Consider the following 60,948-nt stretch of genomic DNA (forward strand, 5'->3'; position numbering starts at 1 on the left):
AGGCTCCCTGCTAAGCAGAGAGCCTGATGTGGGGCTTGATCCCAGGACCCTGAGATCATGACCTGAACAGAAAGCAGAGGGTTAACCCACTGAGCAACCCAAGCACCCCGGCTAGGGTCTTGTTGAGAATTTTGGCATCCATATTCCTCAGGGACATTGGTCTGTAATTCTCCTTTTTGATGGGTCTTTGTCTGGTTTTGGGATTAAGGTAATGCTGGCCTTATAAAATGAGTTTGGAAGTTTTCCTTCCTTTTTTTGTTGTTTGTTTTGTTTTGTTTTTGTTTTTAAAACAGCTTCAGCAGAATAGGTATTATTTCTTCTTTAAATGTTTGGTAGAATTCCCCTGGGAATCCTTCAGGTCCTTGACTCCTGTTTTTTGGGATGTTTTTCATTATTGCTTCAATTTTTTTACAGGTTTTTAGTTTATTCAGATTGTCAATTTCTTCCTGTTTCAGTCTTGGTAGTTTATAGATTTCCAGGAAGGCATCTGTTTCTTCCAGTTTGCTGAATTTATTGGTATGTAGTTGTGGGTAATACTTTCTAATAACTATTTCTATATCCTTGGTATTAGTCATGATCTCTCCCCCTTTCAGTTATAATTTTATTAATTTCGGTCTTTTCTCTTTTCTTTAGGATAAGTCTGGCCAGTGGTTTATCGATATTAATTCTTTCAAAGAACCAGCTTCCAGTTTTGTTGATCTATTCTACTGTTTTTCCAGCTCCTAATTCACTGATCTCCGCTCTAATCCTTATTATTTCTCTTCTCCTTCTTGGTTTAGGTTTTATTTGTTTTTCTTTCTCCAGTCCCTTTAGGTGTAAGTTTAGCTTGTGTATTCAGGATTTTTCTACTTTTTTGGTGACAGGGGCTTGGATGGCTATGTATTTCCCCCTTTGGACCACATCTGAAGTATCCCATAGGTTTTGGACTGATGTGTTTTCATTCTTATTGGTTTCAGTGAATTGTTTTAAGTTCTCCTTAATTTCCTGGTTGACCCAATCATTCTTTCTTTTTTTTTTAAGCTTTTTATTTTTATTTATTTGACAGAGAGAGATCACAAGTAGGCAGAGAGGCAGGCAGAGAGAGAGGAAGGGAAGCAGACTCCCCACCTAGCAGAGAGCCTGATGCGGGGCTGGATCCCAGGACCCTGGGATCATGACCTGAGCCGAAAGCAGAGGCTTTAACCCACTCAGCCACCCAGGTGCCCCATGACCCAATCATTCTTTAGCAGGATTCTCTTTACCCTCCAAGTGTTTGAGTTCCTCCCAAATTTCTCCTTGTGATTGAGTTCCAGTTTCAAAGCATTGTGGTCTGAAAATATGCAGGGAATAATCTCAATCTTTGGATATCAGTTGAAACCTGATTTGTGACCCAGTATGTGGTCTATTCTGGAGAAATTTCCATGTGCACACAGGAAGAATGAGTATTCTGCTGTTTTAGGGTGGAATTGAATTGAGAAAAAGGTAAAAAAGAAAAAAAAAGAAAAAGCATAAGAAAAAGAAAAGAAAAGGAGAATTTTATCTGAAAAATAAATGAGTCATGAGGCAACACCTGGAGCTCACTGTACTACTGATATTGATACTAACATACTAACTCCCCCTGGCATTGGAATTTTAAAGTCTTGTGGGATCCATGGGCTTGTCATCAACCTGTTCTTCTAGATTCTCTTCTGGGGAAGGGGCCTGCTGTGCTATTTCTCAGGTATTCCTGCCTGGGTGGAGTTGTCCCACCCCCTGTCAGAGGGATAGGTTCAGGCAAACTGGTCCTCTGTGTGGCTTTTCTTCCCTGGAGGCTTTCCACGCCTCTTCAGAGGATCAGAGCAAAATGGCCATGCCCAAACCTCTGGCCCAGAGCAGAAAGATCACTCTCTTTAATAAACCCTCTGGGACAGTCTCCACTTCTGCATGCCCAGAAAACTGCAGCCTCCTGAGGTGCACACCCACTGCAACTCTCACAGAGATCGTCCCAGGGGGCCCGGGAGTACCACTGCCCTTTGTGACTCTAAAACCAAGAGCAACTGCAGGCTCACGTGTACACCCAAAGCTCCTGGATCATGTCTGGGTGCCACTCCAAGGTCCTTTCCAGGCTGCTACAACCCTGCAAGCTTTTTCCCAGTTATGGGAGCTGGTTCTAGCCTTTTTCAGGCTGCTTAGGAAAAGAGTCATTACCTACCAGCTGGGTTCGTGGTTTATGGTAATCTGAACTGAGAATCCCCTCCTGGGCTCACTGAACCTGCTTCCTGGCTCCACTGCTTGGGAACCAGTTCAGGCAACCCCGTTTGCTCTGTGACTCTTTGGATCCCTGGACCACAATGTCTCTCACTAGAGCAGATTTCTAAGGGCTCCGATTTTGCATTCCACTGTTATATCTGGTGTTGAATAGCTGCATTCAAAACCATGAAGTTGGACCACTATCTTACACTCAACTCAACTTAGGGGTAAAAATCAACTCAAAATAGGGGTGCCAGTGTGGCTCCATTAGTTAATTGTCTCACTCTTGAATTGATCCTCAGTGTCATGACCAAGAGATCAAGCACTGTGTCAGGCTCCCTGCTCAGTGAGGAGTCTGCTTGATATTCTCTTCCTCTCCTTTGCCCCGCCCCTGCCTCACATGTGTGTGCTCTCTCTTTAAATAAATAAATAAATAAATAAATAAAATCTTGAAAGGAAAACATTCTTTCTCTCCTTCCACCTCTCCCCTCTCCCATTCACATTCTCTCTCTTTAAAAAAAAAAATCAGGGGTGCCTGGGTGTCTCAGTTTGTTGAGCACCTGCTTTTAGCTCAAGTCATGATCCCAGGGTTCTGCGATTGAGACTTGTGTTGGGCTCCTTCCTCAGCAGGAAGCCTGCTTCTCCCTCTCCCTCTGCCTGGTGCTCCACCTGCTTTCACCTGCTTTCACTCTCTATCTCTGGGAAATAAATAAATCTTTAAAACAATCAACTCAAAATAGATTAAAGACTTGAATTTAATACTTGAAATCATAAAATGATAAAACATAGGTGGTAAACATATGAAAAACATAGGTGGTAAGCTTCTTGACATTGGTCTTAGCAAATTTTTTTCTGTGACTCCAAAGGCAAGGGAAACAAAAGTAAAATTAAACGTATGGGAATATTTCCAACTAAACAGCTTCTGTACAGGAAAGAAGACCATCAAAAAATGAAACGACAGACTACAGAATGGAAGAAGATATTTGCAAATCATATATTCAGTAAGGAGTTAAAATCCAAAATATATACAGAACTCATACAATCTATTAACAAACAAAATAAACAATCATTAAAAATAGGCATTTTTTAAGAAGACATTCAGGTGGCCTACAGGCACATGAAAAAATGCTCAATATCACTAAACATCAGGAAAATGCAAATCAAAACCACAGTGGGATAACACCTTATACCTGTCATAACTGGTTATTATGAAAAAGATAGCAAATAACAGGTTTTGACAAGTATGTGCAGAAAAGGGAACTCTTGCACACTGTAGGTGGGTATATAAATTGATATTGTCATTATGGGAAACAGTGTGGAGGATCCTCAAAAAATAAAAATACTGGGGTGCCTAGGTGACTCACTTAGAGTAACTGACTCTTGGTATGGGCTCAGGTCATGTGATCAAGCTGCACATCAGGTTCTACAGTCAGCATGGAGTCTGCTGGAGATTCCCTCCCTCTCCCTCCACCCACTTGAGCACTCTCTCTCTCAAATGAATAAATAAATAAATAAAATCTTTTTAAAAACTTAAAAATAGAGCTATCATATGACCAGCAATTCCTCTTCTTGGTGTTCATCCAAAGCAAACAAAATCACACTTTGAAAGATATGTGCACCCTTATGTTTATTGCAGCATTATTTACAATAGCCACGATAGGAAAACAACATTAAAGTCCATCCATGGGTGAATGGGTAAGGAAGATGTGACATGTATATAAAGTGGAATGCTACTCAGCCATTAAAAAAAATGAAATTTTCAACAGCATGGATAGCCATGAGGCTAAGTGAAATAAGTCAGAGACAAATGCTGCATGATTACATGATTACTTACATGTGGAATCTCAAAAACAAACAAATAAAAGAAAACAAAACCCAGACTCCTAGATACAGAGAACAGATTAGTTGTTGCAAAAGGGCAGGGGTTTGGGGGGCAAGGCAAAATGAGTGAAGAGGATTAAGAAGTACAAACATCCATTATTAAGTAAATCATGGAGATGTAATATAGAGAATGAGCAATATAGTCAATAATATTGAATTAACTTTGAAAAGTGACAGATGGTACTAGGCTTATTGTGGTGACAATTATGCAATGTATATAATTGTCCAGTCACTGTGTTGTACACCTGAAACTAATGTAATATTGTATGTCCATTATTCCACAATAGAAAATGTAATTTTTTTTAGGAATACTTAGCATACAATAAAATAAGTAGATTTTAAGGTGGACCTTGATGAGTTTTGATTTGTTTGATTTATAAACACATTTTAGCTTCTTTTGGCCGGTATAACAAAATAGTAATGACTGGGTGGCTTCTTGTTCACAGTTGTGAAGAGAAGAAATCCAAATTCAAGTGACCAGCAGATTCATTGTCTTGTGAGGGCGCTTCTTGCTTCATAGGTGGTTCCTCTTGCTGTAAAGCCATGTGCAGAAGAGGTGAGAGATCTCTCTGGGGCCTCTTTTTTATAAAGACCCTAATCCCATTCCTGAAGACTCCACCCTCATGACCTAATCACCTTCCACAGGCCCCACCTCCTACCACCATCATGCTGGGGTTTAGGATTTCAACCCATGAATTTTTCAGGGACACAAACATTCAATCCACAGCACATCCCCATCAAGATACACAAGTTTCCTGTCACTCAGGAAAGTTCCCTCCATTCCTCCATTGCCACAGCAGGAAACTACTGATTTAAATTCTAGTCTCAGGGGCGCCTGGGTGGCTCAGTCTATTAAGCATCTGCCTTTGGCTCGGGTCATGATCTCAGGGTCATGGGATCAAGTCCCAAGTCCAAACCTTCTTCCTCTCCCTCTTCCCCTCCTCCCCACTCATGTTCTCTCCAGCATGCTCTGCTTTCTCTGTCTTTCAAAAAATAAATTTAAAAATCTTATAAAAAAATTCGAGTCTCATAAATTAAGCCTATTCTAGACTATTCCAGAATTGATTCAAATTAAATCCTATATTAAGTTCCTTTGGTCTGATTCCTTCTGTCATCATCATACTGTAAGAGAAATCCATGTTCTTACATGGATCAGAATTTAGTTCTGATTGAAGAGGGATTATTCCAATAGATGAATATGCCAGTTTGTTTATTCATTCATCTGTTAAGTGCTGGTTGTTTTTTCCCAGTTTGTGGAATAAGTTCATGAATCCAGCTGATGTGGACATTCATATTCTAGTATTTGTGGGTAATTTCCCCGGGCCAGGATCACTGGGACGTAGGGTAGATACAAGTTTGACTTTATAAGAAATGGTTGTTACAGACTCTAATTGTTCTACACATGAACTCTATTTACTCTTTCTTCACACCAATCATCCCAAGTGCACTCAATTGTTGTAAAGTATGAGACATAATTGTCTCATACGAAGAGACAATTCTTGCTGTAAAGTATGAGACGTAATTCATACTCAGAATTCTTTGAAGAAACTTTCAATCTCCTCTCCATCCTCTGTTTTAATTACTTGTTGATCCCTTATGCCATTTAGGTTTGAGAAAGAAAAGTCCTTCCCTCACTGAAAATGCTACAAAATGCACTTATTCTTCCCCTGAGACTTCTCCAAGAGACCATGGGACCTTTCAGCCCATGGGAACTACTGTTCCCAATTCCTTCTATTTTTTTCTCTTCTCTAAGTCCCCTGGGCTAGGATGCCCAGCTCACTGAGCACAGCCTCCCCTGATGAGCACACCATTATTACATAATAGCTCCCCACCCCCTCCCTGGGGAGCCCGTGCCCCCCAGTCCCTCTCTGCTCTCCTCCAGACTCCCCTGCTAGAAAAGTTGCTGTATGGGTGATCATCTTGCCTACCTCCCACCCGACTGAATCTTCTGTGGTCACAGGCTCTTTCAGCCATGGGGCCAGCCTGGGCCCGGGCCCACTCAACAGGTGACCTCTGGCTGCCTCTCCTCTGGCTACTCCTGTCCGCAGTCTGCTGCTCTCATGCCCTCCCAGGATGGCGCTTCACTTTCTCTGAAGTTGTGATCCCCAGGAAGGTGTCCCACAGGGTGGGTGGAACTGAGAGACAAGGCCAACTCTCCTACAAGATTCACCTCAGGGGTCAAAGACATGTGGTTCACATGAAAATCAAGAAGAACTTGCTGCCCAGGCAGTTTCCTGTTATCACCGATAACGATCAGGGCGCCATGCAGGAGGACTACCCCTTTGTCCCCCGAGACTGCTACTACTACTGCTACCTGGAAGGGGTTCCTGGCTCCATGGGCACACTGGACACCTGCTATGGGGGTCTGCGTGGCATGCTGCAGGTGGATGACTTCACTTACGAAATAAAACCACTGGAAACTTCTTCCAAATTTGAGCATGTAGTTTCTCTGCTTGTGTCACAAAGAAGATTATCAGGGCTTGAAAGGTGTAAGATTGAAGAGCACGATACAAATCAAGAATACGAAGAGACAATTCTTGCTGGAACTCCTAGAGCCGCCCCCGTGTATTTGTGGTGGCCACATAAGAAATACTTTAAAATCCACTACACAACTTCTAAGTCATTAATTGAATTGGACACTAATCTCACACATGTACTAGAGAGTGTAGTGATTTTGAACAACATATTACATACCATCTACAAACCAACTCTCCTAGATGTCTACATACGCGTTTTGTGCATATGGGATAAAAGGGATAAGGTAGATTTATATGAAGAGCAAGAGATTCAAAATATCATGACTGATTTTGGTTTGTGGAAATACTGGGGTTGGTATAACGATATTCCTCATGATACTTCAATGCTTCTTACAGGGGATAGAATTGGTGGGGCCTCATACTATGGCCAACCCAATGGAGCGTGCAACCCTAAGTGGGGCGTGGCATATGTATATATGACAAGATACCATGTATTTTTGGCTGCGGCTGTTGCAGCACATACCCTAGGTCATAATTTGGGCGTTGATCATGATACACCAGGTTGTCAATGCTTTCGAAGAAAGCACTGCGTCATGGCTCCTGAGCCTGATTTATTGGATATGATGAGCAACTGTACTTATGAAAAAATACATCACAAGCTCACTGTATGGGATCCTTGTTTGAGCAGACCAAATGTACCGTACACCAATTTTCCTTCAATAGCTGCTCGTTGTGGTGACCTGTTCGTGGATCAGGGGGAAGAATGTGACTGTGGCTCCTTAAAACAGTGTTCTACTAATAAGTGTTGCAAGAGCGATTGTATCCTCACCCCTGGCAGTGATTGCAATGGAGGAACCTGCTGTGTTGACTGCACATATGCTCTACCTGGATTGCTTTGCAGAGATAGTCTTGGTATTTGTGATCTCCCAGAATACTGTGATGGGAGATCGCATAATTGTCCTAATGACTTTTACACCCAAGATGGAACTCCATGTTCACCATTGGCTGTCTGTGTGAGAGGAAACTGCAGTGATCGTGATATGCAATGCCAGTCCCTCTTTGGCCACCAAACAAAAGACGGTGCACCAGCCTGCTATCAAAAATTGAATGTCTTAGGTGACCGATTTGGGAACTGTGGGGTGAAGGTGATACGAGGAGGAGGAAAACCTGTGAAGTGTGAAGAACATAATGTTTTTTGTGGACTACTGCACTGTCGTGATGTCAAAGAAATTCCTGGTGGAGGTGAGCACACTGTATTTCGTCATATAATAGTACGTGATGTTAAGGAAGAGTTATGCTTTGGATACGATGCACACCATGGGATGGATCTGCCAGAAATGGGGCTTGTCATGGATGGGGCAACATGTGGCCCAGGAAGGTACTGTTTTCAACAGAACTGTACTTTTATTCAAGACTTGGGGTTTGACTGTGATGTCAAGACATGCAATTACCGAGGGGTGTGTAACAACATGAAACATTGTCACTGTATGAGAGGTTGGAAACCCCCAACTTGTGAAGAGAGGGGAGTAGGTGGTAGTATAGACAGCGGCCCTCCACCTGACAGAGAATTTAGTCTTCGGGCCAATATTGTTTTTAATATAAACCAGGCATTACTTCTACTGATAATTCGCTTAATTATTTTACTGACTTCAGGCATCATTGGTGCCTTTCATCATTTAGAAGAGATGACATAAGAAGAAGATAAAAAGCAGAATTGCCTACACACAAGTAAATAGTGACCGGAATGCACCAGGTGGAGAAAATCATATTGGCAGGGACTAAGAGAAATGACAAGAATCACTCTGATGATTACAGAATCCTATAGCTACTCTGAGGTTGTCATCTTAAAATAAAATGACTTGCCGACTTAACATGAGGTCTACACAGTTAAATTTAGTACCATCTCTTGTCTAGTCCTAGTCTTCTGATTGCTTTAAGACAGTAGAGACTCTTAAATACATTAATATGTGGATTCTGGTGTTTCACCGATACCTTTGGAGCAAATCTTGTTCGCACTGGGACGCACTTGGTTTTGACAAGTGGACCATTTCCCAATCGGTTATATACTAGATTTCTGTTCTTTATTCATTTTATGGCTCCTGTTAAACAAATAACATTCAGAGTGACAGTTGGAAAATACAGTAGGATGGTAAGACCTTTTTCCTCAAGGCACAGGGATGCCAACAGATCTACCACGCACCAAGCATGAGCTCTTGGATGAAGTCTTAGGCCATGAGAGTTTCAAGGTCCATGTTACATTGAGAGTTGAAATGCCCTCGGCCAGGATTTTGTAATGATCAAAAGAGAGCACCCAAGAAGGGCCTGGAACATGTGAGGCAGTGAATACGTGCCATTACTCTCATTCTTACTCTTGGGCTATATTCAACCTGAGGTATTCCAGGATAATGAGTTTGGCTTGGCGTCTTTATTAGAAATAAAACCCACAGGAGGAGCCATTGATCACTGACTGATAGATCACTGCTTAAGGCCTCTGGTCATTAAAGTCATAGTAACTCACATTTAAACTCTTGGGAATTGCCGAAGCACAGCCTGTGTGTAAAGCACAGGGTAGAACTGGCTGTCTGATACGTGTACAGAGAAAAAACTCACACAAAAGGAAAGAGGAAGCAGTCGCTTCAGAGATCATGCAAGAGAAGTTGAGGGTCTCATAAGGGACATGTGTCATCTTTGTGCTATGTAAGTGCCTCAGGCCTCAGATCCAGATTCTTTCAGAAAATACGCAGTTCAGGTGAGAATAGCGCCGAAGGGTCGGGGAAGTATACAGCAAGACAGACTCGACAGGGGTGCCATTCTGTGCCATCGGAATCTGTCCATCTTTTCTAGAGCTCTCTTACCTTCTTGTCCAGGGGGCGTACGTGGTGGAGTAGTCTGGATCTCCATCCAAGACAGGTCTGAGCCCGTTTACTACACCCTTATCAAACGTTGTGTTCCTGCATTTGCACTCAGCACCCGTATCTACTACCCACCGATGAATAAATCATGGAAAGAAAAGACACAGCATAGGGAATCTCGTCAATGATGTTGAAATATCGTTGTATGGTGACAGATGACAGCTTCACTTGTGGTGAGCACAGCAGGACGTGCAGAGAAGTTGAATCACCGTATTGTACACCTGAAAGTAATGTAACCCAGTGTGTCGACTATCTCAAATAAAGGAAACATTTTTCTCAAAGATTTTATAAATTTATTTGAGAGAGAGAGAGAGAGTCGGGCAGTGAGACAGACAGAGTTGGGAGCCTTCGGGGGAGCCTCCTGGGCTCGGCCCAGAGTCCAGTGTGGTGTAGTCCGAAGTCTATGGGAAGGTGCTCTAAAGGGAGGGTCCATGCGCAGCACTGGTCTCCTCCGAATGCCGGACAACCTGCCCTCTACTCAGCCGCCACCCCATCCCGCCTCAGCACTGGCAGCTGGGGTCTTCCATGCCCCTAGGCCCGAACCCTAACCCTGGGTTGGGTTCTCAGGCTTCCATCCACAGAGCCCTGGCCCTCAAGCCCTACAGATTGGGGACCCATGAGCCATACTGCAGGCCTCTGCCTGTCACCCAGGAGGAAACCGTGCGGTTGGGAGCTGTGGGAAACGGAGCAGGAGAAACCTGCACACCCACCTCAGGCCACCTTCACCTTCGATGCCCCCTTCTGCCAAAAGAAACCGGGGCCTGAGGCTCAGGCTCGCACCATAACTCAACTCTGCCCCCGGAAGCTCACCTCCATGGGAGGCCTCTGGGAGCCCTGTAGGCCTGGCTTGTGGTCTCCTATGGCTGCTGGGCGAAGCCCGAATTACCGCCCAACGCAGGCCAATTCTCATGAGCTTTCTGCCCAAATTAGTATGTCCACAGAAATCTGCAAGCCCAAGTTCTCACAGGAGCTAAAGGTTCAGGACCAGGGTGACAGAAAGGGGAGGCCAATAGCAAGGAACCAAAGGAACACATCATGTGCATGTGAGCAGGCCACTTCTCTACCTGTGGGAAGCGAGCCATGCCTGACAGGAGGGAGTCCCACCTGCACCGGGTCTGTTTGCTGCCCTTGAGCAGAGCAGAGGATGGGCAGAGCTAGGTGTGGCTGTCGGGGGAGATGGCCAGCTGGCCACAGATGCTACCCGCCAAGTACCTATAGCACCAGCTCCTGGTCTTCAGCTAAGATGAAACAATCCGTATGTGTAGTGGCCTATTCCCGGGGACAGGGCATGTGCTCAGTGCTTTGGTGACTCTATCCCCTCCCTTTGTGTTTTTTAAAAACACCTTAGGTAGGTAAGACTGACATACACAAAGCTGTCCATAGTTAATGTATGTAACTGGGCCCTGACCCTAACCCTTATATCTAGTCAAGATATACTCGATTTAGAATATTGCTTATAATTAGAGGATGGTTTTTAGGAGCTGAGGAATTCAGGGACCAGCCTTCTTCAGTCTTCTTCTCCCTTGAATCAGGTAAATGGGAACCCATTCGGCCACGTGCTATCAGAGAGTGGCCACACGGGGGCAACAGTGAGTCAACAGTGCCCCAAACGCCACTGCGAAGTCCATTAATGCTTCCTTCATCCTGTCAAGCCTTGTTCATTCAATGTTTACAGGTCATTGTATAGATGATGAAAAATGTGACGTTGTTGAATTTTTAAAAAACCAAACGAATTATTTCAACCTGTTAAGAGTAGAAGATGTTTTCTAAAATCTTGGACTTGGAAAGCACGTCAAGGCCCGGGGCCCTGGGAAAGGGCTATGACTATGGAATGCATTCAGGTCTACTCAGGAAACAAGGATGGCTTCTATTCCACTCCCTTGCGGGAAGAATTTGTGTCAACTAACAGCACTGAATCCACACCAATAAAACAGGGCAAAATGGTGCAGCTCAGAGGAAATCAAAGGAGAATCAACAGCCTCCAGAAGCAGAGAAAGAGCCACCCCCAGGAACAAAGACGACCTACCAGGAAGGGTCTGCTCAGGCCAATTTGCATTTCTGGAGATCCTCTGGAGCTAGAATGCCCCCAGTGCCCCTGGGAGTCGTGGGTCAGGCAGAGCGCACACCCTGAGGCTGCCCTGTTGGAGCCCGTGACCAGCCTCCTGGTCCCTTCCTCCACGAGACACCCCCTACCCCCTGACGACTCCAGCCTGCTTCTTGGAGCTCCCAATCCCCTTTCGGACCCCATTGTTCCCTTTTCCCATCCCTGCCATCATACAGAGTACGTTGAACGACTTACTGTTCTGTCATATACATGTTTTTTGTCATGTTTGCTGTGAAACGATATCGTGCATCATCTACCCTGATGGAGAATCCCTTGTCGCATTGCCTGACTTCTCTGTGCCCTCACAGTATCACGGGGCTAGTGTCCTGGGCAAGGTCCTCACTAAGCCGGCTCAGCGGTTGCAGTGAAGACCTGCCCCAGGCACTGCTATTTTTGTGCAAGTAAGACAGCACAGCCAAAACCTTGGTTTGGGTTCAGGATTGCTCATGTGCCTCTCAGCCACATCAGATGGCCTGGGGGCACACCCTGAAGTCACGGGCTAGTCCAGTGTTGCCCTGGGGAATCTCCGTGGAACAGCCTTTGTGTCCCATGGGGGACTCCATAGGAGCGGGGATGATGGGAGTCCGAACTCCTGAGAGAGAATCCATCTCGGAGACTGCCCAGAACTTCCCAGGAGTTCATTCCATCGTCTGGCATGAATCAATTCATCTGAAACTATTTCCTCCTTTTAGAAAGCATGAGCCTCAAGCTCCGATGAAGGGACTCTCCTAGGTCATCTTGGAAATCAGCGAAAGAGCCAGACTGAGATGGGAGATGGCCTCCAGCAGGATCTCCCAGAGTGGTTTTAGCTAGAGCTGCAATCACCCATGTATCTTTCCTGGACTCCCAGACTCTCCTGAGACACTACCTGGGGCATATTCTGGGTAAAAAAAAGGTCACAGCAGGGCCCCAGAAACCTCTGACACTGGTTATAATGAGACTCTGGGATGTCAATGGACTCCCAAGCCATGGGCCATCTCAGAGTTTGTCTGCAAAGACATGGTTGGTGGGAAAGCCAGAGGCTGACAGAGGGTAGAGGAAGATGGAAAAAGCTAGGCTTCTCCATCGCGACGGCACAGGTGGCCTAGGCCAGGCCGGTGCCAGTGCCACACAGGGTCCAGGGAGCTCCATAACATTGCTGAGGGCTGAATCAGACTCATCCAGAATCGATGTCGATTTGGGCAGAAAGCTTGTGAGAATTGGCCAGAAGGCCCAGGCGAAGTCGCTTCCGGCAGCAGAGGCCTTCGGGGGAGTCTCCTGTGCCCAGGCCAGGGTTCCGTGTGGCATCTCCTGAAGTGTATGGGAAAGCGCCCTAAAGGGCAGGTGCACGCGAGGCACTGGTCTCCTCTGAATGCCGCCAACCCCGCGCTCTGCTCAGCCCCGCTGGGAGCCTGCCTCTGCACCAGCAGGTGGGGCCTGCCATGCCCCTAGGCTGGAACCCTAACACAGGGTTCGAGCCCCGCATCAGGCTCTCTGCTCAGCAGGGAGTCTGCTTCTCCCTCTCGCTTTCCCTGTGTTCTCTCTCTCTCTCTCTCTAATAAACAAAACAAACAAACAAACAAACAAAAGATGTCAAGATTAAAAAAAGATGAGATAGAACTATCTCATCAACACAAAAAAACTCTTGAAAACATAATCTTCAGGCGCCAAGGTGGCTTAGTCGGTTGAGTATTAATTCTTGGTTTTGGCTCAGGTCCTGATCTCAGGGCTGTGGGATCCAGCCCCACATCAGGCTCTACACTGAGTGCTGAGTGTGCGGCCTGCTTAAGGTTGTGTCTTTCTCTTTTCCTTTCCTTAGCTGTCCCTCCCCACCCCCCACTCACACTCTTTCTCTCTCTCTAAAGAAAAAATAAAAGCATAATCTGAGTACTATTATCACCCTAAATAAGTCATTCCTCACTATCACCAAATCCAGCCATTGTTCAAATTTCCAGTTATTTCTTTTTGTTTACATCTGTTTGAAACAATATCCAGTGGGTGCCTGGGTGGCTCAGACAGTTAAGCGTCTGCCTTGAGCTCAGGTCACAAACCCCGGGTCCTGGGTTTCCTGATGCCCTGCATCAGGCTCTCCGCTAGTGGGGAGCCTGTGTCTTCCTCTCCCTCTGCCTGCTGCTTTGCCTGCTTGTGCTTGCGCTCGCTCTCTCTCTCTCTCTCTCTCTGTGTGTGTCAAATAAATAAACAAAGTCTTAAAAAAAAAAACGAAATATCCAAGTAAGAGCCATACATAGACCCATATGAATCTATAGGTCTCCCTGTCTCTTTCTCTAGCTTTTGTTTTTTATTTTCAAATGTGTTCATTGAGGAAAGCAATTTGCCCTGTAGAGTTTCTCTCATTTTGGATTTTTCTGATTATATCTTCATGCTGTTGACTTGTTCCTCCCTGAAGGCTTAATAAGATCCAGATTCTAATTTTTGATGAGAATGTTTCTTCGGGAGGCCCCCCGTGCCTAGTTACCTCTCTCTCTCTTTTTTAAGTAACAGCTTTACTGAAATACAATTCACATACAATAAATTCACTCTTTTAAATGTAATAATTCATATTCACAGAGTTGTGTGGCCAACACCCCACTATTTAATTCTGGAATTAGATAAAATTCCACCACCCCAGAAAGAAATCCCATACCCCTTGGCAGTCACTCCCCGTCTCCTCCACCTCCACCTCTGCTAACACTAATCTACTTCCTGTCACTATGTTTGTCTACTCTGTGTGTTTCACATGCAGTTGACCCTTGAATAATGCAGGGGTTAGCAGTGCTGACCCCCCATGCAGTTGGAACTCCATGTATAAGTTGTAACTCCCCCCAAACGTAACTACTAATAGCCTTCTGTGGACTGGAATCCTCACTGATAACATAAAGAGTCAACTCAGTATTTTGTATGTTACATGTATTATGTATTATATTCTTATAATAAAGCTAGAAAAAAAGAAAATGTTATTAAGAAAATACAAGGGACAGAAAATATATTTATAGGATTGTACTATATATATAAAAAAAAAATCTCTGTATCAGCGGACCTTCACCAGTCAAACCTGTGGGGATCAAGTGTCAGCTCTAAGGGAATCATGCAGTATGTGTTCCTTTGTGTCTGGGTTTTAAAAAAAAAATTTTATTGATTAATTTGAGAGAGAGAGAGAGAGAGTGACAGCAGGAGGAGGAGCAGAGAGAGAGGGAGAAGCAGACTTCATGCTGAGCGTGGAGCCCAACGCGGGGCTCAATCCCACAATCCCAAGATCACAACCTGCTCTGAAACCAAGAGTCAGATGTCCAACTGACTGAGCCACAAGGTGCCCCTTGTGTCTGGATTTTTTAAGGACTTAGCAGAATGTTTTCAAGGTTCATCTGCATTGTAGCTGAATCAATACTTCTTTCCTTGCTAGGCCTGAATAATATTCCATTGTATGGATAAACCACATTTTTAAAGTTTGTTTGTTTGACACAGAGAAAGAGGGGGAGAGAGCACAAGCAGGAGGAGCAGGAGAGGGAGAGCAGGCTCCCCACTGACCCAGGAGCCCAGCCCAGGGCTCAATCCCAGGACCCTGGGATCATGACCTCAGCCAAAGGCAGATACTTAACCAACCAAGCCACCCAGGTGCCCCAATATGCCACATTTTTTAATCCATTCAAAAGTCGATGGATATTCTGGTTGTTTCCATTCGTTTATTATGAAGTGCTGCCATAAACAGTCATGTACAAGTTCTTGTGTGGACATACTTTTTCAGGACCCTTGGGGATACACTAAGGAGTAGAATTTCTGGGCCATTACTTAAATCTGTTTTAAGTTTTCTTGCAGCTCTTTTTGTTCTTAGGGGACATATCGATGAGAAGGTGCAGTCAAATTATCTTGTTTTAAAGTCACTTGAGGGGGTGCGCCTGGGTGGCTCAGTGGGTTAAAGCCTCTGCCTTCAGCTCAGGTCATGATCTCAGGGTCCTCGGCTCTAGCCCTGCATGGGGCTCTCTTCTCAGCAGGGAACCTGTTTCCCCCTCTCTCTCTGCCTCTCTGCCTACTTGTGATCTCTGTCTGTCAAGTAAATAAATAAAATCTTTTAAAAAAATAAAAATAAATAAAGTCACTTGAGGGGCGGCCTGGGTGGCTCAGTGGGTTAAGCCTCTGCCTTCGGCTCAGGTCATGATCTCAGGGTCCTGGGATCGAGCCCTGCATCGGGCTCTCTACTCAACAGGGAGCCTGCTTCCCTCCTCTCTCTCTGCTTACCTCTCTGCCTACCTGTGATCTCTCTCTCTGTCAAATAAATAAATAAAATCTTTTTAAAAATAAAGTCATTTGAAATAGTTTCTGTTTGTGCCATCATGCCACAGCTCAATACACAGATGTTATTTCATCTTTTATTTTGATTTGAGGGATTTCTTTTTTAAATTTAATTTGTTTTATATTTATGTGAGATATCTGTATGGGCTCCCCGTGTTCCTTCTTTGCTCCATTCCCTAATAATCCAGCTGAAAAGTGATTGGGCAGGTCCAGACAAGGAAGACGTTAAACCGGTCTGGAGGTACTCAGCAGGTCAGTGACCTGGCAGTTGGGGCCTCAGAAAGGAAGGTGGCCAAGTTGGCCAGTGACACAGCAGAGCTGGGAGGTTAGTTACATGAAGTCGGATTGAGCAAATACAAAACTATATTGAGGATAATGGGTAATGGGAGGCAGGTTTCTCAATGTCAGGAGGGGGAGTTCCAAATCTTTCATTCCTTTGTTAAGATTTTATTTATTTATTTGACAGAGAGAGAGAGATTGAGCACAAGCAGGGGGAGCAGTGGGCAGAGGGAGAGGGAGAAGCAAGCTCTCCAAGGAGTAGGGAGCCCCATGCACAGTTCGACCCCAGGACCCTGGGATCGTGACCTGAGCGGAAGGCAGACACTTAACCAGTGGAGCCACCCAGGTGCCCGAGAGTCCCAAATCTTATAAAGGAGAAATCCAGAACAAACCTGTGGTGTTGGATTGGCGTTGGAGGTATTGCTGAACTCAGTTCCTCAAAATAAAAGATAGCTATAGAAATAGACAGCAAGTAACAATGACAGCACTCAGATCTTGGATTCTAAATGCCATTTTTTCCCTAGCCAAATGAACAAGGGACCCTTAGAGAAGTTACTGATTCTGGGAGTGGGGCACAGGAAGTATACAATAAACCTGAAACATGCTGTGGTATCAGAAAGCAAGGAGGTGCTCTCATGAAAGCGACATGCCAACGGGACAAAGAAGCCAGATTCTGGGACACTTTGAACATGACCACGGTGGGAGAGACAGGTGGTGCTCCATGGAATGACACAGGAATCCATGAGTCTATACATCGATGTCCACTAATGAACGGATGAGTGAAGAGAAAGAAATCACTTCCTAGGGTGCCTGGGTGGCTCAGTGGTTTAAAGCCCCTGTCTTCGGCTCAGGTCATGATCTCAGGGTCCTGGGATCGAGCCCCACATCGGGCTCTCTGCTCATCAGGGAGCCTGCTTCTTCCCCCCTCTCTCTTCCTGCCTCTCTGCCTACTTGTGATCTCTCTCTGTCCAGTAAACAAATAAAATAAAAAAAAAAAAAGAAAAGCCCTTCCTGCAGTGGAGTGTTACCTAATAAATGTGGGAGGAGTGGTAGGATTGTAAAGTCACCATTTGGCAGTCATTAATTCGGGCACAAAACATCAATGGATGCTAAATTCAGAAGGTGAACCTTGGATGAGAAAGAGGGATGGCGGGCTTCTCACTGTGTTCCCACCTGGCGGGGAGGGGAGAGCTGTCTGGTATCTTTTCCTAAAAGGGGACTAATCCTATTTAACAGGGCCCCACTCTCATGACTTCCTACAGGCTCTGTCTCCAAATACTGTCACATTGGAGGTCGGGGCTGCAATATATGAACTCATGGGGGCCCACGAATCTGTCCTGTCAGAGAGCAAGAATTCCTGTCTCCTACAGGGTCCTTCTAGCTAGGTTAAGAATCCACTTGACATGAGAAATGGACCAGAGAAAATCAAATCTAATTTCATATGTATGGGGAAAGCCACACAGACATGGGAATTCCAAAGACGGTCAGGCAAAATGAGGTATGTATGTCCAGCCTGAAGGAAGGAGAAAAGGCAGGAGTCTGGGGCTTAAAGAGAAGGGGTGCCCCTCATGAGGCAGTAAAAAAAGCAGACATTAGGTAACTAGATGTTTGTCCTGCCATAGGTCACCCCAATAACATATATCTCTGACAATCACCCTTATTCTTGAAAAGGCCTTTAATTTAGATCTTCTACTTAACTGAGGGAGGAAGAAAGTTTCTCCTGAGTGTACCGAATCCCAGCGTCTCAGAGCTGGAAGGGACTGAGGGCACATTTAACACATTTAATTCCTTCGGGATTCCTCTGAGCTCTCTCTTGATGGGGCATGGGGAATGACCAGGTGAGGCTCTGCTTACCCTCTTCACATTCCCCATTCAGGACTGCGCCACTGTGACACATTTTATATATGGGGCATAGACCCAAGATTTCCTTTAAAGAAAGAGTTTTATGCATAACGATCACTCACATTCACAGATGAGGAAACCGAGGAAGCCCTGAGAGTTCAAGGGAGCTGTCCCCAATGCCAAAGCAAGGCAAAATGCTGTTTGTTGAGGCCCAGGCATGGGCTGTTTCCAGGACAACACATAGCCTCTTCTCCATCCAGTCTTGCTGCTAATATAGGGCCATATGGGGGTTGGGGACCTCTCAGCAAGGACAAAGGCAGGCTAAGGAGTGGCATAGATGGGGGCCTAGGAGGTTTCATCAGGGGCTCAGAGCAGCTAAGCATTCCCGATGACATGGAAAACACAAAATTGGCCTGCCCCATCTGGAGGAACTTCCAAACAAGTACGGGATTATGAAGTTCCTGTTCATCATTCAGGGTCAGCTCATGGAAAGATAACATGCTGTGCTCTATAAATGAAAGGATACAGCAACACCCCTTCCCCCTGTCAATCCAGATAGAATATACACACATACAAACATACATACGTATATTGCAAGTATTCAGTGCCTCCTAATGCTGGAAGATAAAAATGCACAAATTTCATTCTTCAGATCTGTTCAACCAGGAAGTATAACCACAGAACCCAGGAGCTGAAGGAACAGGGAATCTTCAAATGAGGGTCACAAAATCCCTAAGGGATGCCTGCACCAGCCGGACAGGTAATGGAAATGAGTAATATCATTTGATTCCAAGACGCAAGACCAGGACATGGGGAATACATTTAGCTTCCTCGGGTATTCAAAGTTAAAAAATAATGAATGTTATTTATTTTCAAAATATAATAGATTCTCATGGTACAGAGGACAAAGGGTACAGCAGAAGAGAATTCGTTGAAAAATAAACCTTCCTCTCACCCCTGATACCCAATCAACTTTCCTCCCAGGAGACAAAGAAAGTGCTCCTCAAGAGATAAGCTCCACCCATAAAAGATGTTTTACACATATGATAGCATATACGAACACAATTTTTTTCCCTTTTTATTTATTTATTTATTTATTTAATTTTTTAACTTAACATACATTGTTCAGATCTTGGAGCTCATTTCCTATCTCTACGTTAGAGCTTCTGTGGTTTTTTTAAACAATTGCATAACATTCCATTGGTTGAATATACCCAGATTTTTCTTTCTTTTTTTATTTTAATTGATTTTTAAAAAATTTTTATTGTGTTATGTTAGTCACCATAAAATACATCATTAGTTTTTTGTTGTTTGTTTGTTTGTTTTTGGTATTAGACAGAGCTCACATGTAGGCAGAGAGGCAGACAGAGAGAGAGAGGAAGGGAAGCAGGCTCCCTGCTGAGCAGAGAGCCCGATGCAGGGCTCAGTCCCAGGGCCCTGGGATCATGACCTGAGCCAAAGGCAGAGGCTTTAACCCACTGAGCCACCCAGGCTCCCCACGTCATTAGTTTTTGATGCAGTGTTCCAAGATTCATTGTTTATGTAGAACACCCAGTGCTCCATGCAATACGTGCCCTCCTTAATACTCACCACCAGGCTCACCCATCCCTGAACCCTCTCCCTTCCAGAACTCTCAGTTTGTTTCTCACAGTCCACAGTCTCTCATGGTTCATCTCCCCCTCTGATTTCCCCCAATTCACTCTTCCTTTCCTTCTCCTAATATCCTCCATGTTATTCCTTATGTTCTGCAAGTAAGCAAAACCATATGACAATTGACTTCCTGTCCTTGGCTTATTTTACTCAGCATAATCTCTTCCAGTCCCATCCATGTTGATGCTAAAGTTGGGTGTTCATCCTTTCTGATGGCTGAGTAATATTCCATTGTATATATGGACCACATCTTTATCCATTCGTCTGTTGAAGGGCATCTCGGCTCTTTCCGCAGTTTGGCTATTGTGGACATTGCTGCTATGAACATTGGGGTCCATATGGCCCTTCTTTTCACTGCATCTGTATCTTTGGGGTAAATACCCAGTAGTGCAATTGCTAGGTCATAGGGTAGCTCTATTTTTAATATTTTGAGGAATCTCCAAACTGTTTTCCAAAGTGGCTACACCAACTTGCATTCCCACCAACAGCAGAAGAGGGTTCCCCTTTCTCCACATCCTCTCCAACACTTGTTGTTTCCTGTCTTGTTAATCTCTGCCATTCTAAATGGTGTAAGTTGGTATCTCAATGTGGTTTTTATTTGAATCTCCCTGATGGATAATGATGATGAACATTTTTTCATGTGTCTGCTAGCTATTTGTATGTCTTCTTTGGAGAACACCATACACAAAGATAAACTCAAAATGGATGAAAGACCTCAATGTGAGATAGGAATCCATCAAAATCCTGGAGGAAAACATAGACAGTAACCTCTTCGACATCGGCCACAGCTACTTCATTCAAAACACATCCCCAAAGGCAAAGGAAACAAGAGCGAAAATGAACTTTTGGGACTTCATCAAGATAAAAAGCTTCTGTACAGCAAAGGAAACAGTCAACAAAACAAAGAGGCAACCCATGGAATGGGAGAAGATATTCGCAAATGACACTACAGACAAAGGGCTGATATCCAAGATCTATAAAGAACTCCTCAAATTCAACATTCAAAAAACCAGATAATCATGTCAAAAAATGGGCAGAAGACATGAATGTGGCAAGATTTTTCAAATCAATTAACATTTAACTCATTTCCAGTATTTGCTATTATACAGACAACGCTATAGTTAATAACTTTGTATATGTCATTTTGCCTATGTGTAGGCAAGTTTGTAGTATAACTTCCTGAATGTGGAATTGCTTTCTAAAAGAGAGTGTGTGTTTAGGGTTCCCTGGGTGGCTCAATGAGTGAAGCGTCTGCCTTTGGCTCAGGTCATGATCCCAGAGTCCTGGGATTGAGCCCCACGTCAGGCTTCCCTGCTCAGCAGGGAGCCTGCTTCTCCTTCTCCCTCTGCCTACTGCTCTATTTGTGCTATCTCTGTGTCAAATAAATAAATAAAATCTTTAAAAAAAAAGAGAGAGAGAGAGTGTATTCTTAATTTTTTAATTGAGATGTAACATAGATGCAAAAAAAAATTAACCAATGTTAAATATAGCATTTAAGGAACTTTTACATATGTATCCACACCTCCTATCAACACCAAAGTCAAGACGTAGAACATTATGAGCACCGCAGAAGCCTCCATTGTGACAACTTCCAGTGAACCACTAGACTTCTAGTCAATATCTGCTCCCCTCCTCTAAGGTAACTACGATTATTTAACTTCTATAATCACAGGGTAGCTTGGCCTGCCCTTCATCTTCGTGTAAATGGGATGATCAGTCTGTAGTCTTTTGAACTGGCTTCTTTTAACTCGACACTCTGCATTTAACCCCACTGGGTCTGATTCATCCATATTGTTACAAGTAGTTACAGTCTCCTCGTTTTCATTGCATGTGCTTTTCGCCCAGTTACAGACCAGACCCGGAACTGAACCAAGGTGAGTTTGTTTCTTGGAGAGTCCCAGATACACCAGGTGGAGTTGTCGTACAAAGTGAACTTTATTTGCAGCAAATAAGGAGATCACAGGCAGTCGCTTCCAAAGCCATGACTCCCACGGAGAAGGTGAATGGATACCTTTTGTTTAGGGTTAGGATGAATATTTAGATAGGGAAGCCTTGTCATCATATGTAGATGATGAGCATGAGGTTGTGTGCATGGGCCTTAAGAAAACCTGCCTATATAGGCATTGCATGTAAATGGGCCTGAGGCTCTCCTTGGGTGGAGATTTTGGTTCTATAATGAGGTAAAGGTAATTATAGGTCATTCCAGGGGTCACACCATGGTCCATCCACATAGGTGTGAGTGAGTCAGTGGTTTAGCTCGAAAGCTCTGGGTGGTCTGGGCCAGCTGGAGATCTTGTCAAGTAGTCCCTATCACTGAGGGGTGTGTTTCAGGTTTCACTGCCCGTTTAGAGGTAAGCTGGAAAGAGCTTAAGGAAAAATGTAAGACAAAAGGAAGTGAGTACAAGCAGGCGGGGAGTAGAGCTCAGGTCTCAGGGGCTAGCTGGTGTTTAGTATTAAAAGACAGAGCCCGATTTTCCAAAGTGGTTCTACCACTTATACTCTTGTCAGAAATGCCTGCATGTTCTAGAAGATCCATGAATTCATCAGTACTTGGTATTTTCTTTTTCCTTTTTTTTTTTTTAAAGATTTTATTTATTTATTTGAGATAGAGCAAGAGAGAGTGAGCATGGCTGGCAGAGGGGTGGGGGGAATGTTGGGGAGAAGGGAGAAGCAGACTCCCCGCTGAGCAGAGAGTCTAAACTGAGAATGTGGGACTCGATCCCAGGACCCCAGGATCATGATCTGAGCTGAAGGCAGACACTTAACTTACTGAGCCACCCAGGTGCCTAACCATCCTTTTATACTTCAACCATTCTGGTAGATGTACAAAGGTATTTCTTTTTTTTTTTTTTTTAAGATTTATTTATTTATTTATTTGTCAGAGAGAGAGAGAGAGAGAGAGAAGCGAGAGTGAGCACAAGCAGACAGAGTGGCAGGCAGAGGGAGAAGCAGGCTCCCTGCCGAGCAAGGAGCCCGATGTGGGACTCGATCCCAGGACGCTGGGATCATGACCTGAGCCGAAGGCAGCTGCTTAACCAACTGAGCCACCCAGGCGTCCCTACAAAGATATTTCATTGTGATTTTAATTTGCATTTCTCTGATGACTAATAGCTTTTTCCAGTGCTTTTGGCCAATTATGTATTTTCCCTTGTAGAGTGCTTATTTACTAGTCCATTTTTGTTAGGTTGATTGCCCTTCCTCATTGATTTGTCAAAGTGCTTTACCTATCTTGGGTACAAATCCTTTTCAAATATATGTATTATAAATATCTTCTCCCAATCTTTGGCTATCTTTTCACTCTCAGTTTGTTTGCTTTTTTTTTTTTTTTATGGAAAGCAGTCCTTAATTTTAACAAAGCCCAAATTATTAATCTTTTCTTTCATAGTTAATATTTTGTGTGTGTCTTTTAAAGGGTTTTTTTTTTTTTGTCTCCCTCAAGCTCATAAAGATGTTCTCGTTTTCTTGTAGAAGCTTTATTATTTTCCATTTTACACTTTGATCTGTAATCCTTTTGGAACTGACTTTATGTATGGTGTAAAGTAGGAGTGTTTTAGTCCATTTGGGATGCTATAACAAAAATACCATAGATTGGGTGGTTTATAAATAACAGAAATTGGGGTGCCTGGGTGGTTCAGTCTGTTAAGCATCTGCCTTCGGCTCTATTCGTGATCTCAGGGTCCTGGGATTGAGCCCCACATCGAGCTCCCTGCTCAGCAGGGATTCTGCTTCTCCCTTGCCCCCAAATAACAGAAATTTATTCCTGACAGTACTGAAGGCTGGGAAGTCTAAGATCAGGGCACTAGCAGATTCGACGTCTGGTGAGAACCTGCTCCTGCTTCATAGACAGCTATCTTCTCATTATAACCTTACATGGTGGAAGGGGCAAGGGAACTCTCTGGGGACTGTTTTATAAGGTCAATAATCCCATTTATGTGGGTTCTGCTCTCAAGGCCATAATCACTTCTCAAATTCCCCAACCCCAAATACCATCACATTAGGGATTAGAATTTCAACATATGAATTTTAGGGGTGCCCATTCAGTCTATAGCAAGGGGATAAGATTCATTTTTATCCCATGTGGATATCGAACTCAGCAAGGGGCTTGTACATTTTAAAATTTTGATGTACATTACTACATTTTAAAGATTTTATTTACTTGAGATAGAATGAGAGAGAGAGAGAGAACACGAGATGGGGAGGGTCAGAGGGAAAAGCAGATTCCCCGCTGAGCGGGGAGACTATTGTGGGACTCCATCCTGGGACTCCATCCCGGGATTACAGGATCATGACCTGAGCTGAAGGCTAACAGAGGCTTAACCAGCTGAGATACCCAGGCGCCCTGATTTCTCTCCACTCTTGCCAACACAATATGAATGTATGTTTGTGGGTTTTTAAAATTAAACATTTGGCTGTGGCCAAAACAAAACAAAAGCAACTAACTGAGATCGCAAATTTACGACCACTAAATCTGGTTCAATTATTCATTTCATAAACAAAGCCTGGAAAGTGGGGCATTTTGCTCAAGTTCACACAGCTAGGAACTAGAACTATGATCAGAACCAGGGTTTTCTTACTTTCAGCCTAAATATATTCTAGTTCAATATAATCTTTTTTTTTTTTTTTGGTCTGATAAAATTGAGGGCCAGAGAGATTAAGGCACTTGAAACTAACTGGCAGCCAATAAGAATCCAGATCACCCAATTTCTGCCTTCTTATGATACTGTCTCAGTTCGTTGTACATTATTAGTCATTCATTACTCAATATGTCAGAGCATCTGCCTGTGCCTTGTACTTTCCTAAGCCCTGCTAATAGAGCCACAGACAACAACGATAGTCCTTGCCCTTCTTCACGTAATCACACTTGTGTAAATGCTATGAAGAAGAAGCATAAGGTGGAAGAAAAAGTATAGCAGCTGTGTGATGCCAGTCACCTGGGAGTCACTCCCTACATGGATCTTATATTTTTATTGTTGGTGGAGTCAAACACTCTGAGTTGTTAGCGTAACTGGTTTATTAGGAAGTCCCAGCTCACTGGGGACACCGACAGGAAGTAATTCCATTTCTTCATTCCTTCTCTTCGACTATACTTTTGATTTGTAGGAGATCCCATTTTTCCCTCTGAACGATAGCTTCCTTGAGATAATCTTGCCAGATTCTATAACTTTCAGCCACTTTCAGTTATTGGAACAGACTTGCCCTGGTATTTAGCATACAGTTCTGTTTACTTCTTCACTAAGATTCGAGTTACCACCTGGTGTCATTCCCTTCGGATTGCAAGATTTCCTTTAGTATTTATTATACATTATGTTTTTATTATTATATATTATTTACTTATTATATATTATTTATACAATTATATTATTATTACTCTTTATTTCTCATAAAGCAGATCTTCTATCCACAAACTCTCTCAGTGTTTGTTTCTGTGGGAGTGTCTTTATCTTGACGTCGTTTTTGAAGGATCATTCTATTAGAGAATTCTTGTCTGACAGCTTTTTTCCCCCTCAGCGCTTTCAATATGCCATTCCACTGCCTTCTCTCTTCCACTGACTTCCCCATTGCTCCTGATGTGACATCAGCTTTTATTCTCGTGCTGTGTATGTGATGAGTCATTTGAAAGTCAGGCTGTTTTCAAGACTGCCCTGTCTTTTATTCTGCTGGGTTTTCTAGTGTCTCCTCCATATCTGTGTAAGGCTTCATGCTGAGGCAGGATGAGTAGACAACTAGGGCCATCTCAAGAGTCTTCTGAGCTTAAATAGCCTTGCACACAGCCTCCCAGACCACCAGTGCATGTGGGAGCTCATCAAAGTCCATTATAACCATCTCTGGTTATACTAAACTGCTAAACTTCTAGGAAGCCTTCTTGTTGGTTGTTGGACCAAGCAATATGGCAACCGCAGCAGCTGCAATGTTGGCATTCCAAACGGAGGCTTCCCCTTGGTCATGAGGCTTTTCTGGCTCCACTCCAAATCAAGCTGCCTTCTTCGGCTGCAAAGCTGCTGGTTTCCCTAGTTTCCCAGCCTTTGTAGGACAATCTCCATCAAACTGGAGGGGGAGACTGGGAATTGTTCTGGGCTAAAATGTCATACACTCTCACTCTTCCTACCCAAAGTTTAGTAGTTTTACTTGAATAAATGCTCCTTAATTTGTGTTATGCCTGGGATTGATTTCCAGGGAGTTGAAAAAAAAATTTTTAATGGCAATTTTGTCCAGTCTCATCATTGGGGAGAGGATTTGGTGAGTTCTTCACTCTGCCATTCCAAAAGTCACAATATAGTTTGTTTAAATTTTATTCTTTTTATTCTTTTTTTAAAAAGATTTTATTTTTTTGTCAGATTGAGAAAGAGAGAGAGAGAGAGCGCGCACAAAAATGGGGAGTGGCAAGCAGAGGGAAGAAGCAGGCTCCCTGGGTTCATAACCTGAGCAGGAAGCAGACGCTTAACCAACTAAGCCACCCAGGCATCCCTAAAATTTTATTCTTAAGCTCTTTTCAAAGTTATCATCCCTGGTCCCTGGAGCAAACCAGCTTGGTTGCACTAGAGATTTAGAGCGGAGTCTGGGGTCTCCATCTGGTCTTCACATGCCTTGTCATCTCTCTTTTTCAAGGAGTTAGCTCCTCTGGTCCATGAGGACAGGGAGGACGGGAAAAGAAAAAAGCAAATTTTCTTACCTACTGGACAAAGTTGTAACCTCTTTCTCTTAGTTGTGCTGTTTCTCTGGCTAAGCCAGCCTGGCCCCAATGAGTTCAGAGTGGCAGATTTCTATATGCTGACCGTCTTAGGGAGTACGTGTGAAAATTCTGGAAACATTCTTTTGGGGGTTTCCAGAACGGTGGAATATGCTAATTCCTGCTAATTACATTTGACTGCTAATATATTTGATATGGCTCTGCTTCAACTTTTTTCATCCTCACCCCTTCCATCGTCTGCAGCCACACTAACCTGGTTTGAATCCCAGATGTACGACTTACAAGCTGCGTGCCTGAGCAGCTGCACCCTAGCTTAGTCAGCTAAGGTGGGTGATAGTCTGGTGAGGTCAAAGAAAAGACCCAGAGACAGTAATTGAGATGTAGGTTTACTGGGGTAACTCACGTACGGCGAGTCCAGGAGCAGCCAACTGGACAAAGCATCCGCTGCTGGAATCTACACGCAGCAAGTTTTATATAAAAGCAACTTAACTTAGCAATTATCAGTGGCCCTTCCCTTCTTTGCATGACCAGCATTTCTGAGGAGATCAAGGCCTGCCACCTAGACACTCTTCGTTGCAAGGGAGACACTCTGGGTTGGCCACCCCCAGAGCCCCGACCTTGAACACTGAACAACACATTCTGCTGCACATTCTCCTTGACGGGAATATAGACAGAGGACAAGATCTCCACATTTTCAAGATAGTGATTAACGTGGGCATTCAGGGTATGTTTGCACCACCTAGCTAGCCCGCGTGTACCATACAGTGACCATGGGAAAGGAACTAAACCTCTCTGAATCTCAGCGTCTTCATCTGTGAAATGGGGCTGTGTATTAATCATATTTCATTCGGTAAGTCTGTGTAGGATACAGCCCCAAATTCCAGTGGCATCTAAAAAGCAAAGGTTTATTTTTCACTCCTATGACCTGTTAGAAGTGGGCTGCTTTAGCGTGTCTTTTTCCTTCCAGGACCCAGTGGGTGGTAGCAGCTCTATATGTACTAGCCATTCTCACGAGAGAGGAAGAAAATCAAGAGAGCTGATGGAAATACAGAATGGCTCTTAACACTTTGGCTCAGATGTGGCAGAAGGCCTTCTGTTCCCATTCCACTGGCCAAAGCAAGTCACATGATCAAGCTTGACATCAGTGAGGCTGGTGAGGACACTCTGATAGGAGGCATTGCGATCCCCTGGCAACAGGTAGTGATGTATAATCCTTAATAGGAAGAGCTATTTAATAGTTGGGGGGAAAGGCCACCTATCACAGGATAGTAACAGCACCTCCCTAACAGTGGTTGTAAGAATGAAATGAGGTGAAGCATGTCCAGTGTGTGACAGTATTCTGCACTTAATAAGGGCTCAAGAACTGTTACATAGTATTATTATTCCTGCTGCTGCTAAAAGTTTTCCATTCACTAGACTGGGCTAAACCGACTTGAGAAGAGAAAAGGGAGTTGTAATCACTCCCAATATTCAATTGGAGAAAATAAAACACTGAGTCTAAGGGCACAGGCTTTGGAGTAATATGAACTCCTCATGATCTTAGACAAGTTACTTTACCCTCCCTGAACCTTAATTTCATCAACCTGAACATGGGGATCCCTGGGACTATATTGTGGGCTTGTCATTAGGGGCAAATTAGCCTAAGCCTGTGCACTATAGTGGGAGCTGAGTATTTAATTACTGAATGTGGATTTTAGGCTAATTTCAAATACTCAATCAACTGTATGCATAACATAACTACAACATGGCTAGATAGACCCTTTGCAGGTCTTTTCCACCTTTTGGGTCTCAGCTCAAATGTCACCTCCTCGGAGAGACTTTCCCTGATCACACCATTTAAAGTGTTTCCCCCACCGCTTAAAATCGTCTCGTTCCATCATTGGTTTATTTAATATCTGTCTCTGCCACTAGAAAGGGAGCTCCGTGAAACCAGGGAAATTGTTCTGGATTCTCATCTCCTCGCCTGGGTCCTCAGCATCCTCCTCCGTAAAACTGACAGGCGAAGCAGGAAGAGGGAAAGGAGAAGGCGGTCTGGTCCACCTGGGTCTCACGCCCCGCCCAACTCAGGCCTCAAATTCCTTGGGGGCGGGCCACCGCCTCGGTCACCCACTCGCGCTGCAGCTGGGTCCCGCCCCCCATGGTGGGCGTGGCCTACAATGTTATGCCCACCGCGTGCGGGCCCTCTCCGCGGGAAGAGAGCTACGTCACACGCTCCAGGCGGAAGAAGGGCGTGGCCAAGAGCGAGGCCCCCGCAGCCGCCGGCGCCGCCGCCTGAGCCGCTTTCAGGTGGCTGCTGTCCGTCCGGGCCGCTCAGGCAGCTCAGAAGTCACTCTGTTTTGGGGTCCTCGCCGCCCTTCCACGTCTCCCGGAAGAGTAGCCGGGCCGCCGCGGGGCCGGGGCCGGGACCAGGTTTACTCTGCGGGGCCCCGGAACCAGGTTTACTCTGCCGGGCCCTCTTGCCGCCCGCTGCTGAGTTGGGGGGCGGCCCGGGAGGGCGACGAGGCAGCGTGCAGCCCCTCCGCAGTACTCAGGTGAGGCGGCAGCGTGAGCCCTGCTGGCCGGACGGGTCCGCCTAGGGCGTTAACGGCCTTAGGCGCGGGGCTGGCCTCCCCTCAGCGGAGACTCTGGTCTCTCCGCTTTGGGGGGGGCTAAGAGAGGGGACAGGAGAACCCCCTGGGGCCTCAGCAGGTGTTGTTTGGTGCCCTCCCATCTCCTCCCTCCCCCGCCCCAGTCTGGTTTGACCGCTGCTCCCGCTCCAGGGGCTCCGCGAGCGGGGTGGGGAGCGAAGTGGGGGTCTGTAACTCCTCTAGCTGGGGTCCACTGATGACAAACTCCCTAGGACCCACCGGCTGACCCCAGCCTCCCTTCCTCTGTGTTGACATCTGGCCTTCGAAACAAGTCCTGCCACTGTTGTCCGTGGACCCCTCCCCATGCCACTACTGCCACCCGCTCTTCGCCTCCGTGTGGGCCATTTCTTGGGGGCATTCTTGAGAAATTACTTGAGGGCACTGCACCTCTGAAGTCCGCTGGAGTTTGTCACTGGGGCAAGTGCCTGGGACCCATGTTTGTATTTAAATTGGGTAATCAATATTAAGGCACGGGGTTTTGTTTTAAAGCCCTAGTAACTTTAAAACGGGAGGCGAGATATTAATAAGAACTAATAATTAATGAGTGTTTAATTGCTTCTTTAGTAAGGGTCGTTTGCCGCCCAGTCACCACCACTGTCTACTTGAGAATAATACTTTACATCTGTAGGGAGTTTTACATGTTACAGAGCATTACACCTCCATTTGATGACACATAAACTGAAATACACAGGCATATTATTGTCCCATTTTGTATGGAGCATGTTTAGAAGGTGAACTTTCTTGAGGTTATTCAGATCCTGAGAGGCTAGATGAGAAGGGCAGGAGTTCAAAAAAAGTGGGTTTGGCTGACTTAGATTTGAGTTTCTCAGCTGCCACCTACTCCCCATTTGTGGAAAAAAGGATATTGCTCCTGACCACATAATGTGGTTGTGAAAATGATGTGTGATTAAGATAATGAGACAAGAGAATATCAATAAACCATGAAGGGCTGTGAGGGAAAAGCATAGCATATGAACAGAGAATGATACGACCTAATCTAGATGGAAGGAAAAAAAAGAGCTGTGTTTTGGAGCCGAAGACTTTCAAGTGGAGACTAAGAACAAGAAAGAGTTAACAGTGAAAGAACATTCCAGGCAAAAGAAACAATGTGCACATTCAAGAAATGGATGTTGACTTTTTTATGTAGTATACTTCCATGTCTGTAAGGACTAATTACTTCATCATTCTGATTAATTCTGGCACACCATAAGCATTCAGGTCTATTTATCAAATAAATGGCTATGCAGCCTTTTTTTTTTTTTTTTTACTTCTGAACTTAGCCAATGTGCACATAGCGGGTACTGAGTATTTAAATTATTGTAGGTGCACTTTACACAGGTTATGTACACCTAAATTATCCGTAATAGTGCTGCATTTTAACATGAAGACGGATTTAGTCTTCATGTTAAGTGTTAGTTCATGTTAGTTCACGAACTAACATGTTAGTTCATGTTAGTCAGGAGTTTCTTCGGGTTTTAGCACCTTAAAGCAAACTAAAGGAAATTGTTTTTATTTGGCTGTACTGCAATTTTGCCATATTGATGATTTGCTATTTGAATGCTTTTTACTATATTAACATTTGCCTTTTGTTGAAATAGGAGTTGTCATGGTAGTGATAGGTGTAATGATTATGGTGAAAGAGCAACTTCTAAAATGATGTCTGCCATGTGTCAGGCGTTTTGCAAAGAGCTTTTTTTTTTTTTTTTTTTTACATAATTTCATCTTAAAACTGTCCTATAGTGTAGTTTCCTCATTTTCTATATAAAGCTGCTCACTTTCAGTGAAGTAATTCGTTGAAGGTTACATAGTAAGAGGCAGGGTTCAGCTTTCAGTCCAGGACTGTGTGACTCCAGAGTCTGGTCTTAACTGCTATACTCTGCTCTTAGGCCATATTGATCCCATTATGTCCCTTTTACAGGTTCACCAATAGGATTTTTCTGCTCCCATCATGTCTTGGTTTGCGGATCTTGCTGGAAAGGCAGAAGATCTTTTAAATCGGGTTGATCAGGGGGCGGCAACAGCTCTCAGTAGAAAAGAGAACAGCGGCAACGTCACCTATAACAAAAATGCTGACTATCCTGAACTTCAGCAAAATACGGATTTGACTTACCAGACTGGATCTAAAGCTGCATATATTTCCTCAGCAGCTGATAACATTAGAAATCAGAAAGCCACTCTCTTAGCTGGCACTGCGAATGTAAAAGTCGGATCGAGGACATCGGCGGAGGCTTCCCATCCTCCTGAAAATGCATCTCTTCCTAGGCCTTCATCCCAGTTTGTTCGAAGAAAAAAGTCAGAACCCGATGATGAGCTGCTGTTTGACTTTCTTAATAGTTCACAGAAGGAGCCTACTGGGAGGGTGGAAATCAAAAAAGAAAGAAGCCGGACCCCTGTTCCTCCGAGTTCTCGGACAGCAAGTACCAGCTCTGTGACCACCAGCATAACCGCCGTCAAAGCCACAGAGGAAAATCCTTCTGGGAGCCAAAGCGATGGTAGTTAATTGGCCCTCTGTTTCTTTTAGAGTTAAGCAAATTGGATGTGTTACCCTAGTCTAAAATGTTTCGGTAGTGTTTCTCATCCTCTGTTTTGTTACCTTTCCCCCCTGGTGTAAAGGCAGTCTCTGCAGCGTGGTATAAACTAGGGAGACGACTTGACATACTATTAGTCAGCACAGTTATAATAGGGACCTTTAAATGCTGTTGGGCAACTTTACCCAGACTAGCATCTAAGAAGTTCTGTCCAGAATGATTTTCTAAGATATTTTGAAATACAGAAAGAACAGTTTTAAAATCTGGAAGAAAACATAGTTTTGGATTTGGGACTATCTCATATCATTTCTTTCTGGGATTATAAAATAGGAGGCTGTACTTCACATATATTTTGGATTGTGAGAATTGTGTGTGTGTGTGTTTTTCTTTCCCCCTTGTGTCCCTGAGACGTAAAGCTGAGAGACTGAACTTCAAGTTGAAGGGTTGAAGGCATTGACCTGATAGTGAAGTAACAGTTTAGAGTTCTGGTGTTCAGTTGTTTAATTTGCTGTGAAGTTACTCTACGTGTGTATCTTCTCACCTGCAGAAATGAGGTTAGCATGGTATTGTGGCTAATTCAAGTACCTACTAACCATTCTAAAGGTTTTATTTATTTATTTGTTGGTCAGAGAGAGAGAGAGAGAGAGCGAGAGAGAGCATGAGCAGGGGGAGCCGCAGGCAGATGAAGAAGCAGGCTCCCTGCTGAGTAAGGAGCCTGATGCGGGACTTGATCTCAGGACCCTAGGATCATGACCTGGGCTGAAGGCAGACACTTAACCAACTGAGCCACCTAGGCATGCCCTTACCATTTTAAAATAGCAATATGCATGGCCGGTTCTTGCAGAGATTCTTTGTATAAAGTTGATGAATGGAAGCTTGTTATTTTCTTAAATGTTACAGTGTCTCCCACAGTCTTGGCTGTTGGTGAATAAAAATCTGTCTTGTATCTTTGAGGTTAAAGTGGTGCAGACGCAAGTGTTTGGGGCATTCAAGACCAGATCATGCAGTAGCTGTTGACTAATTATGTACGCCCACACGGCTTAATTTCTCTCAACAGGGTCTGATGGGTTAGACAGACATGTAAACAGATAATTTACATGTATATTAGTATATAGGATAGTAAGTATAGCAATTGTGACATGGTTAGAGTATTGTGGAGGCACTAAGGAAAGTAACTAATTATTTGAGGTATTTAGGGAAGGATTCACGGGGTCTATAACTTGAGCTGGGTCTTAAAGAATGAGTAGAAATTTTTCAGGTGAAAAGAAGAGGGGTTGGAAATCTATTATCTCGGCATCTAGCATCATTCGTTGAAAATATTTCCTTTCCCTTTCAATCTTCAGTATCACCCCAGGCATATTATCAAGCATCCATCTGTACATCGCTCTGTTTCTGGGCACTTAATTCTGTTTCATTGGGTTGTCTGTTTTTGTGCCAATACCACGCTATCTTTTTGTTTTAAGAGTTTATTTATTTATTTGACACAGAGGAAGACACAGCAAGAGAGAGAACATAAGCGGGGGGAGTGGAAGAAGAAGAAGCAGGCTTCCTGCTGAGCAGAGAGCCCGATGTAGGACTCAGTCCCAGGACCCTGGGATCATGACCTGAGCCGAAGGCAGCCAGCCAACAATTGAGCCACCGAGGCGCCCTGACCCATGCCACACTATCTTAATTAATGCAGTTTTATAGTGTTTTGATACCTCCTAGAGGAATTTCTCCCACCGGATCCTTCAAGAATGTTTTGGCTATTCTTGGATTTTCATCCATATTTTCATTCATATTTTCATCCATATTCATTTTAGAATTTGCCAAGTTTCACAAAAATTCTGTTGGTCTTTTCATTGGGAGTCCATTGCTTTTATATGGACGGTTAGTTGAGGGAGAATCAGTGTCTTTACAATACTGAGGTTTTTCACCCATTATAACGTGGTATAATCTCAATTCCATTTTTAAGTGTCTTTCACTAAGACTTTTATTGTTTTCTCCGTGAGGGTCTTGCATACTTTTTGTCGGATTTAGTCTTTGAAACTTTTAGGTGATATCTTTTTAAAATTTTTGCTTACTGTTGCTGATATATTGGCCTTTGACACACAGTAACCTACATAGCTCTTAATCTTCATATTTTTCTGTACATTCATTTAGATTTTCAACAGTACAGTATCTGAATAATGACAGTTTGGTTTCTTAACCTGTTTATCTTAAAAAAAAAAATCTTTTCCTTGCCTCACTGCATTAGCTTATGAAAACCAGTTTTTTATCTTTGTCTTCAACAGAAGGCTTTGGCTGTTTCACCAAATATAATGTTTGTGTAAGGTTTTTCATAGGTACTTTTTATCAGGTGAAGAATGTTTCTATATATCTAGTTTGAGCTTTTCTGTTGAATTTTAGTAGCATTTTTTTCCTATATGTAATTAGGTATCTATGATTTTTTTATATGATTTTTGTTCTTTAATATTGATACAGTATACAAATCAATTGACTTTTTATAACCTAAAACCAAACTTAACTTTCAGTTTGCTAATATTGTGGTTAGGATTTCTGCATTTATTTCATAAGCAAAATAGACTGGTAATATTGTTGGGTTTTGGTATTACAGTTATGTTAGCCTTATAAAATGATTTGCAAATCATTCCCTCCTTTTTTGTTGTCCTAATTATTTGATGTAAGATTATTTATTCGCTGATTGTTTGCTAGAACTCAGCAGTAAAACCATCAGGGCCTGGGCTATTCTTTTTTTTTTTTTTTTTTCTTTAGATTTTATTTATTTATTTGAGAGAGTATGAGCAAGAGAGAGCACAAAAGGAGGGTGGCGGGGGGAAGGGGAGAGGCAGAGGGATAGGGCCAAGCAGAGTCCCCGCTGAGCAGGGAGTCCAAAGTGGTGCTAGATTCCAGGACTCTGGGATCATGAGCTGAGCTGAAGGCAAATGCTCAACTGACTGAGCCACCCCAGGGCCTCCCTGGAGTATTTTTAATGGAAGATTTTAACTCCTGATTGCATTGGCTTTCCATTTCCTCTGATTTTGATGAGTTACATTTTTTCCCAAGAATTTGTCTATTTTATATACACTTGGGGGATTATATTTATTTTACTTAATTTCAGGAAAATAATGAAAGTATCACAGCTGAAAAAAACCCATTTGTACATTAATCATTCATATTAACCCTGCAGAAACCAAAGCTTGATCATAGATACTACCAGAAAAATAATATGTGGCACTGTGCTAAATGCCTTTTTTTCAAATAGTGTTAATGAAGTGTAACTGACAGGTAATAAATTATACATACTTAAGTATATAATTTGGTAGGTTTCAACATAGTATACATTTAAAAATTTATTGGCATATTGTTTATGATATATCCCTCAGAAGACCATTTTAATTCTCTCTAGCAAGTTTCTTTTCTATTTTATTAGTTTCTGGTCTTTATTGTTAATTTCTGCTTTGAGGTTTATTTTGCTGTTATTATAGCCTTTAAGGTGGATGGAAAACTCATTGATTTTCTTTCTTTTCATTTTTAATGTAAATACTAAAGACTGTAAATGTCCTTTTAAATACTACTTTGGATGTATCCCACAAGTTTGGATATATACTTTATTTCTTTTGAAAAATTTTTATTTTGGAAATTTCAAACATATCGAAGTAGATTTTGATGACTCCCTCCAATATTATGTATTGTCTGGCTATATTAATCAACATGGCCATTCTTGTTCTATTTATACCTCCCACTTTCCATCCCTTTTTTACCTCTACTGTCCACAGAATTATTTTGCAGCAAATTACAGATCTCATATCATTTCATCTAGAGACAATTCATTTTATTACCCTAAAAAAATGCTAACTTTATTTTTTTTTAAGATTTTATTTATTTGAGAGAGAGACAAGGAGCGTACAAGCAAGGGGAGGAGTAGAGGGAGAGGGACTAGCAGACTCCCCGCTAAGCAGGGAGTCCAAGCTTGATCCCAGGACCCTGAGACCATGACCTGAGCCAAAGTCAGATGCTTAACCTACTAAGCCACCCAGGTGACCCAAAATGCAAACTTTAGAAACAAACATCCACACCATCATCACCCTGAAAATGTAATAATTCCTTGATATGATCTAGTGCCTAGTCATTATTCAGATTTCCATTTCTCATAATTTTTTCTGTATGTTGAAATGCACAAATCTTAGCTATACAGATAAGCGGCTGTACCTTTGTAACCCACACTTTTATGATAACGCTTCTTTGCCCCCTTCCCTCATGTCCCTTTCCGGTTAATCTTTCCACCCCATTTCCCCAACTACCACTAATCTAATTTTTTTCACCTTAGTTTTTGTCCTAAAGTTTCATATAAATGTAATCATGTAGGATATACACATTCTTCTCTGACTTCTTTTGCTCATCATGTTAGTAAGATTCATCCATGTTATTGGGTATATCAATAGTTTGTTCTTTTTTATTTTGTAGTATTCTACTGGAGATATACCACAGTTTATCTCTTCTCTTTTATGGACAATGGATTGTTTCCAGTTTGGGGTTACTGTGAATAAAGCTGCTATGAACATTTTTGTACTTGTCTATTTGTGGGAAAACGTTTTCATTTTCAAGCCTGGCAGGGGAGTCACTGGGCAAAATGTCACTGGGAGTATTTAATTTCATAAGAAACTGCAAAACCTTTTCCCACAGTGGTTATACCATTTCGTACTCCCACCAATAATCTGAGTTTTGGCTGCTCCACGTCTTTGTCAACGTTTGGTGTTTTTTAATTTTAGCCCTTCTAGCAGGTGTGTACTGGTTCTCACTGTGGTTTTAATTTGCATTTCCTTGATCACTGAAGATGTTGAGAGCTTTTTCATAAGATTATTGATCATTTGTTTATCTTCCTTTGTGAAGTGTCACCTCCTTTGCCCATAGTTATTTAGTCCATTTTATCGAGATACAGTTCACTTTTTAGCACAAACATAATTTTTTTAGATTGAGTAAAAAAATGCATTTGGACGGACACCTGGGTGGCTCAGTTGGTTAAGTGTCTGCCTTCAGCTCATCAGGTCATCAGGTCGGGCTCTCTGCTCAGCGGGAGCCTGCTTTTCCCCCTCCCTCTGCCTGTCGCTCCCCCTGCTTGTGCGCTCTCGGGTGCTTGCTCTCTGCCAAATGAATAAATAAAATCTTCTTAAAAATGCATTTGGATCACGTTTAGTCCAAAACAAGATGAATCTGAATTTATGAGTCTCTGTCTCTTTGTGTAAGGCCTTTTAGATTCCAATTTGATACGTAACAAATGGCTCTGACCTGTGATTACTGTCTTTGCCTTGAAACCCACAGCTGTTCTTTTGTGCTTTTCTAGTATTTTCACTGTTGAGACTTTCCTCTTGTTTTAGAAAATGCTTTAGAGACGGAGGGAGACTGAAACCCTTTTTTCCTAATCCCAACCGCTTAGGTGATCTCTTGATTTTCTTCTTTCCAGAACTGTATTCTTGTGTCTGTTGTTTATCACCATTCATTCAGTATATCCAAAATTTGAGATCCTTAGAGATCTATAGCCTCCATGTAGGTGAATGAAATTTCATCAGAAGGAAATCTATTGAGAATATAAGTTTGCAAAAAAAAAAAAAAAAAAGAATATTTCCTTTTTTTTTCTTTAATTTTAGCTACAGCAGTCAACTTGAGCCAAAACGCATTCTACCAAAGTAAGCTACTAATGTGTATGTGGTGAGTGTTCCAGTATAATAAAAGTGGATTCTTTTTTTTTTTTTTTTACAGTAACCTCTAATAATTCAGATTCTGGCCATGAAGTTCAAGAGGATTCTTCAAAGGAAAATGTATCATCAGGTGCTGTCCCCGCTGACCACAACCCAGCACCTAGTCACGATGGCAAATCACATGAACTGTCTAATCTTCGATTGGAGAATCAGCTGTTGAGGAATGAAGTTCAGTCTTTAAATCAAGAAATGGCCTCATTACTTCAAAGATCCAAGGAAACGCAAGAAGGTAGAGCCTTATTTAAATTGTGGAGGGTTAGGAATTTAACATTTCAAAAATAAACTGAAAACCTGATTACATCGAAACTTAGAAATATTTCACATGAGACTTATAAAACCTGGTTTTCATAGAAATATAGGGCCCAGATTTAGAAATAGAACCGGTCATCCTCCTACTAATCTTAAACAGAATATTGCCTTTGTTTGGCCATTCCTTAGGAGTCATGAAATTTAAGAACCGGGGATGTTAGTGATCATCTGGTTCATTTGATCTCTTCTGAACCTTCGAGGGAGCTGTTGATGAACCAGAGGTGGGATTAAACAAAGGAGTGGATACCAGTAGACAAGGTCACAGTATTGTACTGCTCCAGGGGATGTAAAGTGAACATGGAATTCAGTTTGAAAAATAATCCTCTGGAAATACCCAGTGAAGTGGCCCTAGAGTAGAAATCTCTTGGATTCCTCAGAAATGGATTATTTAAAAGTAAATAATCTCATGAGTAAGGTGATGGGAGGTGGACTGTGTTAGTCTTAATGTAAGTGTGGCTGAGGGAAAACAAAAGGAAGAAGCGAAGAAGTCTCTGCTTTGGTTCCTGGCAGCGATTAGAAAGGAGTGTGGGGACAGTAGGAAAAATTTTGCCAAGACACGGATGGAGGCCCAGAAAGCTTAGGGCTTGTTGGACTGACTTCAGAAAAAGTTTCACTCTACCAGACTAATAAAGACCTAGAAATAGAGCTTTTCCTGAGACCCTGTAGAGTTTGCTTCAATATAAAAAAAAAATATATTTTTTTGGCTTGCAAACTGCTATTATAAATGTGTGAGAGTGTGGAAATCGGCACCGCGTTGCTGTTCCGGCACCAGTGTCCTAGATTTTTTTAAAAAATAGCGTCTTTTTCCTACAGTCATCAAGAGAAACACATTCTCTCCTGCGTTTTATCTTCAGGTTTTGATTTTGTTTGCTTTGGTCTTACTGCGGGGTTCACTCTGTGCCCTTGATTTGTATTTGCATTCTTCCTGTCTCTAGCAGAACTCAGCAAATTCACCGACCGTGCTGCTGTTCTGAACCAAATCCAAGAATTTGGATTCCCAAATGCTTTAGGATATGTCTCAGAAAGATTGTTTTTGTAGAAGAGCACCTACCATTGTGCCCTTTCCAACCTGTTAACTGTGATACAGATGGGAACATTGGCCTTGAGAAGTGGGTATCCCATTTGAAGCAAATAATTTGAAGATACTTGTAAGCTCTTGATTTTGGTAGTAAGCACTACAGGGACACAGAGGAGAGTCTGTGTGCTCTGAGAAAAGTGTGCCTGCTTGAAGAGAGAAATCTCTCTCATTATTATGACTACTTTTTTTTTTTTTTTTTTTTTTAAAGAATTAACCAAAGCAAGAGCGAGAGTTGAGAAGTGGAATGTTGACCATTCAAAGAGTGATCGAATAACCCGAGAGCTCCGCGCCCAGGTCGATGACCTGACCGAAGCTGTGGCTGCCAAGGACTCGCAGCTGGCCGTGCTGAAAGTGAGGCTGCAGGAGGCCGACCAGCTCCTGGCCACGCGCTCCGAAGCCCTGGAAGCCTTGCAGACGGAGAAATCACGGTAGCTCGTCCTGGTGTTAGTGACAGAGGGACTAGACAGATTCTTCCCTGTGCAAGTAATGATGAACACTGTAGTGTAGACTGTTTTATGAAAACTTAGCTTTCGAAATTTAGGGAGGGATAATTTAGCTTTTGGTGGTGATGTCAATATGCATGATTACAAGTTGATTTATTACTTGAATCTTGAGATGCATTGTTAGCAAATTCTGAATTTAAAAATACTTGAAGAATATAGTGTCCTTAACTTTTGGGGGCATATATAATGATACATGGTGTTTGCTTCTATTTGGATGCCTAAAAATATAGGGTACATTCCATTAAAAGGCAAAAATATTTCTTTAAGAATATTTTAGTCAAACCATCTTTTTTTTAAATTTTTTTTTTTTTTTAATTTTAGGGAGAGGGGTGGGGGAAGGGGCAGCAGAGGGAGATGGGGAGAGAGAATCTCAAGCAGACTCCGTGCTGAACATGGAGCCCAACACGGGGCTCAGTATCACGACCCTGAGATTGTGACCTGAGCCGAAACCAGGAGTCAGATGCCCAGCCGACCACGCCACCTCGGCGCCCCAGTCAAATCATCTCTTTTGTGCCATCAGGCCGATGCCTTGAAAGTTATTCCACCTTCTCACTTGGACATGGTGGCAATAAGTCCTTTCAAGTGATGCCTTTTCTTGTAGAATAATGCAGGATCACAGCGAAGGCAGCAGCCTGCAGAACCAAGCCCTGCAAACCCTTCAGGAGAGACTGCACGAGGCGGACGCCGCCCGGAAGAGAGAGCAGGAGAGCTGCAAACAGATGCAGGTTAGAAAGGAGTGATGCCTTTTTGCTGTCTTAGAACACAGTTACCCTGTAATAAAATCCTGCAGCACATTCTCAGAAAAATCTGTTTCTGTGACAACAACTAAGTATTTGAAAAGTTAGCTTGATAACTTGCTAAATTTACTTAATCTTATATATTGGATTACAGTGTAAATAAATTTCAGCATCCTCTATGATCCATCAACAAGGCATTGGGAGGAAGTGTGGGGACTTTTCTTCCAAGACGGTATTTGAAGGGGTGATGCACAGGTTGGGCAGTGGTCATAGAGCAGAAGCAGCCCCTCAGCACCCCTTTAAGAAAGGAATACATTTAAAATAATTAATATTCAGTAGAGATAGATATTTTTTCACTTTATTTTGTTGTGCAGCCAACATTACCATTATTTGATGAAAAGCTGATTTGGGGCCTCTTTTTTTTTTTTTTTTTTTAGATTATATTTATTTATTTGACAGGAATCACAAGTAGGCAGAGAGAGAGGGGGAGGCAGGCTCCCTGCCAAGCAGAGAGCCCCATGTGGGGCTCGATCCCAGAACCTTGGGATCATGACATGAGCCGAAGGCAGAGGCTTTAACCCACTGAGGCACCCAGGGGTTGGGGCCTCTTTCTTAAAACTAGATGGTGCTGAGAAACTTTTGAATAAAGCACTTTGCCAGATGAGGGGGAAAAAACTGATGTGAGGCATGTTATTAACTTTTTTATGTAAGCTTTTTCTCCTTCCAGTTTAATCTGATTCATCTATTTCCAGAGAAAATTGTATGTAATATATGTAGAGTTTTAGTCTTAAATGAGTTTTTTGCATCTAGTTTAGTGATTGTTATCCCTGTCTACACATTAGAATCACTTGTGTAGCTTTTAATATTTTTTGATGTCAGGTCTCTACTCCCAGGGAGTCCAATCCCACAGCGTGAGGTCGGGTATAAGCACTGGTGTTTGAGTTTCATAAGATTCACGGGTGTGTCTATTGGCCAGTGGTTCACTGGTTTCAGACTGTCTTTTCAACAGGTGAAAATAGTTTATCCCTGAAAGGAACTGTCAGCTCGTGTGGGCTTTTTGGAAATCTAATGGATGTATTTATTTATCACAGTATATCCAAGGTACTATCATTTCGGGGCACCTGAGTGGCTCAGTCAGTTAAGTGTCTGACTCTTGATCTCAGCTTAGGTCTTGATCTTAGGGTTGTGAGTTCAAGCCCTGCATTGGGCTCCATGTTAGGCATGGAGCCTACTTAAAAACAACAACAAAAATCAAAGTACTATCATTTCAACATATAGTTAATAATAAAAATCATTAATGAGATATTTTACATTCTTTTTTGCAACTGCTTTAAAATATGGTATATTTTGTACTTAATTCAGTCATAAATTTTCTTTTTCTTTTTTTAAAGATTTTATTTATTTGACAGAGAGAGATGCAGTGAGAGAGGGAACACAAGCAGGGGGAGCAGGAGGAGAGGGAGAAGCAGGCTTCCCGTCAAGCAGGGAGCCCGATATGAGCCTCAATCCCAGGACCCTGGGATCGTGACCTGTGCCAAAGGCAGCCACTTAACGACTGGGCCATCCAGGCACCCAGTCATAAATTTTCTTACATAATACTTGGTTTATATTTAGATTTCATAAATTTGATGGGTAAAAAAATAATTCACATGCCCAGTTGTTCTAAACATACTCAGAAGTTTTCCACTAACAGTGCCTCAAAATTTAGGCATAGAGTACACCATATGGTGTAGCAGTTCTGCCCTAGGTGTGTACCCAAGAGAATTGAAAATATCTGTCCACACAGAAAATAGTACACAGATATTCACAGCAGCATTATTCACAATAGCCCCAGACTGGAAATAATACACATATCCTTCGGTTGCTGAATAGGTAAACAAAGTGTGCTATATGCATACAAGGAGATACCATTCAGCCATAAAAAGGAAAGAAGTCCTGATTCATGCTACAACATGGACGAACCTGTAAGACGTTAAGTCAAAGAAGGCGGACACCAAAGGCCACATATTAGATGATTTCACTTACATGAAATGTCCGTAATAGATCTACAGAGAAAGTAGATTCATCATTTCCAGGGGCTAGAAGGAAGGGAGAAGTGGGTAGAGGGTCTCCCTTTGGGGTGAAAACATACTGGTACTAGGTAGTGGTAATGGGTGTACAATTAACTCTGCATACACTGCAAACCACTGAACTGTACACCGTGGAAGGGTGAATTCTACGGTGTATGAATTATATCCCAATGAACCTATTATTAATTGAATTAAGTAGTTTTATGTTTAATTAAAGTGAATTTACAGAAAAATTAAAGTTAATAAGCAGAAAAAATCAGTTCTGAGTTGCATTAGGCACATTTCACATGTTTAGTAGAGATTAGCACAGTCCTCTTGCTCTTTTTGTTTAAAACAGGAGTTAATATTGGATCAAAGGTTTGTGGCTTTAGTTATTGGTGTGTGAACTGTAAATGCTATCAGACTTCTGCCTCACCTGAGTGTTCTGGTGATGGGAATTTTTGAGAATAAAAGTAAAATAAAATCTCAGAACTAGATAGGCTAGTAAGTGATAGGCATGTGTTTCTCTAGAACGTGCTTTGGAAGTTTCTTAAGCTAAAATAATTACATTGAATAGTTCATTAGGAAATTTGAAATAGAAGGAAAACGTTAGCCATACTATTAAAAAAGATGTAGCTGTTCCTTATCTCTTTGGTTTGCCTTTTTTTTTTTTTTAATTTATTCTATTTATTTGAGAGAGAGAGACTTAAGCAGACTCCATGCTGAGCGCAGTGCCTGATGTGGAGCTTGAACTCCTGACCCTGAGATTGTGACCTGAGCTGAAACCAACAGTCGGATGCTTAACTGACTGAGACATCCAGGTGCCCCTTCATTTGCTTTCTGATAGACTTTCTGTTTTATTGATTGATCAGCTTGTATCAGGCTGACCAGATTCACCTCGGACATTTCTTAAACAGATTTCTTTTTCCAAGCATCGTCTCGGAAATTCCAAGTCAGTAAGTCTAGGGAAGGCTTTGGGTGGTGTTTAAAACTCCTTAATCGGGGCATCTACATGGCTCAGTCGGTTAAGTGTCTGCCTTTGGCTCTGGTCATGCTCCCAGAGTCCTGGGATTGAGCCCTGCATTGGGCTCCCTGCTCAGCAGGGAGTCTGCTTTTCCCTCTCCCTCTCCCTCTGTGCCCTCTGTCACTCAAAATAAATAAATAAAACATTTTTAAAAAAGAAAAAAATAAATAAAACCCTCTAATCGATTCTGATGCATTGCCATGTTTGGGAGCCAGCAACCTTCGAGTCCCTAGTCTTCAGTTCCTAAGAAATGAGGTGTTTTTGTTTTATTTTTTAACCTCCCTGTTATGTTGTTGGGCTGAACGTTAAAAAAAAAAAAAAAAAAAAAATCCCATAAGGCATCTGATTGGATGGTTGGTAAGATATATTTCAGAGGACATGATCTAAAGATGATATAAAAATTTGTCACAGAGTGAGTTTGCAGCACGCCTGAATAAGATGGAAGTGGAACGTCAGAATTTGGCCGAGGCAGTCACTCTGGCAGAAAGAAAATGCGCGGAGGAGAAGAAGAGGGTTGAGGAGCTGCAGCAGCAAATCAAAGTGTGCAAGGCCGGCTTGGAGTCCTCCAAGCAGGAGCTGACTGACTACAAGCAAAAAGCTACTAGAATCCTCCAGGTAGGCAGGAAATGTCTTGGATGTTAAGATCTGCCAAGTGGGAGACGCTTTCAGACTCCATCTAGATCTGCAAGAGGATTTATTCGCGTTTGCCCGGGTTGACTCACTTCAGGTGACTTCCTGCACCAAAATGGCCCTTGTTCCTACCGCCTTTCTTTCTTTTTATTGACAATTCATTCTGCCACGGCCTGGCGCGTGTCTTCACCTGTCACCTTAAACGTGGCAATATCGACGTTTGTCATTAGGCAGCCGCTTTACTCTTCCCGGCAGATCCCCCATTGAGTTTTTCAGAGCCAGTGGTCTTGGCCTCACCCAGCTTTCCCCGTGTCACTTCATGTAGCCCTCGGCTTCTCTGTCCTTTGCCTCCTGAGGGAAAGGTATACATTCATCTTTCTCTAGGAGGGTTTTCTAGCCTGTGCGCTGGTTCCTCTTCTGCTATATGGAAGCTCTTCCTCCTAAGTCTGTCCTGTCTCCGTTTCTTCCTTTCTGCCGCCTTTCTCCTGCTCTGCTTACTCAAGAGCATACCGTTGCTTGGTGGAAGATCAAAGACTACGTCCTGGAACTCCTGCTTAAGGAGAAAACAACCCTTTGTCTTTTGTGACCACTTGGATCCATTTCCCTGTTGTTTTCTTCAACATTAGACTTATTAGAATTATTGTAAATATGCCATCTTTATTTTAGAGCTATTAACTCTAACTTCTTCGTGTAATTTCTGTCCCTGATACATTTCTGAAACTGTCTTCCCAGATATCTTTAATGACCTGAATACATATTTGTTTCCTTTTCTTAATTTCCATCCACTTTGATTGGGGTAGAGCACCGGACACTGTTAGTCCTCCTGCCTTCTTAAACTCCTGCCTCCCGTCCCACTCCGGCTGCCTTCTCTCTCTGTCCTCTCTCACTGCTTCTTACCTGATGTTATCCTATACTCACTCCGCTTCTTTCTGTCACCTCGATGTCACTTAAGCGTGTCTCCCAGCCTCACTTCCTGATCCCGGTTTCTAAGTGCCTACCAGGCTTCTCTATGTGGGATGTGCCCCTCTCCCCCCAGCTTCTCATTCATTCTCCAGTTTCTGTAAATATGACACCTTCTTTCCAGGCAGTAGAGCTTGAGCCATGATACCGTTTTGATTCCACATCCATGAGACAGCATATCCATTCCTCCAGACTGTTCTGTCCGATTGCTTCTGCTATGTCACTCTGATTTATTACTGAGCACCTAACTATCCACGAGACATTATGATAGATGCTGGGGGTGTGTTTTCTTTCTGTAAGGAGCGTTCAGTTAGCAGAGGGGCACCGAGGTAATCGATAGGACAAAGTTTCTGATGCAGTAAACCCTTAAAATCTGCCAGGGGATGTCACGGATGATCGGATGATGCTGTGTAAAGAGGAACTTGAAGGGGGGTGGGAAGGCTCGTGGTAGGGAAGAGATTTCAGACAGAACGGCTGTCGCAGAGCAAGGGGTGTCTGAGGGAGCAGGACATCTTTACTGGACGCCAGCTGGTTCCTCTGCTGGAGCATGCAGGGTTAGGGATCAAGTGCGGGGCGGGGGGAGAAAACTCAGTGACGGGCAGAAGCCAGACCATGGAGGGCCTCACATCCTGTGCAGAGGAGTTTTGATTTTTATCTCCTAGGCAGTGGTAGACGGGAGAGGTGAGAGACTGAGCAGGGGGAGAGTTGGCACCGGGCGGGGCCCTGGGGAGGTTGCAAGGTGCTCGGTAAGCCTCTGTGGACATTGACCAGTGAGGATGGAGTGGAGAGAGGGGGATGGTACAGAGGAGCGTATCAGAATTAATGGTGAGAAGTGACAAGGACAAGGTCTAGTTTGTGGCAGTGAGGGTGGCAGATGGGATAGGTCGGAGGCATGTAGGAGGTGGGGTGTGTGCGACTTAGGGATTCAGCTGCAGGAAGGGGAACTGCAAGTGGACTGTAGGAGGACTCGTTTCCTGAGCGCATGAGCGATACACCCTGCGTGGTGCCGCAGAGAACAGGAAGGAGAACAGGCTCGCGCCGATGGGCGTTAGGACAAGTGACAATGAGGTTGCAGGACTGATGTGACACCGAGGTGGAAGTTTCAGGAAGGCAATCAGAAGTAGAGGCCTGAAGCTCATCACAGGGGTCTGGGCCTTTTCTATGTTGGGGGGCAGAGAGAGAAAATTATGTGTGTTATAGAAAATAGGAAAAATACAGAGAAGTTTGAAGAAGTCACCCATAATACTACCACATGAAAAGAAAAACTATTTTTGATGGAGGAGAGCGCCTCTCAGATACTCATATTGAAGGCAAAAGAGCTGATGGCCCTTACTGCTGGCCTAGAATTATAATTACAGCACTTCTTAAACTGGTCCTCCCACATCGAATCTCTTCTTCCAATTCATCCTTTCTACCAGTGCTCAGCAAACATTTTCTGTAAAGGGCCAAATAGTATATATTATAGGCTTTGCAAGTTCTATGTGGTCTTCATTGTATACTCTTTGTCTTTTTTTTTTTTTTTTTTGATCATCCTCTAAACATGTAAAAATCATGCTTAGCTGGTGGGCTGTACACAAAGAGGCCACAGGCCAGATCTGGCCCATCAGCCATAGTTTGTGAACCCCTGCTTGATACCACTGCCAGATTAACCCTCCTAAAATGGATCTCTGGTCATGTCACTTCCCTGTCTACTTTTTAGTTGTTTGTTTTAGCCCATCAGATAAAAGTCAAACATTTTAGCCTGGCATCTGAAGCCCCCCAGGTTGACCCTAACATCCTATCCGAGCGCATCTCAGCAGTACTTTCTTGTATGCCCTAATGCTTTTGCGTTATTATGCTTTGTCCTGTTCTCTCCACACCTGTTAAAATCCTAGCCATTGGGGTGCCTGGGTGGCTCAGGGGGTTAAGGCCTCTGCCTTCAGCTCGGGTCATGATCCCAGGGTCCTGGGATCGAGCCCCGCACTGGGCTCTCTGCTCAGCGGGGAGCCTACTTCCCCCTCTCTCTGTGCCTGCCTCTCTGCCTATTTGTGATCTCTCTCTGTCAAATAAATAAATAAAGTCTTTTAAAAAAAGTAATAAAAAAAAAATAAAATCCTAGGCATTTTTCAGGATCAGTGCAACTGCTGCTTTCAAGTAAAGCCTTGTCTTCCCCAGTAAGTGGTTTCTCCTTGGAACCCTGCAAGTAATCTTAGCAAATGCACCTCTCAACTTGTTTATTGCCATCTACTGGATACTTGTACCTTCCTTTTTAGTTTGTAAGGCAGAGGGTACCATCCCAAATGAGAGACCTCTTCATTGCATGGGACTCTGAGCAGAGTGCCAAACCCATCGTAGGTGCTCCGTAAATGTTTGCTGAGTAGCATGTGATGGAGATAAAAAGCATGAGAAAGGATGAGAAGAAAGTACAGGGAAATCTTGTTAATGACAAGTTTTCAACAGTAGCATGATCCTGGGGACTAAAATCCAAGGACGGTGTACAGCAAGGCCCTGCTGAGTTCTTATCTCAATGTGGGCTTTCTTTGATGGAGAACGTTAATTGGACTATTTCCGTAGTGGCTTAGTTGGTGTGATATTGATGGTATTCCGTATACAAGCTCATGTCTGTTTTGCTTAAAGATACTTCTTTTTTTCTAATAGTCTAAAGAAAAATTGATTAACAGCTTAAAGGAAGGATCTGGTTTTGAAGGCCTCGACAGCAGTACTGCTAACAGCATGGAGCTGGAAGAACTTCGGCACGAAAAGGAGATGCAGAAGGAGGAAATACAGAAGCTGATGGGCCTGATACATCAGCTGAGATCCGAATTACAGGTAAGATCAAGTACAGCTCCGCAGCACGGACAGCCGCTGACCCCAGCGATCTGCAGGTGAGCAGCGGTGGTCTGTATTTTGGGAGAAGTGTGTTAGTGAGAGGGTGTGTGGAACGGGTGTGGGAATCGTGGTCGCCGTGTAGTAGTGCATCTAAGGCGATCGGTTTCCTGTCCATCGAGGGACAGTGAAGTCCTGGGAATAACAAACAGAGCTAACTAGATGAGATCGTTAAATTCTAACCTTATGCCCACCATATGCCAGGCATCTTGTGGGCTCGGAGTTACAACAAGAATCCAGACAGAGTCTTCATATTTATGGATCTTACAATCTAGTGGTTAAAAAACAATTGAGATCTGGGCTTGTCTATAAAACTGGGACATTTTCTGATACTGGAATGGACACAGGGACATTATAGTTTCACAAGAAATTTTATGATTTGTAGTTTATGGGTAATTGCTGTTTTTAATCCAAAAGTAAGTTGGACCTTTTGTTTAGATTAAACATGGAGCCTGTGACATAAATATTATAGTAGGAGCCTCTGAGAATGAGGGAGGACAAGGTGTGGACTGATAAGCCTTCTTTAAAAGAAGCACATTTTGCGAAGAATATTCATCCATGCATTAACTCAGCAAATTATTGGTTCGTAAGATGGGCGGGACCTACAAGAGGAAAGTGTGGACGTTGTAAGGCCAGGGTTTCTTACCTAGAGTGTGGGCTTGAATACCAGATTTGGGTAGAGGTGTCCCGTCTTTGGCACTTAGTAGATCTGTTACCTGCAAGAGACGCTTCACCTCACGGAGCCTTAGTTTTCTCATCCATAAAGTAGAGATAAACACAGGTTCTCCTGTGGATAAAGATACGTGTCAGAGGGCCGAGCATTGTTCCTGACATGCATCAGGCCCTCAACAAATAGTAGCTCATGTCACTTCTGGACTTCTTATTGGCAGAGTACAAGAGCTGGTCGAGGCTTGTCGTCCTTATAGTCTGTATGGCTGGATTTTTTTTTTCCTTAATTAATTTTGAATTCCAAAGACTTCATTCCTGTGAACCTAGAAACTGAGTAGATGCTAATCCTGTTTATACCTTGTCTTATTTATTATATATGTATTTGGGTGAGATTATAAAAAATATGACTCGTTTTATTTAATATCCTTACCCCAGCATCATTGAGGACATTGAGCATTTCTCAAGAAGTTTATAAAATCTACCATAAGGATTATGGTATATCTAGCAAAATGGGAGAATTGTTAATGCCTGTAATAGCTAAGAACTTTCTGGACAGGCATTGCACTAACCTCTCAGCGTCAGCCTTCCATTGATTTCCTGCTGCAGTCCCCCAAGGAGATGGCATATTCTCATTTTACAGTTTGAAGAAATTCAGTCACAGAGAAGGAAAGTCGCTTCCTATAACTAGTAAAGTAACAGGATTAGAACCTTAGTCTTTCTGATTCCAGAACACGTGTTTTGTTTCTTTTTTTCCAGAATATGTGTTATTACCCACTGCTCATACTGTCTGCCTCACAAGAGTTCATCTGATTAAGTCAACTTGATGACAAAGATTAGTGTACCTGCTACTAACCCCAAAAACTCAAGGAGGGGGGAAATAATTGTACTTCTTGTTGCTTTCCTCTCAATCCACGAGGCTGTGGAACTAGGGTAGCACGCTGGTGTTCTTATCTGGGCGTATCATTAATCCCCGGTTCTTTCAAACAGTACAGGAAGTGCCAGAGTTTGCATAGATGAATATAAAAAGACTGTGCCAAAAGATAAAAAGCAAATTAAGATGCCGATTTTAATCTCTTGTAGCACTGTATGGACAGACACCTGGTTAACCCATACAGGGGGTAAATATAGAAACCTGGAGTCATCATCTTTGCCACTAGTAGATTCCACAGGAAATTTAGAAGGTGGTTTTTGAGTTTGAAGAAGTGACAATAATGACACTAAGTGAAGAAGTAAGAAATAGAGAAAGATAAAAGAACAGATAACGGTAATAAAGCTATACAATGAAAAAAGAGGCTAACCTCAGGTGAGATGAGAGAGAAGTTACATTGCTACTGGACGCCCACTCATACAAACTATAACCTGCAATTCCAGGGGCCGTCTTACAGACGTTACGTTCCTGTTCCTTTGGAAATTGTTAGCTTTTGGTTAGAGCTGTACTGTCCCAGCCGCTGTTGACATCCTCACCCAGCCCCGTGCTTCCCGCGCTGTGGCGGCTCTAGGATCCGTCCGTTTCTCTCACTGTGGGCTGTGGCGTACAGTGAAGTGCCTGCTTACATGCCCCCTTCCAGGCTGAGACCATGTCTCACTTGTCCCCATCCCTCTAGTGCCTCCTGAGCCCAGTTCATGGCGCAGCGGGAGTACTTGAAAGATGTCGAAATGAACAGTTGATTACTGCTTTCACATGTGAGGCTCGTCGTTTCAGGATGTGGAGGCACAGCAGGTTAGCGAAGCAGAATCAGCAAGAGAACAGTTACAAGAGCTGCAAGACCAAATAGCTGGGCAGAAAGCCTCGAAACAGGAGCTGGAGGCCGAATTAGAGCGACAGAAGCAGGTAACGATCCTGTTTGTGTGTTGGTTTGTTTGTTTGTTTTTAAAGGTTTTATTTATTTACTTGAGAGAGAGCGAGCATGCACCCCAGTGAGAGAGCGTGAGTGGGGACAGGGGCAGAGAGAGAAGCAGACTCCCCACTGAGCAGGGAGCCCAGCGTGGGGTTTGATCTCGGGACGCGGGGACCATGACCAGATGCTTAACCGACTGAGCCACCCAGGCTCCCCGCAGGTAACGATTTTAGGTGGACGAAAAAAAATAAAAAATAAAAATAAAAAAATTAAATTAAATTTTAAAAAAAATTTTAGTTGGACGGTTACCAAGGAAGACGCTTTGCTGGAGGTTCTCTGAGGAGCTCCGGTGAAGCAAGTTACTGAAGTTCTTGCAGAATGCGTATGGAGTGGTGATGGTAAAGGGGACCTTCTAGTCCTCTCCTGTCTTGTTACTACCCACCCCCTCACTGTTTAATTCACAGAAAGGAAATAGACCCACAGAGTGGTTATGGGACTTGCCTAATCTCACACAGTTAACCAGAGAATAGACTAGAACCCAGAAGGCCTGTCCCAGACTCCTTGCTGCTACCTTGTCTGTGTTTTATATCTCCTCGTTACAGTGTGTATGTATGGAAAACTTAAAAACAGCTGTTGACTTTCACATTTTACTACATTTGTACTTTCTAAGAACAACAGTAATATTATCTAATAGAAATATAAATACAGGGAACACCTGGATGGCTCAGTGGGTTGAGCCTCTGCCTTCGGCTCAAGTCCTGATCTCAGGGTCCTGGGATCAAGCCCCGCATCGGGCTCTCTGCTCAGTGGGGAGCCTGCTTCCCTTCCTCTCTCTGTCTGCCTCTCTGCCTACTTGTGATCTCTGTCTGTCAAATGAATAAATAAAATCTTTAAAAAATATATATATAAATACAACATTAGTGTGGTAATAGACTGATCTTTCTATTTGAGAAGAAATATTTATAGACTGTTCTTACAAATCATGTTTAAAGTTACATTTCTTTGTTCAGTTAGCAGTTGTCTGCTCCCCAAACTATTTTATTTAGTATGCTTACATAATAGTTTCCTTATTAAAACAGCTAAACATGCTTACATCCACATTTTCAGAACAAGATTTTAAATCTAATGTTAGTAACATTTATAACTTACTGAATAATGACACTATTATAGACACTTAGTATACATGATATTATTTTATCCTCACAATAAAATCTGTTTTCATTTTGCAGAAAACTATTGTTATAATGATCAGTGCCTCACTTAAACAACATTTTCAGCTTTGTGTGTTTATATTCTTTAGATCTTTTTTATTAGGATTTATCATTTCTGAAACTGGTTCTATTATGAGAAATGTTTGTTTTTATTGCAAAGGTCCCACCTGTATCTGTTTCCTGAGTGGTAAGAAAATGACCGAGTAGCCACCTGCAGAGTACATCATAGGCTGCCTTAGATAATTTAGTTATAAAATTGTCTGTCCTTCCAGAAATTGCATTTTAATTTATTGAAGGAGCTATTATATATTGAAAGGCAAAAATTTGATGTTCTTGATGTTTAGTGAGATAATTTTCATTTTATTATGGCAGATGGTCTTCCCACATCCACTGCCGGGGCCTGTTTTTAAAATGATAGAGTCCAGTAGAGGCGAGTACAGCTGACTGTAGCTCTAGGCTATTTATTTAATCATCGGATGTTCTAAGTGCAAGTGCTTAATCTTGGGATTAAATAGTCCTCTAGCGCTCCTTATTAATTTTAAGTAATTTCAACCTTAAATTTTGTGCTAGCCTAGAGCTTTAAAAGAAATCATGCAGACCTTCTTATAAATTGCAGTTCTCATTTCCTAATTACTGCCTCATTTTCTCTGCTCTCACTTATCTCAGTTTCTTTCATCTGTGAAGTGAGCAGGTTGAACTAAATGTTCTCAAGGAGTCTAGCAGTTCGATCCCATCTTGTCTTTACTTCTTCATACAGCTCCCTTTACTTACTTCATCTGCAGTTAAGCATAATGCTTTTGAAGATTCTTAGCTAATTGTTCTTTCTTCCCTGACATGTGCTGTGCTCTTAAATTCCAACTGACACCGACTCATTGTATCCATTGTACAAACCAGCAGCACATTTGTGTAGTTGTCAGTGAATCGGAGGTCTTTTCTCCTTGTTTATCCATGATAGAACAAAACATGTTCTAACACTGCCTGATAGAAATAAGCACATGAAGAGCTGCTCAGCACCATTAAGTGTTAGAGAAATGCACATTGAAACCACAGCGCGATATCAGGTTGTCCCCAGGGAATAGCTACACTTAACCAAGACGACAATACTAAATGTTGGGAAGGATATGGAAGAACTGGGCCTCTCCCATATTGCCGTGGGGCTGCAAAATGCTGCACGGATTTTGAAACCAGTTCAGAAAACAACTGGGCAAGTTTTTTCCCTGTAAGTTAGACATAACACTTACGTGATCCAGCGGTGCTATCCCTACATATCTACCCAAGAAAAGTGGAGACCTGTGACCATGGAAAGACTTGATACATCCTGCTGGAGTAGTGTTCATCAGACCCTTCCAACAGTCCTCATTTGTTCATTCCGCATAGATGTGGCACACGTTGGCTGAGTGCCTCCTGTGTGTCAGGAATGTTTCAGATATTGGGGATGAAATCGGGAGCACTGATTTAGCTTCCGTTTATTCTCGTCTCACTTTGTAGGAATTCCACTACATAGAAGAAGATCTGTATCGAACGAAGAACACATTGCAAAGCAGGATTAAAGATCGAGAAGAAGAAATTCAAAAACTTAGGAATCAGGTACGAATGAGTGTTCACAACTTGGGAAAAGATAACATCGCAAAGCTAATCTTTTTTCAAAGGATATAGAGAGACCTTCTTTTTTCATATTTTCAGTGGCGTTCTGCTGTTGGAACAATGAGATGCTTCTTTCAGTCTGATACAGAATTTTCATCTAAAGCCATTTTAATCTGTGTTTGCTGTATTCTGTGGCTTCTTCATCTAGAAGTGTCTTGTAGCCACAGCCATCTGAGGACACGGGACTTACCCTAAAATTTCATATCTTGTAACTTCAGTGGTGGTTGTGCTGACTGCCAGTGTAATAATTACTGTTTCTCTTTCCTAAGAAAAATCCAGTGATACCTTCCTGTTAACAATTGACAGGTCTTTTGTAAAGTCACCAAGACCTCTTTTTAACTCTGAAAATGTAAACTTTAGGAAATAACATGTGCCCACCACCCAGATCAGCGCTTATCATTAACTGTGACAAAATCATGCATCCACTTATCCTGTAATTCTGGCGTTTCCTTTTCTGCCTTATGTTCACTTTGTTTTTTATCCCTCATATTTATTGACTTAATAAATAGTGAGCTCATCGATCATTTAAATAATTTACATAAAGATTGATTCTTCTTTTTTTAGTTAGCTGATGATGTAGTTTGAACATTAAAAAGGCAAATAATTTTAGTTTTTAAGTTGTCAGACTTTGTAGCAGTCCATGATTTAAACTATTTTAAAATATTTTCGTTTTTCTAAGAGTTAGGAGCATCTGATTTCAGTGTTCCATTCTTCCCTCACCTACTTTTGTGAAGTGCTTACAAGTGGTAACATGACTTGTTAGCAGAAAGTCAAAGGAAAGGACCATGAACCACCAACTGGTTTAATCCTTAAACATTCCTGTATTTATTAAATGTTTTTTGAGTGCCTCCTAAGCCTAAGATTCTGTCCTGTTTTTGTTAATTAAGAATTAATCTTAGGGGGTTAGCTCGTAAAGTTTTTTTTTAATCTAAGTAGAACAGAGGAAAATCTTTGTCTCATAAAAGGAAGTTGATTTTTACAATATTAAAAAGAGGTCAGCATCTTCATACATTGTCCAAACAAACGAACAAACAACCCATAAACGAGTGGCCAAATATGCACATAAGTAAATACTCAAAATCATCCCTCATCAGGGGAATGCACATTAAAACCTCAGTGGGCTGTACCACTGCACTGATACTCAATAGAATGTAATAGTATCCCTAAATATTATGTACAGAGAGATGTAGCGATTTGTCCAATGTCAGACAGCTAGAAAATTGCAGAGCAGAGGTGAAAACCTAAAACCTCAGTTTGTGGTCTTTGCACTGCGCCACAACTGCTGAGTCATGGAGGGTTTTGATTCCCGGCCAAGAGGTTCAGACTGTCCTGTGGATCGATGCTTTCAGATGTCTTTGATCACGACGCCACAGTGAGAAGTAGAGTATACCTTGTGTCCCAATAACTCAGATGTACTTAGAAGTACAATACTAAAACAGAAGTTTCACAAAACGATACTCTTACATACTATGTGCTGTGTACTCTCTGTCCCATTCTAGGCTATTACTATTTTTAAAATCTGGTTGTGACCCACCAAATTGATTTTGCGGCCCATTAATACAATTTAAAAATCTCTTCCGTAGACAGTGAGTTTTGAGAAATTGAATAATGCTACACTTTACATGTGGGAATGTAGGTTCTATGTTGTAAGACTTTTACTTTATGTACTAATTTTATGAACACTTTGCCTTTCAGCTTACTAATAAAACTTTGAGCAACAGTAGTCAGTCTGAGTTAGAAAACCGACTCCATCAGCTGACAGAGACTCTCATCCAGAAGCAGACCATGCTAGAGAGTCTCAGCACAGAGAAGAACTCTCTGGTCTTCCAGCTGGAGCGCCTTGAGCAGCAGGTGAACTCCACCAGTGGAAGTAGCAACAATGGGTCTTCTATTAATATGTCTGGAGTTGACAATGGCGAAGGTAACAAAAAAAGGAATTTCAAAAGAACATTGCGTTGCCTTTATTTCCAACCTTGCTAATTGAGGCGTGACTTTGAGAAGTTACAGGAAGACCATTTTTATTTGAAAAGAAGCTCCATCCAGCAAAGCACTGCTTTTCTCCTGATGTGAGACCTGAGCCGTGCACTGTTTGACATGATCTTGACAGTCGGCTAGCCGCTTGGCAGTGGGCTATTAATATACTGCTCCTGAGTATGGGACTTGGAGAAGGGAGACTTGAGGAACAATGATCATATTGAAATACGTAGGACATTCTACAAGATACTGATGACAAGGTAGATAATTTGGCAGTAAGGGGTTTTCAGGAAACTTGAAGATTTGCTGTAAAAATCTTCCAGTCTGTAATTATGAATATTAAAGTTAACAGCCCTGTAAGTATATCCATGCTCTATTATTTCAGTAGAGAAATCTGTAGATTCCCAAAATATATAATCAAGAAGAATGTTAAAGATTTCAGTATAAGCTTCAACAGATCCGGTTTTTAATCTTAGAGCTTCATAATGCCTACAAAGTAGTCATTCAGTAAATTCCTCAGTTCTTTGGCTTTCAATTAAAAGTTTTTTTAAGGGGCGCCTGGGTGGCTCAGTCAGCTAAGCGTCTGCCTTCAGCTCAGGTCATGATCTCAGAGTCCTGGGATCAAGCCCCACGTTGGGCCCCCTGCTTCTCCCTCTCCCTCTGCCACTCCCCCTATTTGTGCACGCTCTCTCTCTCTCTGTCAAATAAATAAAATCCTTTAAAAAAGTAAATAAAAGTTTTTTTAAGTTTTTAAAAAATAACTTGTTACTTTACATGTATGTTTTTTAATAACATGGTTGCTATGAAAAGAAATCTCCAAAAAAAGGATATTAAAATCATCCAAATAATCCATTCCCCTCAGATAACATTTTGGAATATCTCCTTCCAGACATTTTTGCTGTATATGTTTATATTATCTATTTTATTGGTTTTTAATTTTTTCATATAAATCAATTTTTTTTTAAGATTTACTTATTTATTAGAGGGAGAGAGAAAGAGGGAGGGAGGGAAAGAAAGAGAATCTCCAGCAGACTCCCTGCTGAGCGTGGAGCCCGATACAGGGCTTGATCTAACAACCAGGGCTGAAATCAAGAGTCACACAGTTAACTGACTGAGCCATCCAGGGGCCCCTAGAGCTTACTTTAGAAAACGAAAACAAAAAAATTCTAATCTGTGACAAAATAGCCCAGGAGAAGATCCTAATCAATACATAAGAATTAAACATAATCTGTCAGAAATCAGTGAATCATTGTGGTGCTGGACTAGCTGGTGAGCTGGGGGGAATTTGTTTAAAGTTAAATCTTCATTTCATTTGCACACAAAATTAATCCCTGTTGGACTGAAGAATTAAGTATTAAAACCTAGAAAAACTAGAAGAAAATTATGGTATTTCTGGTTAGAAAAGTGTTCAGTCTCACTAGTAATTACACATACCAAAGAAGGCAAATTAAACCACTTTATTGAAGTCCCAAAGGAGGTAAGGTGATGGTAGACTAGAGGGAGGTCTGCAGGAAGAGTTTCTAGGCAAAGAGAAGAGCAGGTGCAAAGGCCCAGAGGTAGGAGCCATGCTGGCATGTTGTAGGAACAGAAAGGAGGCCAGTGCAGCTGGAGAAGACTGAGGGAGCGGGGAGAGTAGTCAGAGGGGAATTCAGAGAACTTTGAAGAATCTTGAGAGGGGTGACTGACTGCATTTTGGCAAGATGCCTCTGGCAGCTATGTCCAGAATAGATTACAGAAAGCTGAGTGGAGGCAGGGGACCAGAGAGGAACCATCATATTAATGTGTGTGAGGGATGGTGGCAGTTCAAACCAGAGTGAGATCTTGAGGGGGTTATCGTAAAGGTGAGTGGGCAGGTTGGATGTGGAGTTCAAGAGAAAGGAGTCAAGGGTTTGGCCTGAGTTGATGGAACAATGTTGTGATGTACTGAGATGGGGAAAATGGCAGGGCGAGTAGGTTGGCAGGGAGGGCAGAAAGTCAGAATCGTGGTTTTGGGCATGCTGAGCTTGAGATGATGTTAGACATCCAGATGGAAACAAAACAGATGAGTAGATGAGTCTGGAGTTGCTGGTCCAGGCTGGGGATACCAATCTGGGAGTCATCAGCATTGTAGAAAGGGTGTCTGGCCTCACTCTTGCTAGCGTAGGAAGAAAGTGCTCATTAATATAGACTCCTGGCAACATTTGGTATTTGTAAACTTCAGTTTTTACTAATTTCATGGGGAAATAATTTTTTTAGTTTTTTAATTTTTATTTTTATGGATATAGAAGTTTAAGTATTTTATATGATCAGATTTATCTGTCTTTATGGTTTCACCTTCTTTGTGTAATGCTTAGTGGCCTTTGAGAATTTCTTCTATTTCTAATACAGTAATATATTCAACTATAATTTTGTTAGGACATTGCTTTTGGTATTTGTACATTAATTCATTATTTTCTTGCTTAAACAGGCACACGGCTCCGAAACGTTCCTGTTCTTTTTAATGATACAGAAACAAATCTGGCAGGAATGTATGGAAAAGTCCGAAAAGCTGCTAGTTCGATTGACCAGTTTAGGTAAGCAAGGGCAGTAATGATTGAGTGATGGATTGTCAGCTGCTCTTGTACCATTTTCTGGTGGCTTCAGTCACAGTGAGTCCCATCAGGCAGAGCTGATAATTTAGAGCAATATTTCCCTGCTTCCTGTCACAGTATTTTGATCTCATGAGATTGCTTCATGTGGTGGGCCAGTGCCTGTGTTTTACTGAAGATGATTAACCCTGATCATCTCTCCCCTTTCTGTAGTTCACTCATATTAAAGTTCATTGAGAAAATCTCTATCTCATGTAAATGCATCTTTTGAAATGTTTTTTTCATTACTTTATCATGTGACGAGAATAAAAGATACCACTATGTTTACATGAACGGTATTCATGTTAACATATACTTTACATATATTACATAAGCAACATATCATCTATATACATGTTTTTGTATATTTGTAACTTCTTTATACTAGCAGACATGCACCTTATAAAAAAAACGTTTTAACAGTGTATGTTTGCCTTGATAAATGTCATGTTTAAATAATCCACTAAACTCTTTGGCCTCTTGGTGTTTATAATTAAACACAGTTATAATGACTTGTTGCAAAATAGAGCAATCTTACATTTTTGTGTAAGAATAGAGCTGTGGTGTTAAAAATCAAGAGAATGACTTGCTAAGGTTCTTGAAGCCATGGGGCCAACAATGCCATAGTCGTTATATTCAGATTATTAAGCACATTTATTTCAACTATTCATTTATTCAACATATGTAATAATTTTTAGACAAATTAGATACGAGGCATTATACTGATGGCATTGAAAGAAGCAGAAAGGCCTAGAAGAAAGTATTTGCCTTATATGTGTATCCATCTTGACAGGGAAAAAATGTTGCAAAGAGGTGTGAGTAGTAAGATCTGGGCTTCCTATTCTTCCCAGATTTACTTTAGTTAATTGTTCAGTTGCCTTTCTGTAGTTCTAAGCCTTTTAGAAGCATGTGTCCGGGGAGGGTATGTGCTATAGTGAGTGCTGTGATATGTGTAAGCCTGATGATTCCTAGATCTGCACCCCTGGGGCAAATAATGCATTATATGCTAATAAAAATAATTTAAATAAATAAGGAAGGAAGGAAAGAAAAAAGAAAAAGGAGGAAAGGGAGAAAGAAGGAAGGAAGGAGGGAAGGAAGGAAGGAGCGTGTGTCCATGCACCAACTTCTAGATGAGCTATGCAGGCATTAACCAGCCAGACTCTTTTTCCTGTACATGTGTTGATGCTCGCCTTATCTCTTCCATGTAACTTCTTTGGTCTCTAAAAGAAGAATTATTTAGAGAGTTTTCCCGTTATAGTTGTAGCCGAAGAATTAAGAGAACTAGACTGTGTTTAAGTCAAGCCACAAAGAATAGAGAAAGTATTTGTTTACTGTGATGTTTCTGTATGGTTATTTCAAGTAATCACTTAAGAGTCTACTGTAAAATTATTTTAATTTTAGGTGGTCACCTTAATAGTTTATCCAAGAAATCCTAAAAAGCATCATTAGCTGTTACCCCAGGAATTTGTGCTTTGAGTGTAACTGTTCTCCTGTCTTCCTCCCCTCCTCCCCCATTTGCACAGCATCCGCCTGGGAATTTTTCTCCGAAGATACCCCATAGCACGAGTTTTTGTAATTATATATATGGTAAGTATATTTGAAAAACTTATTTGAAAAAATAATGCTACACTTGATTTTTAGCAAGTTTTTTTCAGTTGCTGATCATTTTGGCTAAAAGTCCAGCAATTAGTTTTGAAAGAAAATAGAACTCATTGTTGGCCATGAAAACTTTTTTTCTCAAGGATGCAAGTAAGAGTTACAGTTCACTACGTCTAAAACATAAATTGCTCAAAGGCTTGTCCTACAATAAAACGACCTGTAATGCAATTTGTTACCTCCACTTCTGAGCCCCTCTAATGACAAAAATGGGGTGCAAAACAGTTGATTTCATTTTTATGTCGATGTAAAGTTTCTTTGATTATTTTCATGTGTTTTTCTTTGCATTCTGAAAGGACCTCAAGGTTGATTTCCATTCTTCCAGGTTTCTTACCTCTAATACAATGGTCACCATGGTTTGGGATACTGTTTCATGTGTCCTTTGACCGTAAAAAGCCCTCTAACTGTTCTGAGTGAGGACATCTAGTTGAGTTCAATTAAGACAAGCAGTCTTCCTGAAAAAGAAAAAGCTTACGTAGAAATTTCTCTGTGATCCACTAGAGGGAAGAGTTACTCCTTTGAATAAAAAGTTCTTAAGAAACTGTGGGATGGAGAGAAGAAAAGAAAAAAATTGAACAGCATCAAGGAGGATTTAGAATAGGGGCACACCGGTGGATTCCGGTGTCAGAGCTGAGAAGGAACACCTGCGCCAGGTGTCTGTCGTGCTGTCAGCACTGCCAGGAGGGAGCTGGGGGAAGTCCTCACTGTAGGTCCCGTGTTAGACCTTAAATCAGCCTCTGAAGCCTGACCCATTATTCCCGTCAGGAGTGTCTTCCCGTCTCCTCTTCACCAAATCACGGCTCACCCCTTTTGCAAAATACAACCATGACTCTGTTCTAAAAAGCCTTTGCAACCAACTTCATGTGTATCTAGCAGTTTCAGTCCTGGCCTCTACTCCACCTTATAATCCCCTGATGGGTTATTTATGTGTACCCGTGCGTGTTTATGAGAGCGCTGACAACTCTGATAATTCTCAACCGAGGATTGTGTAGGTTTCAAAACCGTTACCCTCCCTTGCACTTAGCCCGTTTGTTTGCATGTTTATTTCTTCATTACTTATTCAGTAAACAGGTAGCCAGGCCCTTGCAAGGTTGCAGACCCCAGTGCTAGCCTCAGGACTGCAAAGATAAGACGTGGTTCCCGCCCTCAGGGTACGACACAGCGAGCCTTTGGTGAAGATTGATTTCTTGGCTAATCTATAAATTGTTTGCTCTTTCTTCAGGCTTTGCTTCACCTCTGGGTCATGATCGTTCTGTTGACTTACACACCAGAAATGCACCATGACCAACCACATGGCAAATGAACTGGACCCAGTCACTTCAGTGATTGGTTGTCTTTTTTTGGACTTGGGATCTGCAGAAGGACCAGTCGCCTAAAACCGCTGAGAAAGGTGCCCAAGGCTATTTCATCACTACAGGCTTTTAACTCGTTAAGTTATTATACAAGTACTCTGCTACCTGAATCTTCCTCTCATTTCCTTCAAATGGTAAGAGTTTCTAAAACAGGCAGACAATAATTTAATAAGCTCAGCTCTGCTTTTTCTGAAGTCAGAGCTTCAGTGTATAATCGTATACACAGAGACCGGCTGGGTTTGTTCGCCTCTGTACAGACCATCCTATTTTAGGTGACACGCATTATGGGTTATAATCAGGGAGACTAATTGTATTTAGTGATACAAATAAAATGTTTTCTTTTTGATAATTCCGTCTGCTTTTGTATTTTCGTATATTTAGCTTTGCAAATATGGATTTACTTCTTACATGTTAAAGACTGGATTGGTGTAAGTTTTTGTATAAACACATAAATAAAATTTACCGTACGTTTTTCTTTTTTAAAATAATAGTTTCTCATCCCCATTGAATAGGACCTTCCCAAACAAGCTGGAGTGAGTAGAGCAGAAAGCAGCAGCGGCGTCTTCCTGTGGCCGATTCATGGTGCTTTGCCCCCGCTCCGTCGTGCTCACCTCTCGCTCCCGTCCCCACCGTGCCAGCCGCCT

The 60,948-nt window shown here is 42.4% G+C and overlaps 2 protein-coding genes across 2 annotated transcripts; both read left to right on the plus strand.

Moving 5' to 3' along the window:
- Nucleotides 1-6,043: 6,043 nt before the first annotated feature.
- On the plus strand, nucleotides 6,044-8,260 carry LOC308346737 (disintegrin and metalloproteinase domain-containing protein 20-like; the record flags this gene model as incomplete). Its single annotated transcript, XM_080809766.1, has 1 exon — nucleotides 6,044-8,260. A coding segment is annotated over one exon (2,217 nt), but the record flags the coding sequence as incomplete, so codon positions are not given.
- A 20,404-nt stretch (nucleotides 8,261-28,664) lies between these two features.
- GOLGA5 (golgin A5) lies at nucleotides 28,665-60,653 on the plus strand. Its single transcript, XM_080807766.1, has 13 exons — nucleotides 28,665-28,838; nucleotides 30,853-31,426; nucleotides 37,202-37,429; nucleotides 38,796-39,015; nucleotides 39,692-39,815; nucleotides 43,311-43,514; nucleotides 47,127-47,297; nucleotides 49,726-49,854; nucleotides 52,561-52,659; nucleotides 54,412-54,637; nucleotides 57,137-57,242; nucleotides 58,820-58,883; nucleotides 60,175-60,653. The coding sequence occupies exons 2-13, from the start codon at nucleotides 30,883-30,885 to the stop codon at nucleotides 60,253-60,255; spliced, it is 2,196 nt and encodes a 731-aa protein (XP_080663892.1). The 5' UTR covers nucleotides 28,665-28,838; nucleotides 30,853-30,882; the 3' UTR covers nucleotides 60,256-60,653.
- Nucleotides 60,654-60,948: the final 295 nt, after the last annotated feature.

This window comes from Martes martes (assembly GCF_963455335.1).
Source record: "Martes martes genome assembly, chromosome: 7".
NCBI classification, from domain to species: domain Eukaryota; kingdom Metazoa; phylum Chordata; class Mammalia; order Carnivora; family Mustelidae; genus Martes; species Martes martes.

Coding starts and splice junctions, on each gene's coding strand:
- GOLGA5 (XM_080807766.1), top strand. CDS start 30,883: ATGTCTTGGTTTGCGGATCTTGCTGGAAAGGCAGAAGATCTTTTAAAT. Junction 37,430..38,795: donor ATCCAAGGAAACGCAAGAAG/GTAGAGCCTTAT, acceptor TTTTTTTTAAAG/AATTAACCAAAGCAAGAGCG. Junction 57,243..58,819: donor AGTTCGATTGACCAGTTTAG/GTAAGCAAGGGC, acceptor CCATTTGCACAG/CATCCGCCTGGGAATTTTTC.